This window comes from Solenopsis invicta, chromosome 14, assembly GCF_016802725.1.
Source record: "Solenopsis invicta isolate M01_SB chromosome 14, UNIL_Sinv_3.0, whole genome shotgun sequence".
Classification (NCBI taxonomy): Eukaryota; Metazoa; Arthropoda; class Insecta; order Hymenoptera; family Formicidae; genus Solenopsis; species Solenopsis invicta.
Window position 1 is genome coordinate 7,381,878 of NC_052677.1, and position 72,089 is coordinate 7,453,966.

Sequence of the window (72,089 nt, forward strand, 5' to 3'; positions counted from 1 at the left end):
AGAAATGCTCTAAAATATGTACGGTGTGAAAATCAAAAGAAAAGCGCTCGATGCTGCACCGCGCCCCAAAATACGCTCTTGCACTTCGCACCCGATTTTGTCATAATCTCTTCTACTTTAACTTCTGACACTTTGCATATACTTTGCTCTATACGTAAACAGTGTAAATTTAAATTGTCAGAAGTTTTCTTTAAAATGTAGATTTTCCGATATTTTTCGCAACTTTGGCAGCTTCTGACAACCTTTTAGCTTCCGCTTACCCTTCTGACAATTTTTTTACTGCTTTTTCTCATGATCCTCGATATCTATGTAAATTTTCAGCCGTGCACATCGACAGTTTTTGTAGTTGGAAAAATTACACGTTTGATCGTCCGCCTACGCACTTAGCTTCCAGCGTGCCTTCTAACAGTCAGGCTTTCGCTTTGCTGGCAGCAATCGAACCCTTTCCAGGTAAAATATTTCATGCACCGAGGCATGTCGCACCTCATGTAGCCAGCTCTCCGTCTAATAGGGTAACGTTTACGAACGCAGCCTTACTGTTCTTGCTAAATACAGTAAGTACTTATGAAATTAATAGTATGGAATGATAACTTTTGACAATCAACTCGTTATCATTATTCATTACTTATTTAAAAATACTAATATGTAAGTTATTTACTTGTTGAGTAACGAGTCAAAGTAATGCATTATTAATGTACAAATAATGATCAGTGATCAAAAATGGCTATTCCAACCCCAGTGTTACTATTTTTGTTATAAAAAATTGTAACATTATTACCAAATTGTTATTGTAAAAATTGAAAGTAAAAGTAACTGTGACTTTCTGTGATTCGTTACTTTTAACACGTAATTCCATTTCTGGTATAAAATAATTAAATAAAAATTATAAATTTGAGAAATTTAAATTGAGAAAATTGCTACACCTATCAACAGAAGATTTTAGTGTTCGATAATAATCTCCTAGATAAATTTATATATATTTACAAATTCTCTCAAATTGCGTGCCACATTTTTGCTGGATTTTAAAACGCAACAAAATAGAATTGGAAATGTAACATTACGAAATTAAATTTTAGTCAATTTAATAATTTTGAGATACCAAGAATCTGTACTACTCGATCGTATTTACCCTTATCTCGTAAACTATAGATTTGTTGTAACAAATATTAGCTCAGCCAGGATATGAACCTGGATCTCTCTATATTCTGTGCCGGTGTCTTAACCAATCGACGACCAAGGCTCTGAGATAATTTTTTTTAAATTTTGTCAAACATGCAACGCGCAGATTGGGGGATATTATAAATGTATACAACTTCATCTAGGAAATTATTATTGAGCACTTAAGATTCGCTTTTAACCAGTATACCAGTTTTCTTAATTTAAATTTATTGACACAATTGCTGTTCGTAACAGGTTATTATAATTTATTATATAATTTGTTATGTAGGTTATAATTAAAAAAATTTAATTGTGACTTAAAAATTAATTATTATAGGTTCATACAAACATGTTTTGAAGAAGGAAAAAAGACTAATGAATGAGAAAATACTGATACAGACCTAAATTTAGGCCGTGGATTTAGACAAAAAAGACCAACTCATATTGCAAAAGATAATGGTATAAAAACTGTATTTTTAAATATCTTCTAAAATATTTTGTTTCTATATTATAATACAGATATATTTATAGAGAAAGATAATATCAGTGACTCAAGCAAGAATGAAGAAAGCAATAATGATTCTATTCCTGAATTAAATAAAACTTTAAGGGTACAAGGTACAAGATATTTTAAAATATTTAGACACTTTACAATTTTTAAATTTGAAAAGGTTATAAAAATTAATAAAAAAGATAAATTTTCTAAAAAAAATGTTTTAGATGACTATCAAAATATTGAAAAGGATACATATATTGAGAACATTGATAACATCCCTATTGTCATTGCACAAGGTGATTCTAATGTATCTATAGATAATCACAGTAAATTTTACACTTAATTATATTTTATATAATAATTTTATGTCTAAAATAGTTTTATAGATAGAAATTATAAGAATAATGTTTTATGCATGATGAAAAATATCAAATTTATAATTATTGATAATATATTATTTTAATGCAGAATAATAATATAATACTATAATTATTTTTTAATAACATCTGTATTTTTTAAAAAATATATAAATAATAACACTAGTTTGTGAAAATAGACTTTTTTACTGCGGGTGTAATGAGACAAGATAATTTTTAAGTAAGAGTCTGATTTCTTTAATATCATTTTTCTTAAAATTGTGACGTGATAGCCAAATTTGGAAATGGATTTGTGTTCAGCACACAAAAATCTACTAAAAATCACCTAGTCTTATTACATTTGCAAAATTTTGCAGGCTAGTGTAATTAAAGATCTTAAAATTATATTTCAAAAATAATATTTTAAAATAATATTTCAAATTTTCTTTTTTACAGCTATTACTAATATCGATTCGATATTAAAAAATGTTGGTGAAATAAAAATGTTGTGTAAACGGATAAACGAACGTCTAAATCTTTTGGAAAATAATCATATAATGAATGTAAACATTCATCACAATATTGATATGTTACCACAATTGCCAATGAAAATTATTGAAGACATCAATAACTTGGAAGTTGCATTAGTATCAAAAGAAGCACAATCATAATTAGTACGTATTGTTTTCTGTCTTAATTAATTGAAAAATTCTAAGAAAGAATTCTAGAAGATTTTGCTCCAATGACTTTGACCTTAAAATGTATTATCGAATTTTAATCCCTTAAATAATATAATAATTTTGAAAAGATTAAACTGTCGCTTATTAGGTATTTAAAAGTAATTGATAATCATATTCAGAGTTATTGAGATAGAGTTTCTTCCTCTAAAGCAATTTTAGCAATTTAACGTTAAGGATATAATTTATTAAAAACTTTGTTATAGATCAATATGTTACTTCTGATTAGTGGTACTTCAACAAAAGATGCCATGAAAAGAACATTGCAGAAATTATTTACAAATAATCTTGCTTCCAAATGTTCTTGAACCGGAGCTAAAAATAATTTCAAATTTAAAAATTTAAAAATTATTGCTTGTTTAAAAAGTAAGTTGCAACATATTCTTTTTTACAACTTTATTTACAATAAAATATACCGAAATAAAGTACTCTCAAATTATCAGGTAATCAACTATTAATGAGCTAATAAGAGTAATCACGGTTATTGGTGTATAGAATTAACAATTTTATTAATTTAAAAACGGACATTTCGACTCAGCTTTGAATCATCTTCAGCAATCAATTCCTTATCTCTTGAGCGCGATTACATATGTTTGCTTTTGCGAGATACTCCCCGGCTGAGCAATTCACCGATCCACAAACAATTCATAGAAAGATTAATTTCCGACCACTGCACTGTACAGAACATTAACGTTGACTTTTTAGTCTCTTGTTAGAAATTTTTGTTAAACATTGTGCCCATCGCTCTCCCACCATAGAGTTACTCACCAGAGGAACTCGCAAAGTGAGAGAAACCAGTCATATTCATTCCAATTGACTTACACAGATTATTCGACTTATAACGATCATACTTCCGCGCAATTTATATTAATAGAGGGAGTGATTAGTCAGAAAATAAATGTACACTGGACTACGGACTTCAATAAAATTCATTGCGATTGCTAAGAAATCTCCCTAAAAAAAAAATCATCAAAAATTCAGCTTTTTTAATAATTGATTAACTGATTTAGTTAAAAATTCGTTATAAAAACCAAAATTTCATAATATAATACATGGAATTCATCAAATTATATCGGACTTTATTATTACAGATTACGCCGGATTTCGCCAGATTTCGAGAAATTCAGCAAACTTCGAGGAATTCAACGGACTTCTAGCTGATTGTATACCAGAATTCAAAAGTAGTTACTCTCTCATTATTAATTTATTTCTTGTTACAAAAATTTATAAATACTGAATATTAATAATAAAAACATAAATATTATAATAAGTGTTATTATATACTGAAGGAAGGTTTTCGTGATAAACAGGCATTTACAGAGGTAAATTACATATGGCTGCTTGGATGCAGAAGAAGATGTACTGTAAAGAAGAATACAGATGAATGAGTTGCAGAAAAAAAGTTAAAAAAAATAAATTATAGAAAACAAAGATGTTATAAGAAGGCTTGTTTTTTTTGGTATTTAAAAAAAATAAATCAAACATCATTTCTTACATTTATTTAAGCGAGGAGTTCAATGATACTGGTTACAATTACATCACATGACAGGAACACAAAGAAAAGTACTTTTAATTCGAATAAATTTGTGATGTTGGAATAATTTGTGATAGAACATTATCGATAACAGGGTGTGATACGTTTTCATTAAAAATACACAACATTTTATAAAAATCTATATCTAATGCTATATCTATTGCTATATCTAATAACAAAGATATCAGATATAATATAGCATTTTTATAAGATATTCTACATTTTTATAAGATATTCCATATTTCTAATACTAAAACGTAATGTATTTTATACCGTATTTCTTGGAAGTTCTCAACCCCCCCCCTCTCTCCCGTCACTTGCGTTGAATTATCCACAGTTTACAATTGGTTGATATATAATAAACAAATGCGTAGAAGTGGTAAGAGATATAAAATTGTTTCTAAGCATTTAAAGCTTCTAAGCCCTATGCACTCACAGAACATATTTAAACCACCAAGTTTAACCACAATATATTATAGTCGATCGTTATATTAGTCGTCTAACGCTTGGTCTCATAAATAACTATCACGCGTTTTTTCTTGCAAAAATATTTCACCGTTTTTAACTCACGAGAATAGTTACTTTGAATAGTGAAAACGTATTTAATTCAATGAGTATAACCTTTTTCTCAAACAGAAACTTTTTCGGAAAAGTAAATGATTAAAAAGTGCGGGCTGCATACAAGTATATTCGTGTAGTAACAACGTACTTATGAGTATTTTTGAGTGGTAAAACCTTCTGTTTGTAAATTTGAGATATAAAAACGTTTATTCAACAACAAGTACAAAATACTCATTTAGGATTCACAAGTGCAATTCACTTTGCACGTTTTAAAACAGTACGATTAAATAAAGATTATAATTATAATTATTACTACATAATAAAAAAAAGACAAAAGACATCAAAAAAACGTAGCACTAAAAACTTTTGATATATGCAAATTTTTCACGAATGTTTGAATATTACATCGTACCACTTACTCATGAATTAGAAGGTGAGTACTAAAGTATATTTGAAGTTTCCTCTTCTTTGCATTCCTACACTGTTTCTATTCTATTTTTACACGCTAATTATATATATATATATATATATATATATATATATATATATATATATATATGTATGTATGTATATTATTTTATTTTATTTTTGTTTTATGTTATATTTAATGACATTACACCTATTTAACATGCAATATTAAGAGAGTATCCTGATTTACAAAGTCAAAAAGATCGATTTTTTTTATAAAATATAGGCACTAAGATCTAGCTATGACCGAAGAAGACTTTCTTATTATTATTGTGTTATTAATTTAACATTTTTTCAAAATTAATTTAATATTTATTTTATATTAATTTTTATTTAAAACAATAATTTCAAAAACATTAATTTAACATTTATTCAACTTTAATTTAATATATATTAATTTTACACTAATTTTTTTATTTAAGAAAATAATTTTAAAAACATTAATTTAATGTTTATTTAACATTAATTTAATATTTATTTTACATTAATTTTTATTTGAAACAATTTCATAAACGTTAATTTAATATTAATTGCATATTTATTTTACATTTATTTAATATTTATTTCATATCTATTAATGTTTAATTCAAATATTATTTAATACTGATAGATATTTATCGTCTCGATAAATCAATAATATGTAGTTGTCCGCTACCAAAATTGCGTATCCGCGGAGATTTTTAATATATTTAATCCTTAAACACGTAAATGGGTCTGAGAGACTCTATATGAAGTTTTGAACGCTTGCTATGTGAAGACGGAATGAGATAGGAGGTTCGGATCAAGACGTAAAAAAAGTTTGAAATCTCCTCTTTTTGATTGATATGATTGATCAACTTTTTTGGTCAACTAGAATTCAAACGGCACGGTAGCAAAGTTTTCTTAGAGTCAATGCGACCCATATAGTGTGTAAGTAAAACTTTTTTGTGAGTATTTTACATAAAAGAGCTGGACAAAATACGTTCGAACAGGTCGGTTTGCCGATGTTACTCATATATACTCTGTCTAAAATTGGAATACTATAAAATGCTGTAAAAAAGGGAGTTTTTCCGAAAATGTGAAAAGTTGAAAATTAATGTGTCATGAAACACATTAATTTTCAACTTTAGACACGATTTAATCAAAAATACCTCATATTTGCCTTGTTACATAAGTACATTTTTAAATAGAAATGACAATGATATAATTTTTTTTTGAAAGTATAAATCTTTAGCTTTAAAACGCCGTATTGTAAAGTTCTTCAAAGTTTTTTGTTGCAAAAATATAATATTTTTTAAAACGTGGATTTTTAGATGCCCAAAAATACCTCATATTCTCCATGTTACATAATTATATTTTTTAAAAGGAATGACATTGCCAAATTTTATTTTGAAAGTATGACTCTTTAGCTTTAAAACTCCGTATTTGAAAGTCCTTAAACGTTTTTAGTTGTGAAGATATGATTTTTTGAAAGAAAAGTGGATTTTTGACCAATTTCTCATTTTTGCTTAATGATTTTTCTTTTATAACTTCACAATAAATTATTTTTCGGCAATGCCGATTGTGCAGTCACATTCCTGAGATTTTGAACTTTCGTTTTAAAAAAAATCGTAGAAAAATATTAATTGTAATCAAAGTTATAGCTTCTCAAAATTGAAAAAGTTTCCTGGACCCAAAAATGTGTTTTCGTATTTTACAGGATCGGTGTGTTTAAGGGTTAATATTTTTAATATATTTCTTCCTATCACACAATGTTATTAATTATATTATTATATTTCCATTATTGCAAATCATACCTATAATATGCTATAATAACCTATAATTTAAGTATCAGTAAAATAGTAAAAATTACAGATGATTATAAATTTTAATAGCTATTTTATGCAATTTTTGCACAGATCGAAGAACTGCATAAAGAGCATATTATAAGTTGTGTAAAAAACTAAAAATATCTTTTATATTTTTTATATTTTTCTCTAATACTAGTCATGTTTTTACAAAAATAAAGAAATTAAAAGTCTACGATTAACTTAGTCTTGTCTTTGCTGTGGGCAGCGACCACGTATCCTGTTTTGGAATATATACTACTAATGATTAGATACCATTTTCCTTTTTCGATTAGATAGGTCTTAAAAGCATTCTTTGTTATATGACTAATGATCTGATTTTTCGTTACTAAGAAAAATTCTATTTAGATATTTGAACCTTCCATTTGCAAAGTTTTGCTTTTGATAAAAAAAATATCATTCGAAAGAATGCAACGAAAGAGGGAAATGCGTATTAGTATTGCCATACAGGGTGTCCCATTTTAAAAAACGCACCTCGATAATTCTTCAATAAAGCATTTTCAGTAAAAATGTTTCAGACAAAAGTTGCATGGTTTCAAGGGGGTCATAAGATGGTGTCATTAATTTGACTTTGAATAGTTGCTTGAAGGTCACGTAAAGGACACCTTTAATTTTTTAAATGGAACTGCCTACTTTTTATTACATATTCTTGTAGCTTAAAAGCATTGAAAATTTTCTCGAAACACCGATCTATTTGACTTCAAAAATGACATTAAATAACGCGCGTTAAGAATTATTGAAAGAGAACACTCGCCTTTCGCATATCTCGGAACATTCTGACAATATCTAGGATATTATATTAGAATACCACGATATTTTTACTCTACCAGGAGATCCTCTTTTTCTCACCAACCTAATCCAACACAAAATTAAAACGACGGACAAAAGTCCCATAAACGTAAAACAATACCGTTATACTCTGATACATCAAGAAGAAATTAAGAAACAAATTAAAGACATGCTTGCAAAAGGAATCATACAAAAATCAGATTCACCGTATAACTCTCCTCTTTGGATAGTGCCTAAAAAGCAGGATGTTTCAGACAAACTCAAATAAAGACTAGTAATCGATTACAAAATACCTATCCTTTTCCAAATACTAATGAAATCTTCGATCATCTGGCCAATGCCCGTTACTTTTCCACTTTCGACTTAGCATCGGGTTTTCATCAAATTGGCATAAGTCAAAAGGATATTCAAAAAACTGCATTCTCTACCCCAGACGGGCACTATGAGTATACTTGCATGCCCTTCGATTTAAAAAACGCACCTCCAACTTTTCAACGGATGATGAACAAAGGTTTAAAAGAACTAATCGGAAATAATTGCTTTGTTTATATTGACAATATTATAGTATATGGTAAAACTATCGAAGAGCACAATAAAACTTAAAAATATTATTGGAGAAACTTAGACAAGTTGGACTAAAACTGTAACCGGACAAATGTGAATATCTCAGACCGGAATTAGAATATTTAGGACATGTTATATCAGAACGCGGAATACAGTCTAACACCAACAAAATGGTTAGGAATTATCCAGTGCCGAAAAATCCGAAAGAAATTAAGCAGTTTCTTGGACTAGTCGGTTATTATCGCAAATTCATTAAAGACTTTTTTCAAAGATAACCAAGCCTCTAACGTATTTACTCAAGAAATCCACTAACTTCCAATGGACAAACGAACAGCAACACTCTTTTGAAACTCTCAAATCTAAATTACTGTCACAACCTGTATTTATCTATCTCAATTGGAATAAACCTTTTATCTTAACTATAGACGCGTCAAACAAAATGATAAGAGCCATTCTTTCACAGAGAACAATAGGCAAAGATAAGCCGTTAGCTTCTGCCTCTCGTACTTTGAATAAAGCCAGAACACGATATATTACTACAGAAAAAGAGCTGCTTGCGATTGTATGGGCAACTAAATATTTTAGATAATATTTGTATGAAAAAAAGTTCACAATTATAACGGATCATAAACCTTTAGTGTGGTTAATGAATGTAAAAGATCCAAATTCAAGACTAATGAGACGGAGATTAAAATTAGAAAAATTTGACTACAAAATAATTTATAAATCAGGAAGAACAAATACTAATGCCGATGCTCTATCCCAAATTCCCGTAAACGCAATTGACTCTTTCATGACTAATAAAGAGATCAAACAAGTTTTCTCAGAAATAATAAAGAAACGTGAAATTACTTTTAACAAAGATCCAGTCCCGGGATAGTCAAACATTGATCCGAAAACCATCTCCATAGAAAAACTCCTAGATCTAATTCAATCAATCCTACAAGATCCATATGCCAATCCTGATAATTGGACTTTACATTTTGTTGTATCGATACAAAAATTCAAAGTACAATTGACGCCTTAATCGAGATGTATGATTTGCAATCTAAAACGAAAATTATAATAGAGGGACGACCATCTGAAAAGTCTGAAAAAGATATTCCTAAACCATCATCCTCTGAACCAAACATTAATAAACAAATAATAACAAAGAATCAAGTTGGAAAACAAAGTAACAAAACAATACTTTTTATTGAAAATTCTCCTGAAATTACTAGAGAGAACGAAATTTATATTTTACTTTACGCCACACATAGATGATTGAGTATTAAATTACATGATTTTCTAAATAAAAATGATCATCACATCAATATAATACATGATCAAAAAGAAGTTAATAAATAAATTTCTGTTATTGATGAATACTATCTTAAAAATAAATTACACATATATATTTCTAAATATTTGCCGGAAATTACAAATAAAGATGAAATAATATCAGACGCTTATTTGGGTATATTAGATGGCTATTATTCAGTAGAAAAAACGCTACAAAAAATTATACAAAAATATAATTGGCCCAATATAACTGTAGACGTCAAAGAATTTATCAGCAAATGCGAGACATGTCAATTTAACAAGCCAAGTACCCAAAAACCTTACATCAAGAGGCGCGGTCGCGTCTCGTGCCAATTCAAAAAAAAAAAAGCGAGAAAGACCGACGCCTGTTTTACGCGAGTCAGCGAGTTCAAGCATAACGAGATTATCAGATCTCAGCAACGGCTGAATCGATCAAGTTCAAAGTCGTCTCATTCGATAGCTTGGGAAAAATTGCATATATAAAAGTGTTTTTATTTTTTCTCTCCGTGCCGTACGAGCGGAGATATCGCGATGCAAATTCTAATCTCTACATTTTTCTGTAAGATACGTCTCCTTGGTCGTCGCCCTCAGGAATTCTCCCTTTCACATTTTCGACACAGTGTGGCGCTCGCTACTACACTATCAGCATCTATGCGGTCACGTGATGCACCATGTGATGTGCATCACGTGACCGCGATCATGATTGCGCGTATGACAGGTTTCCTAACCTATAACCTGAATCGTCAATAATATCTCGGTTTGCGGGGCAAACGACACATTTTTCTGCCGAATTCCTTCTTCCGAAACCTTCTTTCGCGTGGTGCAAAAATGCGTTGAATAAGCCTATTATTAATGAATATGTGCAGTTAAAAATATATATTTTGCATTAACTAGAGTCAATATTATTATATATTATACTCCTACGAGTGCTACGTATAAAATTTTTCGAGTGTCATAAGAAGATATGATTTACAAAGCACATGAATATGGTAATGAAACGAGGTTAATTAAATCGGATGCACCTTATTAAATCTATTTTTATCTTTCTATCTTTCTCCAATGCATATTTACCTTTCTCAGCAAAAATGTGGTTTGCTTTTTCAGGTCTGCCTCTAAGTCATGCTTTTTTAATTCTAGCGTTAATGTAAATGTATATTTTTAATGAATTGACATTTGAAACAAGTGTCAAATAATTTAATAAAGATATAAAAATGATTCCAATGCCTGGTGTACGTGTAATTTTACAAGTTGAGTCTCAGAGGCTTCAACGCTGCGTGTACTTTTTGGTTTCAGAAATTTGTAATTGGATTAATTAATAAGTAAGGTAAGTACATTTTGAATCCTGTTTATTGAAAAAGTTAATAAAGTAAGTGTAACTTTTACAATGTATATAGAGTTTACTGAAAACTAGTTAAAATAATACATGATATTAAATATGCTCGCTGTGTTACAAAATGAATTATCTTTTATAAGAAAAAGTATCTTTTATAAGACGCTCAGAAATATTATTAAATATCATGTAACAGATTAACACATATTATTTATTTACAATTACCATTTATTTTGTAACACAGCGAGAATATTTAATATCATGTATTATTTTAACTAGTTTAGTGAACTCAATATATATTGTAAGAGCTACACTTAACTTTGTTAACTTTAATAAACAGGATTCAAAATGTACTTACCATACTTATTAATTAATCTAGTTACAAATTTCTAAAACCAGAGAGAATACGCAGCGTTGAGACCTCTGAAACTCAACTTGTAAAATTACACATAATTTTATATCTTTATTTAATCATTTGACACTTGTTTCAATTCATTCAAAATATACATTTACATTATGGTAGAGTTAAAAAAGTATGACTTAGAGGTAGACCTGAGAAAAAACAAACCACATTTTTGCTGGGAAAAATATGCATTGGAGAAAAATAGAAAGATGAAAATAAATTTAATAAGGCTCATGCAATCTAATTAGCTATGTTTCATTATCATATTCATATGCACTTTGTCAATCATATCTTATGACACTTGAAAAATTTTATACGTGGCATTCGTAGGAGTATAATATAATATTGACTCTAGTTAATGCAAAATATATATTTTTAACTGCATATATTTATTAATAATACACTTATTCAACACGTTTTTGTACGAGACAAACGAATTCGGCTGAAAAAAGTGCATAATATATAACCTTGTCTATACAAGAGACATATTATTCATTGTGGATGGGAGTTGAGGTTAATTATATTCACGTAAGCAGTTTTTGATTTGCTTGGTATATATATATATGTATATATATATATATATATATATATATATATATATATATATATATATATATATATATATATATGTATGTATGTATATATATGTATATATGTGTATATATATATATATATATATATGTATGTATAGTGTGTGTGTGTGTGTGTGTGTGTGTGTGCACACACACACTATACGTTTATTCCACACCGGATATCCCTCAAGCTCCCAACGAGAAAATATCTATTGATATTATGGGTCCATCCAAAATAACAAACAGAGAAAACCGATACATCCTTGTCACCCAAGATTATCTAATCCGATACATCCTAGTAGAACCTCTGATAGATAAATCGACAGCCGTAATTATCAGAGCATTATGGTATTCATGGCTCCGATATTTCGGTAAACCAAAAGAACTTCTTTCCAACAACGCTCAAAAATTTACCTCGAACGAATTTAACACTCTATGCGATAAATTGCACATTAAACACGTACTAACGTTGGTCTACCACCCGCAATCGTACGGAAAAAATGAGAGATTAATACTAACAGAATATAGTATATAAAACATTACATTAATGAAGACGAGCAATGGAATATGATACTATCCCAAGCGATGCTCACGTATAATTAAACGATTAATAAAAATACGGGCTATACGACCTACAAATGACAATTTGATAGAGAACCTAATCACATCTTCAGCAAAGAAAGGGAAAGGTTAACTCTCCAACACTAAATTAAAAATCTACGTACTCAACACGAAATAAATTAGAAGAAGCGCGTAAAAGCATACGCGAATATCAAAACGATAATCTTCCTACAAAAACGTACGCACCAATCGAAAATAATGATTTGGTGCTTGTAAAAAACTTCAATGCTAAATTGTTCAAACCACAATGAAAAGGTCCATTTCCTGTTGTTCAACACGACAAATTTATAACTTATCATATTAGAGAAAAAGGAGAAATTAAACAATATCATAGAAGTGATATTAAACCCTTTATTTTAGGCGATTGATATGAATTTGATAGGAATCATTCCGATCTTTCTCCTCCTGACTTTCCAGGGTCATCCTGTTAGCAGCGTAGAAAAATTCAATCGAACAATTGAACAATGATGAAGTTATATACCTCGAAAGTAAAATTATACCATGAACAGTGGAAAATTGTAATAGGATATAATTTATTTGAATTAGAACAAAATTACCAAATGCTTAAAAATACATATACAGAATTGTCTAATAAATGTCTTTATAAACAGAGTTGGATTTACTCATCCAGAAGTCGTATTAGTAAAAGGTTAGATTATTTGAAAGAGATCGCGAATGATCTAGAAAACGTATTTTATCTCGCAGGACTTTGAACGACGTCAAGAGTTACGCGCGGATTATTTGACTTTGTAGAAGAAATAAGTAAAATGTTATTCGGAACTTTATGCGATGTTGATGCAAGTTATTAGAACAAAGAATTAGATAGTTTATATAAGGATCAGAAAAATATTATACAATATGTAAAGAATCAAACAAGCATAATACTTAAATCTCTGGATAGTAATGAAAAAATTGTTGACGTTACATTACAATCGATAAGACGTATAAATGATCGTTTTAATCACCTTGGAATTCGACTTTAATTAACGAAATAAATATTTGGATAGATGAGGCACTACTAGACTTAGATGAAGAGACTTAGTTAAGAAAATTTACTAACAAACTCAGAAAAGCGGAAGAACTAATCGTGAACGGAAGACATGGAATATTAAACTCTACATTTTACCACCAAAAGAATTATTAAACATTCTAAGGCAACATATCAATGTAGATAATTTCCCAGTACCTTTGGAAGAAATACAATATACAACTGTTATTGACATAAGTGAAATATCAATAGCATTAACAGAGAAACGACTAATTATTCAACTAGTTATTTCATTATTAGAAGACAAAATTTTAAAATTAACCAAAGTAATATCTCTTCCTAGATACGGTTAGTTAAGACAATCAATAATAAATACAACCCAGAGACTTATTCTATTAGATCTATTTATGCCAATTAACGAACTAGAATTAAGTTTAGCAAAGAAACTTGGAAAATATCAATTACTAAAACGAACGTATCCGGATTATAAATTAGGAGTAAAATATAATTGTTTAACAGAAATATTAGGTGCGCAACTAAGTTCCCGCTGTTTGTCAATAGATGGCTCCAGCAGTAAGTGCTGGTCGATTTAGACATCCAAAACGTCATGAACCAAGCTTAGACATATGATAAACAAACCGCGCTGATACGATAGTGATTTTGTTTTGGCGTCATATACTTTTGATTATGTGAAAATGTCTGATTTTGTGCAAATAATCGTCATTTGCGGGAAGTGTTGATTTTCTTATTTCATTCGAAGAAAATGGCGGCTGAAGCGCATTGAGAGCTCCAAAAAGTTTACGGAGATGCTGCTCTAAGTGAAACAACGTGCCGTGATTGGTTCCGTCGTTTCAAAGACAGTGATTTCGATGTTGACGACCGTCCGCGTGAAGGAAGGCCAAAAACATTCAAAGACGCTGAATTGGAGGCATTGCTCGATGACGATCCGTGCCAAACGCAAGAACAGCTTGCTTCAGCATTAGGAGTTACCCGCCAAGCCATTTCCAAGCGATTGCATGCGTTGGGAATGATTTAAAAGCAAGGAACTTGGGTTCTTATGATTTGAAGCCAAGGGACGTTAAGCGTTGTTTTTTCACTTGTAAAAACTGCTTCAGCGGCAAAAAAAGGAGGATTTTCTTCATCGTATCGTGACGGGTGATGTAAAATGGATTCATTACAGCAACCCAAAGAAAAGAAAGTCATGGGGATTGCCCGATTATGCTTCTACGTCGTCGGCTGGGCCAAATATCCACGCTGCGAAGGTTATGCTGTGTATTTGAGACCAGGTCGGTGTTATTTATTATGAGCTGTTGAAACCAAACGAAACCATCACTGGGGAACGGTATCGACTTCAATTGATGCGACAGAGCCGAGCACTGCGCGAAAAATGGCCACAATACGAGCAGAGGCACGACAGAGTGATTCTACTGTATGACAATGCTCGGCCTCATGTTGCCAAACCTGTTAAAACCTACGTGGAAACGCTCAAATGGGAAGTCCTACCCCACCCGCCATATTCCCCAGATATTGCGCCGTCCGATTATTACTTGTTCCGTTCGATGGCACGTGGTCTGGTTAATCAGCAGTTCCGCTCATATAAAGACATCAAAAAATGGCTTGATTCGTGGATAGCCTCAAAAGACGAACACTTTATTGTAACGGTATTTGAGCTTTGCCAGAAAGATGGGCAAAAATTGTAGCTAGCGATAGGCAATACTTTGAATGAATCATTTGTAACCATTTTTTCACAATAAAGTTACATTTTCATAAAGAAAAACAGCGAGAACTTAGTTGCGCACCTAATAATTACTAGGGTAAGTGGTAAACACCTATTATTGTGACGCTTTCTGAAAAACCCAACTTCAATGCATCGTAAAAAAAAAAAAATGAAAAATTCAAACTTTTTTTCTTAACGTTTATAAAAGAACTAAAAGAATATATAAATCCATCTATTATTAACAAAATGCAATTTTATTAACATTAAAATTAATAATAATAGAATACGCTTGTTACCGTAATCATGTACACCCAGCGACTTTGATTCTGTCCATGGAAAAATTTTCCAAATTGAGAAGTCGCTATTTTTCTACATACTCGCAGTTCATGATTAGTGTAACAACTAGAGCTTATTGGTTGTTACGTTAATCATAAATTGTAAGTATGTAGAAAGATAGCGACTTCTCAGTTTGGAAAATTTCCCCATGGACAGAATCAAAGTCGCTGGGTGTACACTAGGTTCCACCGATGCCTTAACACATGAACTTGTACGCGTGTCAAGGCATATCGATATAGTAAATTCGGCGTGTTCCGACTCAAGATATTTTTACATTTCATGCCTGTCATCTGACGATTATATTCAATTAAATTATTAACAACAATTTACCTCTTTTTGGTTTTAGTTAAATTTTTCTTACATTAAAATATATAATCAATTTTTAAGTCGAAATTAAATGTAATTGGTTTATTTTAAGAAAATTAATAAATATTGATAATAATATAAATGTTATATTAAATTTTAAAATATATATGTATTTTATATGATTTTTAAATGCAATTTAAATGTTATTTAATTTACCTAATACTCTGTAGATGCTTGAATTTTTCAATCGATAGATTTTTCTATAAATTCAAGATAAAAACATTAAACTATTTTTCAATGTTTATGATTCCATAACATAAGGTTTTCAATTCATAAATATGAAATTAGACTTGGACCTTAATAATATTACTCTTAGACATTAATAAAAATACTTTTTACATTTGCTTTCAATGCAAAATTTCATTTTTTAAAAATGAAAATAATTTTTAAACGTTTTTTCTACCGTGATTTTGTTGATTTACTACCTTGAAAAAATTACATGTTTTGTCTTTGTTCCCAACTTCTACAAAATATATTTTTATCAGATTTTTTCAAAAAGTGCGCTACAATGAAAAAAATTAAAATAACATTTTTCTTATTAATTGTCTTCAAAAAATGAGCAGATAAATCGTTTCTACCAGTTCTTTAACGTTTTGTTTGTCTATATTCCATGTAATGTTTTGCTGATCACAAGTTGAAAGTTAGCGATAACTAAATAACTTTTTAATATTTATAATTCTACAACATAAGCATTTATTTCATATTTATGGAATATAAACCTTATGTTATGGAATTATAAAAATTGAAAAAAAATTTAGCTATCACTAACTTTCAACTTGTGATCAGCAAAATATTTCAATATGAATTTTGTAGATAAATAAAACGTTAAAAGCTGACAGAAATAATTTACCCGCTTATTTTGCGATAAAAATTGACAAAAAATGTTATTATTTTAAATTATTTCATTGTGGCCTACTTTTTGAAAAAAATCTGAAAAAATATTTTTTGTAGGAGTTGGGACCAGAGTTTCACATGTAATTTTGTTAAGGTGGTCCATCAACGAAATCAGGGCAAAAAAAATATTTGAATGTTATTTTCATTCTTTATAATCGAAATTTGCATCAAAAATAAATGTAAAAAATATTTTTATTAATATGTAAGAATAATATTATTAAGGACCAAGTCTAATTTCATATTTATGAATCAAAAACCTTATGTCATGGAATCATAAAAATTGAAAAATCGTTTAATGTCTTTATCTTGAATTTATAGAAAAATCTATTGATTGAAAAATTTAAACATCTACAGAGTATTAGTTAAATTAAATAACATTTAAATTGCATTTAAAAATCATATAAAATACATATATATTTTAAAATTTAATATAACATTTATATTTATTATCAATACTTATTAATTTTCTTAAAGTAAACCAATTACATTTAATTTCAACTTAAAAATTGGTTATATTCTTTAATGTAAGAAAAATTTAACTAAAACCAAAAAAAGTAAATTGTTGTTAATAATTTAATTGAATATAATTGTCAGATGACAGGCATAAAATGTAAAAATATCTTGAGTCGGAACACGCTGAATTTACTATATCGATATGCCTTGACACGCGTACAAGTTCATGTGTTAAGGCATCGGTGGAACCTAGTACATACAAATTCAAAACACGTTATAGGTCCAACTTTATACTAATTAGGATTGGATAGGAATTGCACCTAAAGAAGAAAATTTGCATATACGAGGTATGTTCGGAAAGTAAGATTACGACAAATATTACAAATCGAAAAATGTGAATTTATTTATGAAACTTACATGAAATGTTAAGTAGGTATATAACTATTTTTCAACATAGTCACCATTCAGTTCCTTACATTTAGAGAGCCGCGGGATCAATTTTTTTATGCCCTCGTTGCACTCGTTTCCCGCCAACTTCCTCGACCATTCGTAGACCGCGTCTTTTATCTCCAAATCGGACGAAAATTGTTTTCCACTGAGATGCTCCTTTAGAAGAGTGAAAAAGAAGAAATCAGAAAGTGTAAGGTCCGGGCTATGAGATGGATGGTTTAAAACATCCCAACCAAAAGAGTTTGATGCACTTTCTGATTTCTTCTTTTTTACTCGTCTAAAGAAGCATCTCAGTGGAAAACAATTTTCGTCCGATTTGGAGGTAAAAGATGCGGTCTACGAATGGTCGAGGAAGTTGGCGGGAAACGAGTGTAACGAGGGCATAAAAAAATTGATCCCGCGGCTCTCTAAATGTAAGGAACTGAATGGTGACTATGTTGAAAAATAGTTATATACCTACGTAACATTTCATGTAAGTTTCATAAATAAATTCACATTTTTCGATTTGTAATATTTGTCGTAACCTTACTTTCCGAATATACCTCGTACTTTGTTCCGATAAAATCCCTCGTAATGTGCAAATATATCAAAATTTTATAATTCATTTAGAACCGGACTGTACAGCAATTTCCGACACAGCAACTTTAAAACCGGAAAGTTTAATAAAAGACAGAATTGAGGCTCATAAAACAATTCATGTAGTCAATCTAAAATCGATTAATGAAACTCTAATGAAATATGACTTGACTGATGTACCAATGGATTTGATAAAAGAAATTTACGTTAACCCAGAATATTTGCAAACTCTAAGTAAAACTTTGGACGAACTAGACAACATAGCAGAACAAATATCAAAACATAAAAGAACTATTACTTGGAAAAAAACATTCATGTATTATTTACATTTGACAGGATAGCCCTTGGCTCTATCCTATTTGTATTTCTCTATAAAATCGGACTATTTTCCAGTATTATCAATCTATTCAAACAATTACTTGGAAATTGCTATAATCAATGTAGCTTCGGGAATCGCGCACCTACACAACACGCCCATTTCACCGCTTATCCTCCAAATCAAGGAATAAACTCGGAAGTATTAAGACGACTGCTTACCAATAAAATTTGACTACACGTCAAATTTTTCTATAAGGATGGAGATGTGGGCAACGACCGCGTATCCCTTTTTAGAATGTATACTACTAATGATAAGATATCATTTTCCTTTTTTGATTAGATACCCACACAACACATGGACGTCCCCGGACGCCCAATACATGTCCACAAAAGTTCTTGTAATGTCCTAGTATCTCGTACGTCCATAGGACGTTCTAAAGACGTCCGAAGGACATCCTGGTTTATCATAGCTGCAGTATGACGTTTGTATGACATCCGCAGGACATATTTGGGATGATTCGTAATATTTAACATATTATGTATACATACATAATAAATATGCATTCGAAAATTGCGTTATTCTTTATATTAAATAAGACATTTTGAAGATGTTCTAAGGACGTCCTTTAAATATCTAGCAGATATTGGTGGTACGTTCCGAAAAGGTCCGTTATATACATATATGTCAACGAAGTTGAGTATTTTTATTATTATCATCATTATCATTATTATTATAACACAAGAATTTTATAAATTATAAAATTATAAAGATAATTTTTCGTGTTAAAAAATATTTAACAAAAGATATATTTAACTATATATAAACATAAACTACAAATTTTGATAATATGAGAAGCTTTAATATACAGTATATAGCTTTTTAATAAAATATATTATTTGTTAATATTTAATATTTCATTATATATAATATTTAAATTATGTAATATTTAATACATATGTATAATACTATAACGATTAATTTAATGGCTATTTTATTTGTGAGGAAAATCCTACTCAAAATATAAATAAATAATAACGTATATTATAGTAAAATTTTTCTCAGAAAAAACATTTTGGAACGTAAACTTAAAATATAAAAAAAGTAATTATACATCTAGCAGCAAGGTATATATATTTGATTTACAGAATCATATCTGTTTACATGATTCTGTGAATCAAATACATGTATACATTAAAATTCGATTTAATTATAATTTATGAAATCCTGTAATTTCGGATTGAAATGAATTTAACAAGTGAGTGCTGGCATCACCGCTAGGCGGCCACGCCGCGAGAGATCTTCTCGTGAGTCGAATGCAGCCACGGGCGTTATATCTAGGCGCCACCGCGGCCGACTCCCCATCTCATAACTTCAGTAAGACTTTTAGGAGCTGCTTGTTGTAACCTCGAGACGAATACTCGCTCTCAGTCTTTTCAAATGTAACGTGTGTGTGGACCGCTATTCCCCATAAATTTTTATAATTTTTACATGTAAATAACAATTTGTATTGTTATTTAATCTTGTACAAAAATTAAATGTTTAATTCAAATTTAATCTTTTTTTAGTCCTTTTTAACGAAAAGAATACAAGAAATATTTTTTTGTATATTAAACGTTTATAACGTTTTATATTAATGTATTCAGTTTTAATAAATCTATCTGGGTTTCGATTTTATATAATATTTTCAATCTGTCTTAACACCATATTTTCGGTGCAGAAATCTCGATCGATTCGGACTACTTTTTCTTTTAATCGGTTTTAATCGCACATTTTCGGCAAGGTTAATACTACTTTTACTAATAATTATTATTTTTTACTAAATAAAGTCTTAATCAATATAAAATAATGTCCAAACAACGTCCATAAAAGTCCTTTTTATGTCCTGCTGAGACGTCCTAATGACGTCCATTTGACGTCAGAAGGCGGTACATTGTACGTCCAAAGGACGTTTCCTAGACATCTACAAGACACAATTGGTATGTCATCTAGATCTCAAGACATGTCCGACCGCGACGTCCATTGGACGTCCAAAGGACGTCCTCGTGTTGCGTGGGTAGGTCTTAAAAGCATTCTTTGTTATATGTCTAATAATCTGATTTTCCGTTACTAAGGAAACTTCCATTTAGATAATTAAATTTCTTCTATTTTCAAAGTTTTGCTTTTGATGAAAAAGATATCATTCGAAGAAATGTAACGAAAGAGGGAAATACGTATTAGCATTGCCATATAAATAAAGGCATCAGGAACTGCAGCGGCAGTTTCTCATTATTTGTCAAAGTGAAAACTCTGTATCTATAATTGTAAATTACAATTAAGAACATATTGTAAAAAAAAAAAATAAATTCTTTTTTTTGAAATAATAAATTCGGCAAATCTTACATCTTGCTGTCATTGTTTGAAATTTAATTATTTCAACTCCGGCAAACATTAATTTGAAGTTAGAATAGTATTCTACAGTTTTGCTTAAGTCCACTTCAACCACGACTTGGCAAAGATCGACTTATTCAGGTATATATACTATACGTCATACAAGACGTCTTATTACGACTATGAATTCGTGTCCATTTATGATTAATAAGATAGTCTTAAGTCTGTTCTTATTTCGAATAAGATCTGTCTATGAATCATGTCGAGACCAAACAAGACGTTTCCAAACTCGATCGTCTTGGACAAGTCTTGACTTGAGATTTTACTCAAGCATTTGCTTCATTTATGACTATGAATCTAGAGAGCAACTTAAGACCGTACTTAAGACAATCTTGAAAATAAGTCAGAACTGAATACAGGCCTAGTCGTTTTCTTCGGTTCATCAAAATACGTTTCTTAGACAAGTATATATCAGCATTTATCTAGTTTGAATACCACAAAAGAAAGCTTCAATTCTACTATATAGAAACTGGTGCCAAAGCATCTCAACTGCGTAAAAATTGTTAACTTTGCCGCTTTTCTTGTCGCCAGCATTTTTAATGAAGACTATTCTGCGGTTTTAAAAGTAATGAATGCAATGGACATTGTTATTGGACCAGAGTGTAAATATACAGAGTGTCAGGTAAATACCGCCCCTGATTTCGTGGATTGATAGATCAAGTAAAACTGCGCAGAAAAGTCCTTTACCATTTTTTAATACTCGCCATAGTTAACGAGATAAAAATTAATAAAGTCCGCAAATAAGCGCGTATCATCGCGCGCAAGAACCGCCCGGTCGCCGAAAGCCCGCGGCGCGGCGCGGTGAGGAGGGAAAAGCAGCAGTAGCTACGGCCCGCGAGCGGTGCGGCAAGGAGGGAGAAGGCTGCCGCGGCTGCCTACGTCTCGACGACCGGCGGGCGGTCCTTGCGCGCGGTGATACGCGCTTATTCGCAGACTTTATTAATTTTTATCTCGTTAACTATGGCGACTATTAAAAAAAGGACTTTTTTGCTCAGTTTTACTTGATCTATCAATCCACGAAACCAGGGGCGGTATTTACCTGACACCCTGTATATGATGCGCAACAAATATCAAGACAGAAGCATCGATAGTAGAGTTGTACAAAAGAAGCCCGAAAGCTCGTAAGCTAGCCCGAATCATTGAAAATGACTTCAATGAGGAAGTTGAGGGATTACTCTATGGCCCTGGAATTTGAAGCTGATTAGTTTCCAAGCATTGTAAGTATTCAATAACTACAAGTTTTTTACACCAAAAACTTTAAACGCGTTTTTCTCAAAATCAGTTTTTTTCATTTTCTTTAATTTTGTGTACACAATTAAAGAAAAACTATTTCAACAATCGACTTCGCACAAAGCTCGTTAGTTAGCTAATAATCAACTACTCTATTTGAAATAAAAAAAAAAATCAACAACAATTTTTTTGCATAAAATGATGGACGTTACCTAGTAAAAATCAAATTTTTTTTTCAAAGTTGCACAAAATTTTAATTTATATATATATTTTTTAATTTTTTAGTTTAAATAAAATAAAACTGTATGAAAATTATTAATGTTTGTTGTTTTTTTTATTTCAGACAAGAATAAAAAATCTGAGAATGTACACAAACATCGGCAACGTTCCCAATTTAAAATTTGTTTCTTTACAAATAATGGTTTTTAAATAAAAAAATGTTTTTCGTACTCTACAATAGTTGTACTACACTGCAAAAAGTATAAAAACCATTAACATTATTTTTCCCTTCGAAAAAAAATTATAAAAATGACTTTTTGACGTCTTAAATCAGGATACCCCCTTAAATAGAGTGATGTGGGGTAAAGTGGGGCACCATCAAAATTTCTATGTAGTAGTGAGTTTAGAGCAAAACAAAAAATTGTCATCTGTTGCTTATTATGACAAGTTATGTTTCAATTAGTCATTGGAGTACAAACATTTTGATGCTGTATGAGACCAATCTTAAAAATTACTCTTATAAAGTTTTTTTTTGTGTTCATAATACTTGTGATTTAAGCAAGTTTTTTAAGTGTTGAACAAAAGAAAGTTGTATGCAGTTATCGTTTTTCTATTATTTTTTTAAATAAAAAAAAATGTAGAAACTTAATCTAGTTTCGGTAATGAATGATTGCGTTGCAAATTAACGTTGTGGGGTAAAATGGGGCATTTTAAGTGGGGTAAAGTGGGGCACTCCAATGAAATCATTTTTTCATGTTTTCTTGAAGGATTAGTGCAAATTTAGTGATTTTATTAATTATTTCGAATGTTATGACTTATACATAGAAAAAATAAAAAAAAGGTTAAAATAAACGTTTAATTTGACTAAAATTGAAAAATTTTTTTTATTGAAACTTGTAAGAGAGGGAAGGATTTTATTGCTCTATTTTCAATATTTTCAATATTATTTATTATTTAGAAGTGTTGATTAAACATAAAAGTGGATTTTAGTTGCTTTTTGATAGCTGTTTTGATTAAATTTCTTTGGTGTCCCACTTTACCCCACCATTTTTAAAAGCCCAAAATTTTTCGTTTCGGAAAAATAGCTAAAAATACAAATTAAAATTAAAACTTTGAAAATCCGCAATTATAGAAAGTTAGTTTTTTTCATTCTCTAGTGAAAACAACCATTGATTGTTCAAAAATTTAATTTTTTGGCACTTTTATAGAAGGGCAAACAAAAACCCGCCCCACCTTACCCCACATTACCCTACTTATTACTACTTACGCTACTATGGATATATATTTTTCTATTTACGTTTCACGTGGGTTTTCGCGCTCCTCGGCTTCCGGCATCTCGATCGTTGTGCTGGTAGGCTGGGGTTGGTTGTCGCCTTCAGCGCTCATGTCTTTGGATACCGCTATGTCCTTGCTGGCCATCATCTGTAATTTTAAATACATGTATTTGAAATACAGTATTTTAAATATAATTTGTATTTTATATTTTGTATTTTAGCAGCGCACCTAAAAATATTTTTTATATTGTATTTTAAAATAGACTTTTTGGTGTATTTTGTATTTTAAATACAATTTCCACATATTTTGTATTTAAAATATCAAAAAAATCTTTGATATAAATACTTAACAACGCCATATCGCCCTTGCTGCGCTCCTCGGCTTTCGGCATCTCGATCGTTGTGCTGGTAGGCTGGGGTTGGTTGTCGCCTTCAGCGCTCATGTCTTTGGATACCGCTATGTCCTTGCTGGCCATCATCTGTAATTTTAAATACATGTATTTGAAATACAGTATTTTAAATATAATTTGTATTTTATATTTTGTATTTTAGCAGCGCACCTAAAAGTATTTTTTATCTTGTATTTTAAAATACACTTTTCGGTGTATTTTGTATTTTAAATACAATTTCCACATATTTTGTATTTAAAATATCAAAAAAATCTTTGATATAAATACTTAACAACAATAGCAGTAACTTATATTTTTCTTATATGGCGATGTCAGTTTGAAATTTTTTGCTTACTTCAAAAATTTAGAATCTGAAAGAAAACGTCAAAATTTGTCTGCCAATTGTATGGAAACAATAAAAACTACTATGTTTGAACATAGTATAAGCTGGTATAAGTGGTAGAGGAATTTCGGGTAATATCGGACACCTAAGTTTTTTGACAAATAATTTTTTTTTAATAGTTAAATTTAAACATACTACATTCTATACAAAACTATATTCTTATACCAAAACATTTCTTGAAACCCATTTTTCTAAAATAAAAATATTAATCGTTTTTTCATACTTTTTATAGGCTTTGCATTTTTATTATGTTTGTTTATGGAGGGTTGTATCGGACATGATATAGTGTGTGAGAAAAGAATCATTTTTGATGTGACAAACAACTTATTATTATTATTATTATATACTATATGTATTATACACTAGATAACAAAATTATCGCAACACTCATTTATACCAAAATTTTGCACAACTTCAAATAATCGTAACTTTGTTAAAAATTACTGTACTTCAAAGTTTTCTTTTATTTTAAAGCTTAAAATCTCTACTTTAAAATGCATTTGGTCAAATTTGAATTTCTACTTTTCTCCTCCTGTTTTTTTAAAAGTAAGGACGTGTTTTGTTTCCAAATATTTGCATAGTTTGACGCACTCCGGGAGTGAAATGAATTTTTTTCGCAAATATCACAATAACCATCATAAAATTTTGAGTTTTCCCTGCAAATTAAAAAAAATCAGATTTGTACAATTTTTTTTAGAGGAGTTAGAATGTATTAAAGTTATAGTTTTATGGGAATCAATGTAAATCACTGCATTTCACAACGTTTCTCTGAATTATGCAAAAACTGTAAACACTGAAACTTTTTATAAGCGTAAACTTATTCTTTACTGTATCACTCAAGAAGCAAACGATAAAATCGTAACAATGCCTAGTTTGAATGAAATTCAATATGCGCAAATCATTGCTCTTTTGGAAGAATTGAATCAAAATTATGTTGCAAGGAAAATAGTGTTCATCGATCCTCTATCTCTTGAGTTTGGGCTCGTTATCAAGAAACAGGCGGATTTCGTCAAAGGAGAAGACAAGGTCAAAGACGAATAACGTCAGCTAGAGAAGATTGCTTCATCATTAATGAGACAAATCGAAATCCAGGTAATGCTGGCGGTAACTGACAAAAATGCGTACATAACTTTCATACATCCTAACTCCTTGAAGAAAAATTGCACAAACGTAATTTGTTTTTTTTAATTTGCAGAGAAAACTCTAAATTTTATGATGGCTATCATGACATTTACAAAAAAAATTCATCCTATCTCGTGGAGTGCGTCAAACTATGTAAATGTTTGGAAACAAAACACGTCTTTATTTTTAAAGAAACAGCGGAAGAAGGAAAGCAGAAATTAAAAAAAAAAAATAGCACAAACCTGGATGACCAATTGATCAAATGCACCTGTAACGGAACATCGCATTTTTTGACGTTTACTAATGAAAGGGTAGTTGAATTTGCCGATGCAGAACCGCAGTCATATCCTATTATTCCATAGTTTTCTTGAATCCATATAATTAATATTGATATTGTAGTTAATCTTCTTAGTGGGGGATCCATTTTGTTTTTAAAATGTTTAATTTTTTGCAATTTTAATATGAGATATATGTAACCGATTTGGGTGTACGATTCGACTATTTTTCTTAATTCTGATTTTTACATTATTTCTATTTAATACTTCTAACACTTTGTGAGGACCTGTATATTGATCGCCAAATTTACCGGGTTAGGCTTTTTTAATAAAAAAATTTGATCTCCAGGTTTGAAAGTTTGAGGGTTAAGTTTTTTTGTCGTAGTATTTCTTTGACTAGTTTTTGACTAGGTTTTGCTTCTATTATGTTTGTACGGGCGGTTGCTTGTATAGCGTGGAGCTGCGTGACAAGATCTACTAGATAGTCGTCGTAATTAGCTAATTTATCTTCTGAAGCTATGAGTTCGTTAAAAGGAATTCTTGCTATTTCTCTAAAAACTAACTCATAAGGAGTATGTTTTGTTGCTTCATGTACACTTGTATTATAATTAAACATTGCATGGCCGATCTATTTATCCCATTACTTTTGATCAGTAGCGTACTGTTTCATATATTCTCCTAGCGCGTGGTGTAATCTCTCTAACGATCTATTTGATTGTGGGTGAAAAGCCGTCGTTCGAAAATTGCGAATTTTAAATATTTTGGCTACCTTTTTCATTAAACCACTAATAAAAATTCTTCCTTGGTCTGTTAATATTGCTTTAGGTGCTCCCAGCACACAAATAAATCTGTCTACAAAAACTTCAGCTATTGTCTCAGATGTTTGATCTGGTAAAGGAACTCCCATGCTAAATTTTGTTAATTGATCTTGTAATGTTAGAATATATTTATTTCCTCTTTCCGTTTTTGGCAAAGGTCCGATCCATTGCTATCTTATCAAAAGAAGACCCTGGAGTGTTAGTAATTATCATTGGCTGTTTAGTTTTTACGCGTACTAATTTTTTTAATTGGCATTGCAGACATTATTGTATATATTGTTGAACATCGGATTTTAAATTTTCCTAGCAGTATTTATGCTTTATTCTATGATATGTTTTTGTATCACCTTAGTGTCCTCCCGTAGGCGAACAATGCACCTCGCCGATAATAATAAGACGAAGATCTTTAGGCGGATATTTTTTATTACTCCGTTGTATATAATTAATTTAGTTCATGAATCAACAAAAATTATTTGTAGTATGGATTTGATATTGTTCCATTGTACGTTATTAACATAGTCTGTAACAGTAGATTTTGTAATGCTGATTGTTTCTAATTTTAAATGTTCGACGGTTTTTCTCAAATCTTTAATTACCGTTGTAATTTTGTCTAAGGTCATTATCGGGCCTTCACCTTGTCCTTTACTAATAGGCTATATGGTAATACTTTTTGTATTTTATTGCTATTGGTTTAGTGTAAGAGAATTTAAATTGGGTAATTCGTTCCGCTCGAATAATTTTTGTGAGCCTTTGTTTAACGTTTTCCCGTTTGTGTTAGTGAAATAAGCAACGTTATCTTTGCGTAAAAATAATAAATCTCGTGTTTCAATTATATTTCCTTGAAATGTTTGAGTATCAATTACAGCGGGTTTTTTACGAGTTTTGCTTATCTCTTGATTCTGATTTCTATCCTTTGATTTTTCATTTTCGTCATCTGTTTCTTTATCTGCATTTAATTTGTCTGGTGAGTCATTTTTATCTTCTATTTCTCTAATTTCATCTTTACAGTTTCTTAATTCTTCTGGTAATTGAGTGTTCTTACTCTTTGTTTGACTTCGTGTCTGTATTTTACTATTGTCAGGAGGATCATGAATAAAAGCTGTTTCGACCTGAATTTTAGTGTTTCACTCAATTTTTTGTGTATAGGCGATATTAAATTATGATGCTCGGTTAAATCTTCGCTCGGCACATATTCATCTGTTTCTTCGTTCTTTAAGATCTGAAAGATAAAGTTTGAAGTTTTCATCATCTTTTTCTTCATCTGATTCTTCTAATATTTCAGAAATTATTTCTGTATTTTTTGGATTGTTTGAATCAAGAGATTTGTTATGCCCAATCACATGGTAATCTGCTTCTTCGAGAATTACAGGATTTCTGGATAAAGCATCGGTATTTATGTTAGTTTTATCTGCCTTATATACAACGTCATAATCATATTCTGCTAGTTTTAATCTCCAGGGGGAGTATTCTCATGTTGTCGTCTTGCGTATTTTTAAACCAAACCAGAGGTTTATGATCCATAACTAAAGTAAATTTTTGTCCATATAAATACGGTCTGAAATGTTTAACGCAATAAATTACTAAGGCTTCTGTCTCATATGTATCATACTTTAATTCTTTACCAGTTAAAGTGTTACCAGTTGAAGCGTATTCTATCGGTAAATTTTTATTTATTACTCCTTGTGATAATATGTCTCCTACTGCTATTCCAGAAGCGTCGGTGGTTAATATAAAAGGTTTTAAAAAATCAGGATATTGCAGTACTGGTTTTTTGCATAATTTTTGCTTAAGCATTTCAAATGATTTTTTTTGATCTGATTTTCATTCAAATCGAACGTTGTTTTTTAATAGATTTGTTAATAATTTAACTAATTTAGAAAAATTGGATATAAATTTTCTATAATATCCTGCTAATCCTAAAAATTGTTTGATATTTTTCAACGTTTTAGGCCTGGAAAAATTTTTTACTGCTTCTAATTTTTTAGAATCTGGCTTAACTCCATTCTTATTAATCACATGTCCAAGATATGTTACTTCGGTTTTCCAAAATTCGCATTTATTAGGCTAAAGGCTAAAGTAATTTAAAGTTAGCCTCGCGCTATCGGTTCATTAGTAAATAAAATTTTTTTTTATGTTCCTCTAATGAGGTGGCGTATATGACAATATCATCCATGTAAATGAAGCGTCCCTTGCTTTGTAATCCTGTTAATACTAAATCCATTAATCGTTGAAATGTAGCAGGAGCGTTTTTTAATCCAAAAGGCATTTGATCAAATTCATAATGCCCAAAAGGTGTTGTAAATGCTGTTTTATGGCTATCAGATCCATTTTTATTTTATGGAATCCCGAAGATAAATCACATATGGTGAAATAGAGAGAGCCTCCTAGTTGATCTATGATATCGACTATGTTAGGTAGTGGATACGCATCACCGATAGTTCTTTTATTCAAAGCACGAAAATCTAGTACCATTCTTCATCATTTATTTCCATTTGAATCTTCTTTTTTAAGTATAATTCATATAGGCATATTGTACGGTGATTGAGAAGGTTTTACAATGCCTCCTTCTAGTAATTCTTTGACTTGCTTGTTTATTTCTTCTTTGTGTAGTTGCGGAAATCTATATTGTCTTGTATTTATTGGTCGATCATCGGTCGTCGGTATTTGATGTTGCAATATCTGTGTTGCTGTTAATTTTTCTCCGGGAATATGAAATCTGTCGTGATTGTTGACTATAAGATTCATCACATTATTCCTTTCTTGTGTATTCAAATGTTCTAGCCGTAATAATTCTGTAATTTATTCAAACCTATGTTCTTTTAACTCTTCAGATATTTTTAAGCATTTATATGATATATCATCGTGCGTCCTTTGTTTCTCTTTCTCTTTTTTTAAATTTTCGATCTCTTGAGATAGAGCTTGAATTATCGCAATTACTTCTGAAGACGGTTTACTTTTTGGGGGATTATAAAGACTATTAATATAAGAATTATAATATTTGACTTTTTTCGCAAGTTCTTCAATAGTTACATGAGAGAGAGTTTTGTATACAATTAATTTTATAGAATGTTTTAACTCTTGGAAATCTTATTTGTTTTAGAGGGAATAAAGAACCTTCCCTTGTTTTTATTATAGATGATTGTGCCTCGTCGCATAACGAGGCTTGATTACTTGCCTCCTCACGATTGTCAGGCATGTAATTTGTTAGAGGAATTGGATTATTATTTCCAACAATTTCACAAATAGAAGGAGAGGTTTGGAAATTACCTTCTTTAAGGATTTCTGGATCACTGAACAATCCAAAAAAAGGTTTGGTAACTTCCCCCTTCATGGATTTTTGAATCGCTGAATAATTCAGGAGAGATTTGGAAACTTCTCTCTTCAAGGATTTCTGGATTACTGAACAATCCAAAAAAGGTTTGGTAACTTTCCCCTTCAAGGATTTTTGAACCTCTGAGCAATTCAGGAGAGATTTTGAAGCTATTTCCTCCAAGGTTCTGGAGATCCGGAGTTTCAAAATCCAGACTAAATATTTAGGCTTTATTTTCGACTCAGTGCGGCAATCTGTGGCGATCCCCCTAAAGCACCGCAGAAATTTATACAATTTGATTTTAAGTTTTTCAAAGATCAAAAAATGTACAATTTGAGATTTTGTACGCATGCTCGAATCGCTAATTTCTGTTTGTCTGGCGGTCCAATATGGCCCCTTCTATACCAGAGCATTTGAAAGAACAAAGTTTCTGGCTTTATTTAATTCTAATGACAACTACTCAGCCATGATGTACATTCCGGATCACTTAAATAAAGAGTTTGATTGGTGAATTAAGATATTCTTCAGAACAGGTAAACTTCATCCAATCAGACGTAGCGACCTTAAAAATCTTTTCTAATGCATCCTTATCAGGATGGGGTGCTTCTTGTGGTACTAATCGAAGATGGTAGTCAAAAGAGGACAAAACTTTTCACATAAACTTTCTAGAGCTTAAAGTCGTTTATTATGCCTTTCAGTGTTTCGCATCAGATCAGCGAGATTGCCAAATCCTCCTCAGAGTAGATAACACAACAGTTATTGCAAATATAAATTGTTTTGGGTCCAGTACCCACACTTTTTATCAATGGCGAGACAGATCTGGTTTTGGTGCAAAAGTCGGAATATCATGATTTTTGCCTCATACATTGCTTCACGTTGATAACGTCATAGCTGATCGAGAATCCAGATTGATTAGTATAGACACAAAATGGTCCCTTTCAGAGGATGCCTTCCTTCAGATACTTTCGGAGTTTGGATATTGACTTCGATATTGACTTTTTTGCCTCAATCATCAACGCAAAATGTACAAGTTATATATCCTGGTTTCCGGATCCAGGCGTTATTGCAATTGATGCGTTTACAATATCATGATTAAATGTAAAATTTTTCGCTTTTTCTTTGTTTATTCTTTTGCTTTGTGTACTCAAGAAAATTCTGAACAATCGAGCAATAGGAGTTGTTGTCGTTTCCTGGTGGCCTTTTCAAGCGTGGTTTCCATTATTCCGCCGCTTTTTGATAGGAGATCCTCTAGTTCTCAATCCAACTTATAACCTTCTCTCTTCACCTTTCAGGCAGTTCCACCCAGCATGGAGGACACTTTCCCTGGCAGCAGGGCTTTTATCAGGCAGGCATTCACGGCCCGAGGAGTGCCACCAGAAGCAATAGATACCACTATGGCATCTTTACCAGAATCAACTATCAAACAGTACACTAAACCTCTTCGCAGCTGGTGGCTGTTCTGTAAAGCGGCATCTGCTTCTATATGGTCACCAACCCCGAAGCAGCTCCTTCAATTTTTAGCTCAGGAGCTAATCCAATCAAACTCTTACTTGGTAATTAACAACACCCGATCTGCAATATCTTTGATTTCAGACAACCAGATTAGAAACCATAGATTAATCAAGCGATTCTGTAAAGCAGTAGGGGTTCTTAAACCTCCTCGCCCTCGATACGATTACGTGTGGGACCTGGCCCCAGTCCTAGAGAAACTCGCGACGTTATACCCGTATGACACATTATCTCTAGACGTAATCACAAAGAAGTTAGTCCTCCTCCTCGCTCTGGGTACAGGCCATAGAGTACAAACGCTCACATCAATCAAAGTTTCACAAATATCTATTGAGGATAAACTCATAATCGGGGTGCCAGACAGATTAAAAACCTCTGCACCAGGACAATCTCAACCTCTATTCATTTTTTCTCCATTTAGAGGTAACAAGGGCTTGTGCATTTTTACTTTAATGAAGATCTATTTAGAAGCTACTAAAAGCCTTCGAGTACCTTCCTGTAACAAGTTATTCATCTCCTGGTCAAGGCCATATACCCAGTAGGCCATCAGATAGTTAGTCGATGGATAAGATCGAGCCTAGAAGAGTGTGGAGTAAGGTCTCATTTCTTTTCCGCACATAGCACACGTCATGTTTCCACTTCATCAGCGGCACAGAAGGTTGTATCTTTAGAAACTATTAAACGCGCGGCAAGATGAACAGGCCAATCGCGAGTGTTCGCATCTTTTTACAACCGTCCTCTAATAGACTCTGAGAAGTTTTCAAATACGGTGTTAACCCGATAAGATCACCCCATTGTTTTCTATGCGTTGCATTACATTATTGTAAGAGCTTACATGTTATTTAAGTCTTCTTATAAATTACGGATTTGGACCAATAGGTGTATAAAGGTTTTTTACAACAAGAACATAATATTACGATTCAATAAAGTGCAAATCACCAGGATCTAAACAACCACATTATTGTCCACATTCGGACGAGACACCCTAAGCATAATTGATAAATCAAACGAACTTACCAAGTGAAGTTCGATTTGAATTATGCCGGGTGTCTCGTCCGGATGGACTTTCCACCCTGCAATTAGAAACTCTTTCTCCCACCCGGTAAATTATTTTTAGGTGATTGGCAATCTAAACTAATGAAGTTAGCGCCAAGAAAGGGCGCCGTTATCGGCGCATGGCGCACTGTCACGAAACACGTGACCTCTCTGCCTTTTTTGAAATTTTTAGGCAGATCTAAAACTGTTGGGCGTAGCACACGCAGAGACATAACATAATTATTGTCTATCCGGACGAGACAACCGGCATAATTCAAATCGAACTTCACTTGGTAAGTTCGTTTGATTTATCAATTTGCTACAATTCTTAACAGTGCTTATGATTTTTAAATATGCCTTTCCAGATATATTTTCTATTATTGTTTCCTTTGAATCAATCCCATGAGCTATTTTCAGCTTATGTATAAATCCTATTTTAATTTCAGAATTTTCTATCCTGATGTAAAACAATGATTCTGATCGAGATGCTGCTAGAATAGTCTCCGGCGAAAAGAAAGGCGCATTAATTCCTGATATATCTAAATATCCTTTAGCATAATCAATTTTTGAGAATGTTTTGGAAATTCGCTTGACACGATGTGGAAAATTACTTCCTTTTCAAAAAGAATTAAGGTAACTTCTAACGTATATACCGAATATTTATTTATGCCAAATATTTAATTAATTTTAATATGTTATAGTAATTGACAGTTTTGCCAGCGGTTACATTTTCTTTAATTATATTCAGTCCACACACGGTATCCAACCACTGCATATTAATTTTATGTGGGGGTAGATTCATCGAATTTTACCTGAATAGTGGGCACGCGACTTTATTTGTCTAGATTTATGGTTACGGGTTGAACTTCCAACAAAATTTCATTTACTGAGTTTTTTGTGATATAGATGGGTGTGAAATCCGCTCGGACCCCTGCACACTCGACTTGGAGGGGCTGTTGAAATTTCCCTGATTACCTGCTTTTCTACGATTATTACTAGCAATGCGTAACTTGCAATTTTTGAGAAAATGCCCTGCTTCTTTACAATAACGGCAGATTAATGAATCGTTTCTCGTCGTGTTTCTCTTTAAACTAGATCGACAGTTTTTTGCGTGGCCAACATGTTGCAAATTTGACGAACTAATTTTGATGAATTTTTATTTTCTTTTTTCCAGCAATTGTTTGCTGTGTGACCCGTTTTCTCACACCACTGACAAACTACTAAGAGTTTATTCTGATTATTAAATTTATTAGCTCGACAAGATTTTGCATTATGTCCGGTTTTTGAACATAATTGACATACATCCTGTATTATTTTAACGGATTGACGAGCTTGAGGGTCGCGCAATTGACACTTATCGGCACCGTGCACGCGTTTTTTACATATCTGACAAATTTAAAATTTTGGCGCCTAATTTTAAATTGTTTGAGGCTTGCTGAAATAAAGGTGTTAATTTTTTACACTTGGAAGACGAATGCCCTATTTTGTAACAAATTTGACAAGTTTCTGGTGGCCGAATGATATTTTGCGTTTGACTTGAAGTGCTGCCCTGTCGTAAATCAGTTATTAATTCTCTTTCTATACGTATTGCATCTGCTACGGTCTCTTGAACATTCTGATTTCTTGCGATTCTTTGTTCTATTTCCGATTTTAAACCTTTAATAAAACATCTACTTATATCTTTTTTTAAAGAAGTTTTCACATTTTGGTCTACGGAACTATTTCCCCAAGTTTTATATGCTTCTAATATCTGTTTTCCCAACAGTTTTACTCGATTCGCGTAAGTAACAACATTTTCTTCGTTTTTCTAATAAATGTACCTAGCTCCCCTTGCAATTGATATACCCCTTGCAATTGATATTTGAATGGACCATAAACTTGTTTAAAAAATGCAGTTAATCCAGCAACACTGTCGAAATTCTGATCTTAAATTGTACGGCACGCTTCGTCTACAATTCTGGTTCTGATAACTCGAGCAAACTGAGGTTTAGACTTGCTAGGAAGAATGGATTTTGCTTCTTCGCATCCTTCAATAAAGTAAGATAAAGCCATATTTTGGCCATCGAAGAAGGGGACGGCTTCTACCGCGTATTTTAGAGTAGCAAAGTTATTTTGATTAGCCATCGTTTTACTTATTTTCAAGTATCGCATCGTCGTAGGAATCGTCTCCGGTATCACCTGAGCCGGACAAGAGTGGGTTTGTGCCGAAAGTTCTGGATTCTTCCCCCGAAAATTTAATTTTTTGAGCTGGTTCCCGGGTTTTCCACGAACGCTCGAAGGATCCTCTCCTCATCTTGTACGCAAACTTGCATTTGTTGACCACGGTCTTGCCGAGAATGCAACACCAAGATTTGCATCTCTTCTTGCTTCACCATAAATTATCACCATTTCGATGTATTCCTCAGCACTATATTCCGCCATTTGATTGCAATAAATAACGATGATACCCGACGGAAGCACCTCAAGATACCCAAAGACATGCAAAACACGTTGAAGTGTATAAAACAAGAAAATTCAATAAGAACACTGGCGTCGCCGCACTTAGGCGGAAGATTAACAAACAGCGATACGAGCGTTGTTTTTGAATATCATTTGTTATTTTATAGACTTCATCGTGTTTTGCGTGTCTTTGAATATCTCGAGGTGCTTCCGTTGTGTATCATCGCTGTGTATCGTTATTTGTTGCGATCAAATGGCAGAATATAGTACTGCGTAATATACCGAAATGGTAATAATTTATGGTGAAGCAGGAAGAGACGCAAATCTTGCTGCTCGCATGTACGCTGAACAATTTCCCAACCGAGAACGACATTCCGATTCTCACGTTATTTTGCGATGCATTCAACGTTGCTGGGAAAGAGGATCGGTGTTGCATTCTCAGCAAGACGGTGGTTGACAAATGTAAGTTCGCGTACAGGAAGAGAGGATCCTACGAGCGTTCGAGGAGGATCCCCGGAACAGCGTGCGTCGTGCTGCTCGTGCGCTGGGTTTATCACGAGACGTGGTGCACCGTATTCTTTGCCGCAACGGATTGCACCCGTACCACTATCAGCGGGTGCAACAAATTTTTGCGCGAGATGCAGAGCAGCGCATTTACTTTTATGAAGGTGTTCTTATTATTTTCATAAAATGTTTGCGCTAGTTATAAGAAATATTAACTGCTGGCTAAATGAATATAGGATTGCTCGCGCAGTGTCGGTGAAATGACCTTTTCCCCGACCGCATCCCGTGGACGGACGAAGCGATCTTCACATGGAACGGCGTGTTCAACTCTCATAATCGAGTATTATGGGCAGATGAAAATCCGCACGCCATTCGGCAAGGAGCCTTCCAGTATCGGTGGTCCATAAACGTATGGGCAGGAATAATAGCGGACCGAATTGTAGGTATATCAATTAAGAAATGCTCACACACACACACACACACACACACACACACACACACACACACACACAGACTTAGTTTTTAAAAATCACACTGTTACTACAATTTTCAGATTGGTCCTTATTTTCTCCCATTTCGCACTGGGCTGATTTACGTACATTTCTGGAAAATGTGTTACCCGCTCTTTTGGAAGATGTTCCCCTTCGCGAACGGTCGGAAATTATTTATCAGCACGACGGGGCTCCTGCACATTTTTTGCAGCAAGTATGCACAATTTTAAACAAGCGTTATCCGGGCAGATGGATGGATCAAAATGGCCTAATCACTTGGCCGGCGCGGTTGCCAGATCTTAACGTGCTCGACTATTTTGTTTGGGGTTACATCAAAGATTTAGAGCATAGGCGTGATGGTACGGAAGCTGAGATGCGAAAAGCAATTCTCGCACCTTTCCGTATCATCACGCCGGAAATGGCGCATCGCGCAACGCGCAATATTACTCGAAGGGCCGAACTTTGCGTACGAGAACGAGGACGGCATTTTGAACAATTCTTGCATTAAAAATGCAAGAAAGTGGATTAGGCCTACTGGAGATACCACTTAAAAAAAACACACCATGCTATCTACCGCAAGGTGGTGTGGAAATGATAGCACTTTTTTTTACCACAGCGCAAAAAATTACTTCTTAAATTGCGCGTATCTGTCACGCGTTGTTCATGCATGTATGTGTGTATACACACATTTGTAATGAAAAAAGATACATTTCCATATTTAGATATTGTATTAAAAAATTTCATTTTCATAAGAAAACGAGGGAACGAGCAGCTTAGAGCGACGATCTAGCACCGTTTGCCGCTCGCGAGTGCCCATTGCTACTTCTCCCTCCTTGCCGCGCCGCTCGCAGGCCACAGCTACTGCTGCTTTTCCCTCCTCACCGCACAGTGCCGCGCCTACAACCGCGGCTGCCTACGTCTCGGCGACCGGCGGGCGGTCCTTGCGCGCGGTGATACGCGCTTATTCGCAGACTTTATTAATATTTTTTTCGTTAACTATGGCAAATATTAAAAAATGGTAGAGGACTTTTCTGCTCAGTTTTACTTGATCTATCAATCCACGAAACCACGGGCGGTAGTTATCTGACACCCTATATATAGTATTATTTTCTTTATGTGTAGTTTAGATAATAAATTTGTTTCAATTTGAATTACTACAAATTTTATTTCAGAATTATTTCACTCTTGTTATGTCAAGTCAATCATTTTGTTATTATTTTTTTTTAATATTGTAGAGATGACTATGGCTAATAGTTCAGGAGAAAAGTTGTTCTTAATAATTATATCTTGCAAATGAGTTGCGTGAGTTGATCATGCGGCAAAAACAATTAAAAACACAACGCTTTTTCTTTTCATTTTGAAGGTATAACCGTTAGAAACAACTTATCTCCGGAACTTTTGACCATGATCACTCGTACAATAATTTAATAATTGTTATCAAATCATATAGTAATTATGACCATAGCATTTGATAATATTCATTAAATCATGCACCAGTAAAACCAAATTATTTAGTATTTATGACAAATTGATTTGGTACCTATTACTTAATAGATACCGAATGATTCGGTAGCTGTTACTTAATAGATAACGAATGATAAGTAGTACCATATTAATACGGTACTATTTATTATTTTATTCGATAACTATTACTAAGCAATTTAATTAAATACCAAATGCTATAGTACAACTTACCATATTATTTGGTATCTATTACTAAACAGTTTAGTTATATTTGCAAATTCATTTGTTTTTATTTATTATATGATTTGATAATAATTATCGAGCCTTATTATCGATTACCAAATCTTGGGTAAACTAAACCAAATATTAAATATCAGTGATCATTTTTTTTGTTACTTTCACTAAACATTTCATTGATATTATGTTACTTTACCATTTAGTAACTATCATCTAGGCTAGATAATTATAACCAGGCTTTCTTCTCAATGTAGACTTGACTAACAATAAGAGTGAGAATTTTGAATTTTGAAGAAATAATGCCGGAGCGCCAGGAAGTTGCACATTTTATAGGGCTTAGGAAAGGGCGTGGGGAATGATCGAGTGGGTAAAATAGAGATTTGGTGAAGCTTTTTGAGATTTCTCTCTTGTAGCTTATTTGTCGCTGAAGCTTTCGGGCTCGTTTGTTGGATATTTCACCAACGCTCTCTATCAATCATCTTTTCAGATGATCTCTTGTTGGCTAGTTTTCCATCTTTTCCTGATTTTTCTTAACTTTAAGAGGAATGAGCAGTCACTTAATTGCTTAAGGAATTCGTTATCTACAATTTTTCTTAATTTTAAGAGGTGCGAGCAATCACCCAATTGCTTAAGGGATTTGTTATCTACGATTTTTCTTCCTGGAAAATTCAACTCTGATTTTTTATATTGCCGTGTCAGTTTGTTTCTGATTCTGTTTCTACATGAATCATCTTTTGGTTTGTGATGAAACATACGTTCAGACAAACAAAGCCAGGGTTGTAAATTTTGATTTATAGTTTTATAGTTTCTGCCCGGTGTCGTAACCCAATCTTATCTTTTGTTGTCGCCGGACTTAAATATCATTTACGTTTTTCTTTTTTTCAAGTCCTGGCTTTGTTCGTTTTTATAGATCATTGTTAGAATGAGCAAATATTGTTTGTAATTCTGTCATCCCACAATTTCTCTTTTTTTGCTTTCATTTTATTGCTTCGGATATTTGAACGTTATATCTTTCAGAGACAATGTTCAATTTTTTTTATAATAACCAAGAGATGGTGTTTTTATAAAAGAGAGAAATCGTGGAGAGATCTGGAGAAATCGTGAATTGCTCCAGATATAACAATTAAATGTTGTAAATCTTAAGTACAATTTCCTCGCTTATTTTATGTATACAAAAAGGGACTCGTGGAATCTTTTGGATGTAACACACTTTAAAGTAAAAACTTGAAGCTTTAAAATTAAAAAAAAAACTTTGAAGTACGATAATTTTTAACCCGTAATGGTCTCACGGAGTCCAAAAACCACGTTCTTCTTCTAAATTTAAGGGTAGACAAACCATTCAAAATCGAACAACTTTTTGTTGTTCGAATTTAATTTTTATCGAAATTAATTTTTATCTGAAAGTATACTATCTTGAGAATATACTCCTAAATTTTTGTTGAATTATTTTAAAAATTAAAAATTTTATGAATATTTTTGTAAAAAAAGTCAAAGTTTGCAGTTTTTTTTATTTGAATTTGTTTATTATGTTAAATTTATCTGAAAGTATACTATCTTGAGAATACATCCCTAAATTTTTGTTTAATTATCTCAAAAATTAAAAATTTTATGAATATTTTTGTAAAAAAGTCAAATTTTGCAGTTTTTTCTATTTGAATTTTTTTCACTATGTTAAATTCTAATTTAAAAAAAAAATTAGATAATAAAAAATAGACCTCAAGGTATGTCCAATAAAATTTTTGCGACAAAATATCAAAAAGCTGGCAAATTGCAATTGATTTTGTGCATTAAGGTCCAGTGGATTTCATGTTACCATTATGTTATTATTTGAAAGTGTGATCACTACAGGTTAATAAAGTTATGATTATTTGAAGTTGTGCGAAATTTTTGTATAAATGAGTGTTGCGATAATTTTATTACTTAGTGTATATTATATATTATTATCATTATCATTTTATATCATTATAAGCAACATAAATCAATAAATGAAAATGAACACTTTTTAACGTAACAAGTCATTAAAATAAACAAACAGTCTTTGATAGAAAACTAACTGTTTAGTTTATCACTTAAGAGGATGCCAGAATAACAGAAGAACTTCCTCGATACTACAGATTATTTTTCGAGCGAGACCAGGCTATCGCTCTTTGTCCAACGTATAGATCTGTCTTTATTTTTCAATTATATTGCCATCTGAAAAAAAACCTATCACCTACTTTTGAACACCATATTGTTCTGTTTATGACAGTTCAGCTTTGTTGAGCAAGATATGCATATAGTAAAAGTACTTTATTTAATTTTTTTTGTTATGTGTTTAGTCGTAATTTCACACGGTCAATGTTATTCGTGCATGTTTTCTGAAGGGCACTCTACTATGATTTTGTACGTACGAGCTACACAACTTTTGTACTAAAGTAAAGTTAACCTCAGGTGATGGCTACACGAATAAATTTTTAATGATTTATTACATTTTTGTTCGATTTTTTTGTAAAATTGACTTGAGCATCTCTACTTTTTACGCATATTTTAATTGTAAAAAAAATTTTTGTGATTCTGCAACGCCAATCCAAAGATATTTTAAGCACTGTAAATGTCGGTAATTCGCGATATTTTAGCATCCTTTTAAGGGGGAGGGAGTTTGGTTTTTTGGGTCAAAAAATCGATTTTTTTACGGAATATTTTTGTTTAACATCTCAAAAATATCTCCATAAATTTCATTTCGAAATTCGTAAAACTTCCAGAGTTATGAGTCAGTCTTAATTCCGAGAGCAGGCTTGATGAATTCGATCATGAACCACCACTACATGAAGATAGTCAGCAAGCCCATTTTCGAAGATTTATTATCAAGAGAATTGTTAAAAAGATGTTTGTGTGGCGAATTTCAAAATAATAACGAGAGTTTTTACTGTACCTGCGATTCGCGACTAAATACCTTCATGAAGAAATAATTTAAATCGCGGTTTATTTAGCAGCCAGAATTTTTAATAAAGGTTTTCATGCTGTCCTTAAAACTATGACAACGATAGGAAGAGTTATAGAAGAAAGGCAGAAGGTGAATATATTCATGATTGAGTGAGCTATCTTTATTTAAATAATTTTCCTTTAAGAACACATAACGATTTTAAAATAAAATTACAATCAAAACAGGTACCTCAATTCAGGTACCTCAATTCTGGAATTTTTTCCCAACATTGATATGATAAAAGATTTTCCGTCAGATCCAATGCATTTGCTTTATCTGGGAGTTGTTCAGAAATTGATTGTTAAATTATGGTGTTTTAGAAAACCTCGATCTAAATTATCATTTCATGAAATGTCTAAATTATCAAAATTATTAGAAGCTTAGAATGATAACATACCATGCGAAATTAACCGTAAACCACGATCAATATTTGAATAAAAGGTGGAAAGCAACTGAATTCAGGACATTTTTGTTGTATACGTTTTTGTTGTATATTTTGTTGTACCGGACCTATTGTTTTAAAATCTGTTATTACTTATGATAAATACATAAATTTTTTAACTTTGCACGTAGCAGTATCAATTTTGTAAAATTCAAAGCATATGTATTGTTATTCAGATTATGCTAAATCATTATTAGAATATTTTGTTAATACTTTTATTATTCTATATGGCAAAGAAAATGCTTCAATCAACATTCATAATTTATTACACTTACATGATGATACAGTAAAATTTGGAACTCTACAGGAATTTAGTGCTTTTCCATTTGAAAATTATTTGCAAACTATATTAAAAATAATACGTAAAAATGATAAAATACTGGAACAAATTGTTTGTTGAATAAGTGAACAAAATTGCTGTGTTAATAATAATAAAAAATTAATGACAATTTGTAATGAACTTTGTTTCGCGTTCAACTAATTATAAGTTACTTAATTTCTTTTTTTTGTTCGTTCGCTATTCATTTCAAAATGTTGTTAAATTGAAGATTTATGATATTCGCAAAGTCTTATATTATTGTACTTCGACGGTCACGGGAATAATATTTGCTGGATTCGACCTTCCTTTGCGGACGACCACGACAAAAACTTATTTGCTTCGCCTGCAAATATTATTCCCGTGACCGTCGAAGTACAATAATATAAGACTTTGCGAATATCATAAATCTTCAATTTAACAACATTTTGAAATGAATAGCGAACGAACAAAAAAAAGAAATTAAGTAACTTATAATTAGTTGAACGCGAAACATACCGCCCGCCTCGAAATAATAATTTCGAAATGGAATGAAGTAATGATGAAATTTATAACGCGAAGCAGAGGCGTTCGGCATGTTTGTAGTTAAGACGACGCTTCGTCCTCGCCATTAGACGCATTCTCGATGTCGATTGGCAAAATACATATTTTGCTGATAGGCCGCTTATACTCCGAAGACGCTGTTTTAACGGTCACGACACGAATCAGACCGTCCGATCCCGGATGACACAGACTAATCCGCCCAAGCTCCCATTTGCACGGAGGGAGGAGCGAGTTTCGCAACAGGACGAGTTGTCCGACCCGAAGTGCGTGTGGATTTACGCGCTTCCATTTAACTCGCTGTTGCAGCGTATTAATATAGTCTTGTTGCCAAACTTTCCACAGACGTTCGGTCAGTTGGCGAACGAGCTGCCACCTCGTCAACCGATTTTCTTTGACTTGCAACAGCGAGGGCTCCGGGATCGAATTAAGCGCGGAGCCTATGAGGAAATGCCCCGGAGTTAAGAAAGTATAGTCATCCAGCGAGTCAGAAAGAGATGCCAATGGACGCGAATTTAAACACGCCTCGATATTACATAGTAGCGTGGAGAACTCCTCGAAGGTCAGAGTATGAGCCCCCACAACACGCCGAATATGATGCTTTGTGCTACGGACACCGGCCTCCCATAACCCCCCGAAATGAGGAGCGGAAGGAGGTATAAAATGCCACGAGACACTATCTGCGGCCGTGCGATTCTGTAAATCGGGATCCCGAAGAGTTGCGCGAAACGCTGCAGCGAGTTCGCGATCCGCCCCAACGAAGGTAGTCCCATTATCAGAATAAATCGATTCGGGAAGACCTCGCCGCGCTACAAAACGGGAATAGGCTCCGAGAAATGCGGGAGTAGAATAACCTTCGACGAGTTCGAGATGCACGGCGCGTGTTGCCATGCACACGAATAGTGCGATATACGCCTTTGCCGAAGCGACTCCGCGACCCGATCGCGATCGAATTAGTACTGGACCCGCATAGTCCAGCCCGCTGTGAAGGAACGCGCGCGCGGGAGGAGTCACTCTGACCTTGGGAAGGTCTCCCATTAGTTGAGATGGAGTGAGAGCTCTCTCGCGAGCACAGGTTACGCACCCGTGCAGAATCGATCTGACCGTGCTTCGAGCTCTGAGTAGCCAGAATTCTTGCCGTAACGTAGCAAGGGTCAATTGCGTTCCTGCATGAAGAGTGCGCAAGTGAGTATAAAAAATGAGTAAGCGGACCAGCGGGTGAGAGCCGAGTACTATCGGATGTCGAGCTTGAGCGGGTATCGGGGCCTGAGATAGCCGCCCGCCAACCCGAATTATTTGTTCTTCATCCAGGAACGAATTGAGAGAGACGAGTGGACTCTTCGAAGGAACCGACTTACTTTGAGTGAGAGCGCGTATTTCGAGCGGGAAAAGTTGGCGTTGAATGTATCTCACCCAAAATTTTTTTGAAGCTCGTACTTCGTTCGCGGTCAATGAAGACAGACTTTCCGACCGAAGAGCGATCTCGTCACGTCTTCGAATCCACGATATAAATCTAAGAATGTACGCGCTCACTCGAATGAGCTTTGGCCACGAGGAATATCGGTCTGCGAGCTCCCATGATTCCGTTACGCTAGCGATTTGAACTGTCGCGCGCGAGTTCTCCTTTAACGCGATGTCTGAGAGTGATGCGCTCATCGTCGGCCACTCAGAATCAGGCATCCTTAGCCACGCCGGACCGTGCCACCAAAGAGGATGCGAGACGAGCTGACTTCCCGAGACTCCTCGCGACGCACAATCCGCGGGGTTTTCATCCGTGGGAACATATCGCCACGAAGCGGACGGAAGTGGGGTTTGAATTTCGGCAACCCGATTCGAAATGAAAGTCTTCCACTTTGAGGGATGTTGTGTGACCCACGCGAGCACGACGGTTGAGTCCGTCCAGCAAAAGCAGGAAGCGAAGGTAATGTGCAATGCGTCCATGACGAACCTCGTTAATCGCGACATTAACACGGCTGCCGATAATTCGAGACGCGGAACAGTCAATGTCTTGATCGGCGCGACCTTTGACTTTCCGACTAGCAAGGCAGTCGTGATGTTGCCTGAGCGAGAGGTGAGCCGAATATAAATCGCTGCGGCGTAGGCATAGTTAGACGCGTCCGAAAACCCGTGGATTTCGCAGTCGACCGTGTCCGATCCCTTTTGAATCCACCGCGGGAGGTGGAAGTTATCGAGTTCTAGCAAGGACGATTGCACGGATTCCCATTGCCTTGCGATATCGGTGAAAACCTCATCGTCCCAGTCGACGCGGAGCTGCCATAGCTTTTGCAAGAGAATTTTCGCGGAGATTGTAACGGGCGTGCCTAAGCCCAACGGATCAAACATACGAGCGATGTACGAGAGCATGGCGCGCTTCGTTCGCGCGGGCGAGGGACAGCGCACGACTCTAAATTGAAATGCGTCAGCCGACGGACTCCAACTAATACCGAGCACCTTTAATGTCTCGTCCGGATGTAGATCCTTGCTGCAAGCGAGTCCATGATCTTGCGCGTCAATGTCACTTAGCAAATGAGCCGCGTTGCTCGACCATTTTCTTAATTCGAAATGACCGCGTTGCAGCAAGGAGCACACTTGATTGCGAACCGTACGGATGAGTGAAATCTCGTCCGCACCGAAAAGTACGTCATCCACGTAAATGTTCTCCTTAAGCATGGGAACAGCTAGAGGAAAATCGCGACCGTCATCATGGATGAGCTGCTGCAGGACTCGCAAAGCTAAGAACGGCGCCGAAGTTGTACCGTAGGTTACGGTCAAGAGCTGATACTCTTGTACTCTTCCGGTTTTCTCGTCGATCCAGAGGATCCTTTGATAGTCTGTGTCCCGGGGATCGACGCGAATCTACCGGTACATTTTTGCGACGTCGGCAGAATAAACGTAGCGATACTGTCGCCAGCGTAAAAGCACCGCAGCCAAATCCGTTTGTAATTTCTGCCCCGCGAGAAGGTGGTCATTAAGTGACCGAGAATTCGAGGTGGGGCTCGACGCATTGAATACGACTCTTACTCGAGTCGTCGCATTGCTTTCGCGTATTACGGGATGGTGCGGAATATAGACGAATTGAGAAGATTCTGAAGATTCGGGAGCCTTGCGCATGTGCCCGAGATTTTCATACTCTTGTAGGAAGTCTGAGTACTCCCTTTTTAAATCGAAATTAGCTTGAAGACGGCGTAGCAAAGTCTTGAGGCATCGCTCCGCTACATCGCGCGAGGTACCAATATCGAGGGAGGACCACTCTTGAACGGCAGACGAACTATGTACTGACCGGCGGGAGTGCGCGAATGAGAAGTTAAAAAATGATTCTCGCATCTCTGCTCTTCCGGGCTGAGTATCGTGTGCCTCGGAATTTCCTCGATTTCCCAAAATCTCCTCAATTCGCTATCAAGTGAAACGGATTCCGCGATCGTACAATGTTGCACTGTAATGGTCCGACGAGACGAATTCGACAGAGGCGTGCGGCCTTGAACAATCCAGCCGAAGATCGTTTCTTGAGCAATAGGCTGACCGCGAGATCCTCTGCGAACGCCATCTCGCATTATGTCTGCGTAGATGTCAGCGCCGATTATGAGATCAATGGGATCTGTACTTGAAGAATTTGGATCTGCGAGAGTGAGATCCGCGAGATGATCCCATTGAAGAGGAGATTGAATAGACGCTGACGAGTAACTAGCAAGCGAACTTAAAATCGTCGCTGTTGTAACGACCGGCGGCTCGATCCCGTCGATCGGTGAGATTTGAATGTGCGCGGCGTAACGATGAATGCCCGCGTCAAGGCCGCCGACGGCGGACAAGGCGGTAGGCAGTATGAACCGACGCAGTTTTAATTTTTTTGCTAAATGAGCCGCAACGAGTGTAAGTTCCGCTCCGGTGTCAATCAATGCTCGTGCAGCGACTTGACGACCGGCGAGAGGTCCGACGAACACGCGTGCAGTGGCGAGGACTACCGGCGGTCGGGCGAGATTTGCCGACATCGCGCATAATGCCACTGTTTTCGGAGATTTATCGGAATTGTTCGACGCCGGGGTCTCGGAATCGGATGCACTAACTGTCGCAGTAGCGGAAGAGGCCGAGTCAAGATGGAGCATGGAATGATGTCGTTTTTGACAGTGACGACATGAAAAACGGCTTGGACACGCTGAGACGGCGTGCTTAGCACTGAAGCAATTAACGCATTGTTGATGCTGTTTCGCGATCTCCAATCTCTGGCTCGAATTGAGGGCTCCAACTCTTCTGCACGAATTGAGGGCACTTATTCAAGAAGTGAGCCGATTTACAGAGCGGACACGGCGAGATCGAAGCCGTCGCTACCATGGCGCTCGACGACTTTACCGATCGCGAGGACTTGGCTGAGCCGAGAGGAGTGAGCTCCTCCAAGGCGCGAACGCGATGCGCGAGAAAACGATCGAGATCCTCGTACGTAGGAATTATCGCATCATCACCTTTCAATCTCCACGCCTTCCGGGTTGCTGGATCGAGCTTTTGCGTGACGTGGTGACTTAGAATGTCACTTAAAATTTCATCCGAGGAGCGATTTAATCTCTTTAGCGATGCTATGGCACGATTAGCTTTATCCCGCAACTCGGATAACTCGCATGCCGATTCGCGATTGACGCTTTGCAAATTACATAAAGCGGACGCGTGAATTTCGATTAGACGGCGCTTATTATCGTAACGCGAAGTTAAAGTTTTCCACGAAATTATCTGCAATGACTGGGATAGTTTTGATAGTATCGAGAGCACGACCTGACAAGCTGGATGCTAGAAAATGCATCCGAGAGAATGCGGTTAGGTCCTTATTGAGAATAATAAGGGAGGTGAATCTATCTCGAAAACTTTCCCAGTCCTCTGCTTTCCCGGAAAATGGAGGAATATTAATAGGCGGTAAGTGTTGCAACGATACCGGTGCGGGCGCGCAGAAATGATGCGACGAGCTTGCCAATGGTGAGGTGGACACGGGAGGCTCCAGCTCCTCCAGACACTCGTTCATGTAGTCCAGCGCCATGAGGTAGAGCTCCTCGTGCTTCCCGTAATCGTCCTGCGTGAAATACGTGGACTCCGATTGCTCGTCGGCAGGAACTGCTTGCAGTAGAGCGGCATGTCTATTCGTGCACTGCGTCCAGGCTTCTTTCAAGGCGGTGATGCGAGATCGTATTTTCGCCGGCGTGTAATTCGGCTTCCCGATCTTCTTGAAATTAGATAGGGCTTTCGCCACTGTCTGCAACGCAATCTGCTGCATTGCGACGAGTTCCTCCATCTTGTGGACGAGAGCACTACACACCAGAAGGAGATTTTTTTGAATTTATGAAGTTCAGCACAGCTTCACTCGATCCGGCTCGAAGGACCAAATGTTTGATATTGTGTTATACGCGAGTTGAATTACCGGAATTTACTCCGAAGAGAGCGCGAGTGAGAGCTGCGTGAGTGATTAGTCTTCTCAAACTTCATAATCAACATTTTAATGGTCTACTTATCAATGATTTCAATATACATATAAATTTTGACACATGCAAACAGTTCAGTAAAGTTATATTTAAAAATTACACATTAACAATAAAAGAACCTGATAATTGCTGTTGTTTAATTGATGGAACCATTGTAGTTATTAAAAATTTTGTTTTAAATAACAAAGATACTTTTGTAATTGGTCATAAATATAAATCACTTACTGATTTTTATTCTAAACCTTGCAAATCATCTAAATTAGGTATTTATTTAGTCAATAATCCTGGAAATTTACAGATATGGAACTTAGAAAAAATTACATATAAATGTTTGACATTAAAGATCAATATGTTGTATTTCCCCTTTTTCCAAATAGTTTATTTGCATGATTTTTAAAGAAAGACAGAGTTCATTATTTTTCATTTTTTTATTTTTATCTACGTGATTGTTTCATCGTCTCTCTCTCTCTCTCTCTCTCTCTCTCTCTTCTTCTTTCTTTATTCCTCTCAATAGACTTCATACTGCTGTCGTTGTTTACAGATAAAAATAACAGGATCATCGTGGATGGTAATCAAATTTAATGAGGAAAATTTAGTAGAAGTTGTACCAACGTCATGGATTTTCAATGTTATTGGCCACCCTTTCAGCGCGATAAAATGATTGCAGCTATTCGAAAAAATGAAGAGCCAAACACACATTGGCCTTCATATAAAATTACCATTTTTAGAAACAGCACCTATGGTAATCATATTATAATATTAAATTTAACATTTTTTGTTTTCAGTTAGAATAAAATTGCAATTTAATTATAAACTGAATATTTATTTCGACATTTTTTAGAGAATTACATGACAGCTAAAGAAAAATGCAAAAAAGCTGATGGTACATTAGATTTAACCCTTAAACACACTGATCCTGTAAAATACGGAAACACATTTTTGGGTCTGGGAGACTTTTTCAACTTTGAGAAGCTATAACTTTGATTACAATCAATATTTTTCTACGATTTTTTTTTTAAAACGAAATTTCAAAATCTCAGGAGTGTGACTACACAATTGGCAATGCCGAAAAATAATTTATTGTGAAGTTATAAAAGAAAAACCATTAAGCAAAAATGAGAAATTGGTCAAAAATCCACTTTTTCTTCAAAAATTCATATCTTTGCAACAAAAAACGTTTAAGGACTTTCAAATACGGCGTTTTAAAGCTAAAGAGTCACATTTTCAAAAAAAAAATTTGGCAAAGTCATTCCTTTTAAAAAGTATAATTATGTAACATGGAGAATATAAGGTATTTTTGGGCATCTAAAAATCCACTTTTTTCAAAAAAATTATATCTTTGCAAAAAAAAAACTTCGAAGAACTTTACAATACAGCGTTTTAAAGCTAAAGATTCATACTTTCAAAAAAAAATTATATTATTATCATTTCTATTAAAAAATGTACTTATGTAACAAGGTGAATATGAGGTATTTTTGATTAAATCGTGTCTAAAATTGAAAATTGATGTGTCTCATGATATATTTCGGAAAAACTCTCTTTTCTACAGCATTTTATAGTATTCCAACTTTAGACAGAGTATATTAGACAGAGTAAAAAAAAAAATTATAAAACGACAGACTCTTTTTTCTTCAGAAGAAGATGAGGAAGGCAATTACAAATCATTACCAAAACCTCCTGCCTTAACAGGTATATCATTAATAATTAATTTTATAAGAAACAATTTCATCTTTTTTTGTGATTAGAAAATCGTATTTATATTATGTATTTAAATTTTCGAGAAATATTTATTGATTATTAATTAATGGCAATTACAAAATTATTCAATGTATAAGTACTATTTTTTTAGAAATTATTAAAACTAATTAGTATATTATTTGTTTTAAAAAAATCATTGCACCAAACATAAAAACATTTTTATATTTATATTGTGCTATGTACAAATTGTATTAAATTTGAGTCTAGTTTTCAACATTTGTTTCAGAAATATTAAGTAAAAACAAAGTACCAGTATTAGTGCCAGTATTAGTGACTTTCCTCCAATAAAAAATTATAAATCAAACTGAATTTGTGTATAAAGAAAATATATTAATTTGTACACTAATATATTTTCATAATACACAAATCCAGTTTGATCTATTTTCTTTTATTGGAGGAAAGTCACCAATACTGACACTTTGTTTTTGCTAAATATTTTTTAACAAATGTTACAAATAAGATTATAACAAAAAAGATTAACTAAAGTTTTAGTTAAATAAGTAATAAGAAAATATAAGAAAATTTATTATTATTATTATTAAGAGACATTTTATCTAATTTATTAAATCGTTTTTATTTGATAGAACAATTGACAACTGATAAGCAGATTAAAGATAAGCAGATTGATGTGCAACAAAATAACAACCTAAATTACCAAGGAAACAAAAATGAGTCTCTATTTCTGAACTTAGAAAAAGAAAATAATTCTATATTTTTCAATTCAGACAAAGAAAATAATCCTTTATTTGTCAACCTGGACAAAGAAAATAATTATTCCGTGGAATGCACATGTCAACTTTGTCTAATACATGCTCAGATACAAAATAAAACTGGTAATAATTTATTTTTAGCTTATTATATATATGTGTGTGTGTGTGTGTGTGTGTGTGTGTGTTTGTAAAAAATTAATAATAATAATTGATTTTTCAAACATGTATTTTACACAAATAATTTGCCAACAAAATTATTTTAAAACTCAATTATGGCAAACGTCTGAGGACATACGGGACATAAAAAATAGCCTAAATCAAACTCCTAATAATAATATTCAAACAGAGGAATCAATTTTTTATTTTTTCACGCTTCCATTAGAAACAGAACAACAATTAGAAGACATTGAGCAATATTTGAATAATGAACACAATTTTAAGTTATCGGTAATATTGTTTTTAAATTAAACATTATCTTTTAGGTGTAATTTTATTTTATTGTGTTATTTGTGTAAATATTTTGTTTATTATTTATTTTCAATATCAGTTCTAATTAAAACTTTAATTTTTATAATTTCTATACACGTCATTGTGATTATCTTGACAAAGATATTTTCAGTGACTTGCCATTGCATCTTGAGAGATGGTGATCAAATCTGATATTGTTTTGGGTGAATTTGAGTTTTTCTTTGGCATTTAAAGTAAACGTAACTTTTCATACAACTATATCACGATTACCACATGGACTAATTTAACTCCATGGAATTTAACTCCAAATTTTTGTTAAACGACCTAACGATAAATCATCTTTGATATATATCACAGTTATAACATCTGTGATTCGTGAAGTTTAAAATTTAAAATTATTTCTTAATTTCAGATATAATTAAAAATACGTTGAATATACGTTGAAAAAAAATGTATACAGCATAATTACAAATATTTGGATGTATGATATTCAAGCATTATATGAAATTTAAATATTTAATTAATAATTATATTGCAGGTTAGCCAAGCTTCGCGTATTGGTGACAAACATTCGTACGAATTTATAAAACGAAATTTAAGTAAACTCCTAAATGACAAGTTAGCGCAAGAGTACAGTTGGTTGGGAAAGAAATACAAAAAAAAATTTCATGAATTGAAATAATCGGAAATGTTAATTGGTAAGCAATTAAATGTTGTCTAAATTAATTAACAAAATAGAAGTGAATAGTTTTCTGGTATATTTTCTAACTTTCATAATTATGAAATTTCCATTCTAAACGTAATAATATCACAAAAAATTTTAATAATAAATAATTGACTTGCAAATATTTTAACTTACTGTATGTATATACAGGGTGTCAGGTAACTATCGCCCGTGGTTTCATGGATTGATAGATTAAGTAAAACTGAGCAGAAAAGTCCTTTACCATTTTTTAATATTTGCCATAGTTAACGAAAAAAAAATTAATAAAGTCTACGAATAAGCGCGTATCACCGCGCACAAGGACCGCCCGCCGGTCGCCGGCTATAGGTAGCTACGCCCCCGAGTTACTGCTGCTTTTCCCTCCTCACCGCACCGCGCCTACAGCCGCGGCTGCCTACGTCTCGGCGACCGGCGGGCGGTCCTTGCGCGCGGTGATACGCGCTTATTTGCAGACTTTATTAATTTTTATTTTGTTAAGTATGGCAAATATTAAAAAATGGTAAAGGACTTTTCTGCTCAGTTTTACTTAATCTATCAAGCCACGAAACCACGGGTGGTAGTTATCTGACACCCTGTATGTATGTATGTATGTATGTACGTATATGTATACATGTGTATATCTTTTATCTTTCAGCTGCAGGAGAAACAAACAATGAAAAATTTATAAAAAAGGATTTAGAAGAGGGCATAAAAAAATGGCTAAGAAGAGCGAAAGAAAAATTTGACGCGGCTGTAACAAAATTAGCTGTTTATTCTGACGATGAAACCACGCCGTAACATTTTTAAACATAAGTTTATTACAATTTAATATACAAGTATATTTTTGAAAAATAGTTGTGATTTGTATTAAATATATTAAATATATATACAGGGTGTTCCAGACCAATGTATAAAGATTGGGTGATGAGGTAGAAGGAATCGAGATAAATGAAAAAGTCTAATACCATTTTGCGATATTTGCAATAATTTTTGAGTAATAAAATATTAAGGTCAGCCGAATAAGAGCGCGCGGAGAGACAAGCGGTCGCTCGTCTGAGCCGTAGGACTGCCCACTGCGGCCCAATTGTAGGCGATGGTAAGTGGCGCGCGGCGAGGAAAAAGATAGTTTGGCACTGCACCGCGTTGAACCGGGCGGTCTTACGGCTCAGGCGTCCAACCATTTGTCTCTCCGCGCACTCTTATTCAACTGACTTTAATATTTTATTACACAAAAATTATTGCAAATATCGCAAACTGTTATTAGACTTTTTGATTAATCTCGATCCCTTCTACCTCATTGTAGTAATTTTTATACATTGGTCTAGGACACCCTGTATATTATACAGGGTGTCAGGTAACTACCGCTCGTGGTTTCGTGGGTTGATAGATCAAGTAAAACTGAGCAGAAAAGTCCTTTACTATTTTTTAATATTTGCCATAGTTAACAAAAAAAAATTAATAAAGTCTGCGAATAAGCGCGTATCACCGCGCGCAAGGACCGCCCGCCGGTCACCGAAACGTAGGCAGCCGCGAGCTGCGAAGCAGTAGCTACTTTTCCCTTCTCACCGCGCCGCGCCTACAGCCGCGGCTGCCTACGTTTTGGCGACCGGTGGGCGGTCCTTGCGCGCGATGATACGCGCTTATTCGCAGACTTTATTAATTTTTACTATGGCAAATATTAATAAATGGTAAAGGACTTTTCTGCTCAGTTTTACTAGATCTATCAATCCACGAAACCACGGGCGGTAGTTACCTGACACCCTGTATATAGTTTATTGTATGTATTGAAGTAAATCTATATAATTATCTGAATAAAATACGTTAATAACAAAAAATTATTTATTTAATTATAAATTAATTATATTTTATTATATATTTAATTAAATTTACAGTTTAAAAAATTAAAAAATCATTAATTAGACTAATTACAATAAAATAGATTTTGTACATTCATGTAAAGATATACATTTTTTTACAACTTTTGTACGTTGATGAAATATCCAAAAAATCCAAATACTTTTTGGACATTTCATGAACGTATAAAAGTTGTAAAAAAATGTATATCTTATGAACATTTATTGTATAGATCCAAGAACCATATTCTTGGATTGAACTTATAATGGATATCCAGACGAATATCCTGTATTACCTGGAAGGGTACTGGAAATTATGTCCATTTTAAGTCCTTTTTTGGATGTTCAATGGATGCCCGAAGTTGTGCAAAACGGACGTCCATGGGACGTCTTATGGATGCCCAACGGACCTTATTTGGATGTCCCATGGACGCCCCAATGTTCGGCGTTGGACGTCCATAGGACGTCCTATGGACGTCCATGTGCTATCTGGGTAATATCGGACTTGACGATGAGCAAAACCATCAAAGTGGCCAGGCAAGCCGAAATACAAGCTAGAGGAGGAAAGAAGATTAGAAATGACGTGTCACACCAATCCGAAGTAAACAGAGTAGCTGAGAACAAAAGAAAAAGAAGCCAGGATTTATGGAACGACAAGACGGTTGTGTACAAGATGCGGTTTGTCAAAACATGCAAAACTGGCAAAAATGTCCAGCATCAGGCTCGAGATGTCGGAAGTGTAGTAAGCCGAGACACTGGAAGAGTTTATGCAGATCAAAGGTCACAACTAAGATTAATCGAGTCGAGGAAGCGGATGACGAAGGAGAAGAGGCGGAAAAAACAGTATTTCTAGGTGTGGTAAGTAATGTAAACGATCGTGGAGACAATTTCGTTTTTAAAGCGCATGTCAGTGAGTTCCATGCCGATTTTCGTTTTATAGTAGACTTGCACGCCAACATAACGTGTATACCTCTCAAAACCGTACCGAAAAGCTATAGAAATAGAATACGTAGTAGCCGTAAAATAATCTATCTAGGGCCGGACGGCAAAAGATTAACCTTATTAGGTTTCATCGAAACATAGTGTAGAAGAAACAAAATGTAAAAGCGCGTATCTATGTATTAGAGGTTCTAAAGACTGCTTATTGGGCAAACCGGAAATAAGAAAATTCGATCTCATAAAAGTTCTAAATAGTCTAAAATTACAAAACAATCAGAATGTAAACAATTTTATAAAAAGGTTTCCAAAAACTTTTAATGGTATCGGTCAATTCAACAGACCTTTAAAAATTCAACTTAAAGAGAATACAGTTCCATTTTTCGAGTCAGTACCAAGAACGGTAGCCTTGCCTCTGAGAAAGAAAGTCAAAGAAGAATTTGATCGGTTAATGTCTAAAGGTATCATAACTTAAGTAGATTTTCCGACGGACTAATGTAGCCCTATAGTAGTGGTACCTAAAAAAAATAGCAGTGTACGTATATGCGAAGACTATACCAAATTAAATAATGATGTGAATTAATCACATTTTTCGCTAGCAAAGATGGACGTCACCTTAGCAAGTTTAGTAGATAATATTTCTCAAAATTAAATGTTAGTTTCTATCAAGTTAAACTCGAGAAGCAAAGCAAAAAACTGACTACGTTCATTACACCCTTTGGTCGTTTTATGTTCACTCGATTACCTTTCGGAATAAATTACGCACCCGATTATTTCTCTCAATGGTTCTCAGACTTGTTTTGCGATTTAAAAAATGATATTGTACATGTAGATGATATTTTAGTTTATACGAGAACAAAAGCCGAGCATAAAGAAATGTTAAAAACTATTTTTTCCAGAATCGAAAAAGCCGGTTTGACATTAAACAAAGCAAAATGTATTTTCTACGCAAAGGAAATAGAATTTTTGAGGCATATTGTCTCAGAATCCGTAAAAGTACATCCAAAACGCATATCAGTCATTTTAGAATGCGCACCTCCCAAAGATAAACACTTTCATGTAGTTTTTGGGAGTAGTAAACTATGTGAGTAAATTCATACAAAAAAATTAGATGTATTAGAACCGTTAAATTCGCTTCTTAAAAACAAGACGCAAATTGTATGGACTGACGTGCAAGAACGTGCTTTTCAAAATATTAAAAAATTAATTACTCAAATTATCCCCTATAATTGTCGTATTTCGACTTCAAACAAAAAAGTTATAATTTAAGCTAACGCATTAAGTTATGGTCTAGAGACAGTTTTGATGTAAAAAGATAAAAAAAAGAACCGCGAAAATATTGCATATGTCTCAAAAACGTTTTTCAATTCTAAAAAGAAATTTAGCCAAATCGAAAAAGAAGCCCTTGCGTTAGTTTTCGCGTGCGAGCATTTTAAAGACTACATATTAAGTATAGACATATTTCTAGAAACAGATCACAAACCATTACTTCAGATTTTAAAAACAAAAGCGCTTGACCAACTTACCCCAAAATTACACCAAATGGGTATGCGTTTAATAAGGTTTAATTATGAAATTTATTACGTACCAGGCAAACAGCTAATTCTAGCCGATTGTTTATCAAGAGCCCCCCTCTAGGACAACAAAAACGTTAAAGACGATTTTCCAGAAAAAAGTTGATTGATTTATGTTAGATTTATTATAAACAGTTTACCAGCGTCTAAAAATATATTAAGTAAAATTGAAGCTAAAAAAAAAAAAAACCATATTTGTAAAATATTAATTAATTACTGCATACACGGATGGCTTTCTAAAAATAAACTAAAAGACGGATTACTTCCATATTTTGGATTTAAAGATAATATTTTATATGCGAGAGAATATGTACTGTATAACTCGAGGTTGATTATTCTTTCATCGTTGCAATTAGAAATGCTTAACAAAATTCATAGCGGCTATCTGGGTATAAGTAAATGCAGAGCAAAAGCAAACCAATCAATATGGTGGATAAGGTTGAGCACTAAGTTAAAGAACATTGTCGAATTTTACCCTAAATGTGTGGAATACAGATCAAATAACAAAGAACCTTTCATTCAAGATTTTCCGAGTAGAAAAAGTGGGCAAAAGTAGGCGTGGACTTGTTCAAGTGCAGAAAGTGGTATTTAATAATAATTGATTATTACAGTAGATTTTGTGAAATTTACGCCTTAAATAGTATAACCCCCCCCTCCCATCCAAAAGAAGTTATTGGGAAATGTCAGAAAACATTTGCCCGGTTCGGCATACCGGAAATTGTGAAGTCGGATTGTGGTAAACAATTCAAATCGAAATTCCAAGAATTTGTTAAGGAATACGATTTTTCGTACGTGACTAGCTCGCTAAAATACCAGCAAAGTAACGCTACAGAAGCCGCGGTAAAAATAGTCAAAAATATGACTAAAAAGTGCGACAATATAAACCAAGTTTTACTTGTATATAGGTCGACGCCGCTTGAAAACGGATACAGCCTAGCAAAAATAATGTTTTCCAAGAAAATACGTTCTAATCTTCCAGTGTTACCCGCTAATGTAGAAACTTTTAAAAATTACAAAAAGATATCTGATGTGAACTGGAAACTAAAAGTAAAAAAAGCAGGCTGACGCATACGACAAGCGACATCAATCTAACAAATTACCGAATTTAAGTATTATGGTATGGGTCATTGACCTACGAGTGTACAGCAAGATTGTAAAGAAACTAAATTCGCCTAATTCGTATTTAATTGAAACAGAAAATACGATAAAGCATAACAGATTATATTTAGTCCCGGCTTCATATAGAGGTAAGTCCCGATCTACAATAAGAGTAGTAAGCCGTAAGTTTTTTGTTCTAAGTAGTAGTCTTGTCTTAAGCAATAAGCTTTGGTAAACGTACTTATATCAGACCCGTCTACAATGTGCTCAAGGCATAATCCACAGTGTCAATAAGCGAAAGCAAAATATTGTAGGTTATGTGCCTCATTCGTGGTTCGAATATGGATAATACAATCATATTACCTATCACTGCTTTAACTTACTTGCACAATGTACATTTTTAGCGCACGGACAGGACTTTTTAGCTATCACTTTACTATAAAAGTTTGTTTAAACTTAATCTTTAAACTTAAGAGTTGGGATTTAGTCAACTCGTTTAAAGCTTAGGGATTAAAGTTTAAGGTAGCGCGGGAAACAGTTTTTGCCGGAAATTCATAGCATAGAGCTTAGAGCAAAAAATTTAAGACTTACTACACCTATTGTAGATCGGAACTAATGAGAAAGAGAAAAGCGACCGCGTTAATAGCGCGCCTCTGTACATCGATGTAAGTGACGACAAACATGGTAACGTTACCGAACTTAGAGTAAGAAATCATGCCGGTAATGGCAATTATCGAGCGCAAATCTCACCAGGTCAGACCTAAAAGAAACTGTGGTCCACTTGTGTTTTACGGCAACATTGTCACATTAATTATGTATATGCTATGTCTTTAATAAAAGGAAAAAGGTGTTGTATGAGTGCGCTCCTGGCGATGTGAATCTGAGCAATTAGACCGGCGGCGTAACAGTGGCAGCTAGAGTATGGCAAAGGGGGCACGCACACGCACGCACCTATCCTGCATTAACCTAGCACACATTATTCTGTATCATCACCACCACTACAATATAACACAATTCTGACATTGTTGTACAATGTTGTGGGTGAAAATTTATGTAAAAGCATTAGAAACACAAATTGACTGTACAATGAACATTGTATAAAAGAATAACGTGTTTTACAAGAACATTTAATATTATATATGTTTACAGGAAAACATAATTGATTCACAATAAAAATTTTACGTTCATTTGCTAACTTTGACGCGTACCAAGCAAATTATAGAATATTTTTAAATTTCGGCGCAGAAAGTAAATAGTGTGCTAACAATTAAATTCTTATTGCATCAAATCGCGTATTCAATTTTGTTCTTTTTCCGCCAACAATAATATCAGGACAATTTTGTATTTGTTTAATGATAATTTTACTTGTTTGTAAAAATAGACATCGCTTTTTATACCATTGACCCCCCTCCCACTTTCGAATAAACTATAGCTCATCTGATTCTGTATTTTGCAATTCGCGTCATCTCCTTGTGAGTTGAAATCCCACGTTTAAAAACGTCTGCATCAATCTACTATAAATTTGGTGGGTTCTACCTTGTCATTCACCCAGATAGCGACAACGTGAAAGATACGATGAACGCATGCAGAATCAAGCCTAATACCTGAGTCGGTTGAGACAACGCACGTTGTCTTGCTGTACCGCGTCTCCAGGCGATCACGCGTTACAACCCACGCACCACAGCTTTTTTCCCTCGCCAGCTCGCTGCGAAGTCCGCGGAGAACCCCTCGCACTTGCAGTGCACCAAAATTTACTCGAAACGGTACCTTGTGCCCATTAACACTAATACGAATCCACTATAGAATGCTAGCGTGGCTCCCTTTCGCGCAGCTTCACACTTTGAGGTTACGCTACTTTGGGGGGTACACTCACCGACGTAGACAGTTCTCTCTAAGCGTCGTCACAGCTCCTCCGCTCACGCTCTGGATCGCTTTGTTTCCTCCAGCGTCTTCTCTTTCGATCGCGACAGCCACTCGCCTTTGGACTAATTCTTGTTGGTTTGCCGTGTTCAACAGCCGCCGCAAGACAGAGAGAATGATTTTGCTCAATAGATGATCGATCGCTTTCCCCTAGCTTGGCTCAGTGGTGCCAGAGATACCCCGCACTTGCGCATGCGCGTTGGTTTACAACTGAGATAGCAGTGAGCTATAGATAACGCTGTGGGGGATATGAGGTTTGCGCACTTGAATCATTAGTTAGAATATCTTTTTGTTATAATTTAGCCACACAATTAATTATTTTAATTTAATTAGATTATATTACTAAGAGTTATGTCTTTATACATTGTGTCCATAATTCTATTTTTCTTTGGGGTGACTAAAGACGCCAGTTTCACGAACGGTTTAGATACTTTACTGGCGCTACTAACATGCGCGAGTGCGGGGCATCTCTGGCATCACTGGCTTGGCTTGGGGCACAGTTAAAAGCGACATCTAGTGAGCTCTCAGCGGAAACCCAATGAAGGTTAGGTTAGCGGCGGTGGCGCTGCAAACTTCCGCCACAAACGCACAACTATTTGCCGAGTCTCGTGATTCTCGGCTCGAAGCGCTATTGGCCCGTCAGGCCACGTGTCCTCGCGTAAGGATTGTGATAAGCCGCTTGAGATAGCGGACCTGTTATCTTGTGGCAGGTCGAGTGAGCGTGGCGAGAAGAACCAGGCACTTTGTCCATGGCGGCCGTTCGTGCATCCCCGCCTTACAGCCGAAGTAATTAGAAATGGGAGACGCCTTTGCATTTATCTTTTGTTCTTGTCTTGTACGACGGTGAAGAAGAAACCGTAAAGGAAAAGTCAAATATATTTTCCCGTCTCTTGTGTTTGCGCTTGTACGGTCCGTGCCTCGTGGCTAGATTCTCTCCGTGTTCTTACAGTTTTTTACGGGTACGCAATTGTAGTGGCTGCGGCACGCGTTTTGTTCTTTCTATACACGACCCCGTTGAACGGTCAGTGTTCGCCATTGTGCGATATTTCCACCGTTGAACTTTTTGTTCGTCGGCTTCAATATAAGCAGCTCGGGCAGCCAGCCCCGTCGCCTCGGCGTTTTATCGCCATCGTCTCGCGCATATTACGCGTTATACACCGCCACATGTATCGGGCAGTGTACATCATTAAATGACATTTCCGTCGCTGTGCGCTTTTGCTCGATGGCTTTAGTATAGGCAACTTGGGTAGCCTGCCCGTCGTCTTGGTACTTCGTCGCCATTGTTTTGCGTTATCTTATGCTTATTGCGCGACACGTGCTTGCGTAATCGTGCCGGCTCGAAAAGCCGCCATGGTGAATCGCGTATGTAACGGTTTTGCTTTCGCCGGTGCACGCTCAGACTTGTCAGTGCGTGTTCTGACTTATTGCTGTGCAGTCGCTCTTATGGTTTTGCGGGTGTTCTCGCAAGTGATTGTCAAGCCAAGATGGATCGCCAGCAGCTTGAGAAGCTTTCTCTGCAGGAGTTGCAAGCCGAGCTTCTAAAATACAGATTGCCTGTTCTCAACGATCCTTTGCGTTGTATCGACACTCTCATGTCTTATTTTGAGAGACACGGGCCAATGGACCTGCTGGGCTTGGACAACCTTGGCAGTGGCACATCTACGTTGACTTCAACGGAGGTAACCAATGCTGGACTTCAGCAGTCTCCTACGGCCTTGACCGAGCAAATAAAATTGGTCGTACAATTACATTTAAGTGCGCATAGTACAGGTGCACAGGTTTCTGGTGCTCAAATTCCAGAAGCACAGAATATTCCGGTGGTACAGGATCCAAAACCATCCAGATCACCGCCATCTAACTTCTCTACGCATAGTGATGATTAGTGTCTGTTGGACAAGTTGACAGGACAGGCAGTAAGACTGCTTTCGGCACAAATCCCTTCGACCGATCAGAAGAGGAGGACGTCGAACTGTGGATTCGCAAAATCGAATACATCGCTGATACTCACGGGGTGTCTGGCAAGGTGTTGAATTTAGCTGCATCGCAAAAACTTGCCAAAGATGCCTAAGACTGGCATGAAATGAATATTGGATCAATTACAAGCTCGTGGGCGTCGTTAAAGCCTGCATGGATAAAAGCGTTTTGTCGCAAAGTACCCATTCATTTTGCAATGCAAAAAGTCGACGCTTGCACGTGGAATTTTCCGAAGAAAAGCTTCTAGCAGTATGCCAGACAAAAGTTGAAATTGATGCATCCGCTACAACTTTCTGAGCGTGATAGTATTCAATTATTAATCAACGGCATAGGTAATGCATCGCTGAGAGGTACTGCTGCAGCTCTCAGAGCTGAAACAATAGACACCTTCTTGGATCTTATGTTCGAGGTTACCAGCTCATACGCTTCCACAACAAAGAGGATGTCTCCCCTATCGGTTAAAAAAGAGCGAGGCAGAGTTTTGCCTCTCTCTCCCACAAAGCCCATCCAGTGGTCCAAGAGCTCCAAAGACGTGCAGTGTGGCTACTGCAAGGCCAAAGTCCACGATAAAAAAGACTGTTTTAAGCTGAAGCGAAGGGAGCAGGCTGTGTCCCAGACTTCTACGCCAGTATCGTTCAAGTCGACAATCTCATCTGCAGAGTTCAAGGTTGCTTCGTCGCGGATCGGCTGCATCACGGATGATCCGGACTCGTTAACGTCAGTTGACGACGTGGAGTCGGAGGGTTCTAAGATGATTGGGTGCGTTGAATCGAACCGGCAGCGGAAACTTAAGATAAGCAATTCCATTGTTGATATTGTTATGTTAACGGTTCTAAATATAATCTATTTGCGTTAGTCGATACCGGTAGCCCGGTGTCATTCTTACAAATTTCGGCTTTTGAAAATCTTTAAAGAAAGACCTCAAGCGCGGTTACTTTAAATAGAATTGCGTATAAAGCTCTTAATAATACAGTGATTTTTACTCAGGATGAAGTAAGTTTTAATGTCAAATTAAAACAGTTACCCGATTTGCTTGCTAACGTTGATTTTAAATTATTTAACTGTTTGACGTGGTTAACCCATGCAGTTCTCGGTCGTGATTTTATTGCGGCCAACAATTTTAAATTGTTGTATGATCCTTCGCATCTGGAACTAACTAATAGAATTAAATTCAAAGTTGCCTCTGCAGATATTTTCGACGACTACTCTCCGGCATTGCCGGCTATTGATGTTTAAATTGACTTTAGTTACCAAATCGACCAGAGCGTTTTAAAAATTATCAAAGAGGTTAACGACTCTGATATAGCTAAAGTCGAGGATAACTATTGCATTTCTGTCGCGTTAAAAGATCATTCGATCTTTGCTTATGCGCCCAGAAGGTTTGCTTGGATGGAGCGCTTACAACTTAGAAAAATAATAGACGATTTACTCGAACAGGGTATTATTAAGGAAAGTTGTTCTACCTATTGTTCTTGCATCGTGCCGGTGCGGAAAAGAGACGGAAACTTACGTTTGTGCGTTGACCTGTGGTCTCTAAACAATCGTACGATCAAGCAGAATTACCCTTTTCCGATGATTAAGGATTGTCTTGCCAGGATTGGGCCCAGAGTTCTCGTGTTAACTCTACTGGATATTAGGGACGGCTTTCATCAAATCAATATACACCCGGATTTAAAGTACTTTTCATTTGCGATCCCGGACGATCAATATGAATATTTAAAATTCCCGTTTGGCTATAGCGAAGCCCCGGCTAAGTTCCAAAAGAGACTTATTCACATTTTACAACCGTTTATACGCCAAGATAAAGTTCTGGTGTATATTGACGACATTTTGATTCCCTCTCTCATAGTAGAAGAAAATTTATCAATTTTGAGAAAAGTTCTTGTTCTTTTTAAAAAATACAATTTTGAACTCAATTATAAAAAATGCAAGTTTTTAAAAAAAACCTTAAGTATCTCGGGTACAATATTTCTAAAGAAGGAATGACTTTAAACAAAAGGCATGTTAGCGCGGTACGTGATTTTTCATATCCGCATAACGTTCACAAACTTCAGCGATTCTTCGGACTTGTGAGTTTCTTCAGGCGTTTTATCCCTGAGTTTGCAATTAAAGCAAAACCGTTGTATAACCTTCTTTGGAAAGAAGTACCCTTCAAGTTTAGTGATGACTGTGCCCGTGCGGTTGATTTGCTCAAATCTAATTTAATTTTATATTCAATTGTTCGAGTTTATAACTCGAATCTGGAGACAGAACTGCATACGAATGCGAGCCCAATCGCGTTAGCCGCAATACTTCTTCAAAAGCAGGAGCGCGGTAAATGGACGCCCGTAGCGTATTTTAGTCAGGCGACGAATGACGCGGAAAGCCGCTATCATTTTTTTGAGCTTGAGATGCTCGCCGTGGTAAACGCGATAGAACGCTTTCATATTTATTTGTACGGCATTGAGTTTACCGTAATCACGGACTGCCATGCGCTTGTCTACGCGCTAACAAAAGCAAACATTAAACCGCAAATCGCGCAATAAACTTATAGATTACAAAACTATAGATTTAAGGCTGTTCACCGAAAAGGTGAGAAAATGGCTCATGTAAACGCTCTTAGCAGAGTTGTAGCGTCGATCGATGCGTTACCTCTCGAGAGAGAGTTATAAATCAGGCAACTGGCCGATTTGCATATTTATGCCATAGCTACACACTTTGAATCGAATAATCATGAGCACTTCATTCTGATTAAAGGGTTAGTTTACAAAAGGTTTGACGACAAACCACAGTTTTACGTACCGGACAGTATGGTCCATAATATTATACGTCGTTACCACGTCGAGTCGGCCCATTGCGGATTTGATAAAACGGTGCAAGGTATTCTTGCCAATTATTGGTTCCCGGCGTTACGGAAAAAGGTCAAGAACCATTTAGAGAATTGCTTAACATGCATACTTTGCAACTCTTCCAGTAATACCAAAGAGGATGAGATGCAAATCTCCGAAACCCCATAATTACCTTTTGAAATTATTCACCTAGATCATTTTGGCCCGCTTGTCTCGGGACAAAATTAAACACCCTTATCACCCATTATAGCGAATATTGTGTTGCACAATCTAGACGAAAAAGCGTTAAAGTCAATAAATTTAGAAATACCATTTTACTATCGTTATGTCGACGACATTGTTATGGCAGCACCTACGAAATCAATCAATTTTATTCTTAAGATGATTGACAGTTTTTATAATAGACTACAATTTACCATTGAATTAGAACAGGACCGTAGCCTAAGTTTTTTGGACCTTTCATTAAAAATAGCCGATAATACAATCATTATTGATTGGTTCCATAAAAAAACTTTTTCTTGTCGTTATTTATTATTTTTTTCTCACCACCCAATATGTTACAAAATTGGAACAATTTATAATATGATGGATAAAGCGCTATTGTTATCTCACCCTACTTTTCAACAAAAAAATTTGGAATTAATTATCGGACTACTTTTAAAAAATGGATATCTTCTAAAATTTATTTTCAAATACATTGGAATAAGAATTAAAAATTTATTTAATACAAAACTTGCACCCATTAAAGACACAAATGATCAAAATCAGATAAAAAAAGATAAGAACACAAAAAAAATCATTGTAGTCCCTTACATCCAAAATATTTCTGAAAGAACATCTCTGTTAGATAAAAATACATTTACAATTGGCTACAGATGAATAAACAAAATTAACAATTTTATCAAAGTGCATAAAGACAAAACGGAGGGGGACTGCAGTAACAATATTATTTACAACATTTTATGCAATAATTGCGATGCTACATAGGACAGACAAAGAAACAGTTGAGGACTAAAACAAAAGAACACATTAATAATATTAAACTTGATCCTTCAAAACACTCAGTTATAACAAACCATAGAATATTTTTTGACCAATCCTTCAATTGGAAGAAAATAAAAATTCTTGACACCGAAGAAGATTACCAAAAAAGATTAATTTCAGAAATGATACACATAAAACAACAAACAAACGAACTAAACTCACAGAATGATACAGAACTTCTATGATTCTTATTTTTGTTTACTTGACTGTTTAAAGACAACGAATATACGTTACTGACTCTGCTTCAACAGTTCTGCCTCACTTGTGCTCTGTCTCGGCAACAAGATCGTCGATGATGGCGAACGTTTATATAATTACTGTTCGAATATCTGTTCAAGTAAGCGTTTTAATTCATCACGGCAAAAATTTGTACAATCATATAAAATAATAACTCCGTCGTTAATACACAGAAAACAAACGTGGCGAATACTACGTTTGTATAAAAAACTTATATATGAAATCGCGAGTGATTTCACGAGTTTCATTATGTGAGAAAAAAATTGTGCTGCTTGGAGGACTCTCTTCATTCCACCAAAGAAGGGACGGACTAACAACACTTACACACGCATACACACACACGCGCGCGCGCGCGCAAAATTACATCCGAGACACGAGCCCGTGTGCCATCAAAAAAATCACAGACGGTATGCCACACACGCGACATTTTTAAGATAGTTTAGGGAAAATTTGTTATATTTAAAACAAATAGAAAAATTCTTTTTTAGAAAAAATTCTTTTGTAAAAACGAACTTCTAATTGTATTATAATTGAATTTAATAGGCTGATGAAAGCTATCAATAAGTAGAGCCAAAACGTTCCTACATAATTTGTTTTATATGTTTATTGTAAATTAAATCTTGAATTAAATCGTTTAATTTTGCTCGTTAATCTGACCGATTATTATTATACTTTGTGTTTAATCACAATACAAGCGTTTCCCTAAGTTTTTATTATTTAAAATTAAACACGTTCTAATGTTGATTGACGCGTGTACGCTCTTTACGTTTCTATTCCCTTGTAAAACTACGGGTACGTTGGAAGTCATTAACCACTTAACTCCGGTGCTTAACGCTTTCGGCAAACCTAATGAGATAGTTACGAATCGCGGTATGACTTTCACTTCTCTTGATTTTACTAAATTTATGGAAACAAGAAACATTAGACATTGTTTGGTTGCCGTCGCGGCACCATGGTCTAACGGCCTTGTTAAACGGGTGAACCGTTTCCTGAAATCTTCGCTTAAGAAACTAGATCAAAGATCAGCTTAATTGGCCAGATCAACTATCCACCGTCCCGTACGTGATAAATAATACGCACCATTCTTCCATTAAAAATACTCCCTCAAAGCTTTTGTTGGATTATGACAGGCAGAATAAATCCGATTCAGACCTTGTTCAATTTCTGAACGATCTTGCTAAATCCTCTATCAAGCTCGATGACAAAAGAATTAATAACCGAGAGATTGCTATAGATGTAATTGGAATATTGAGCCTGGTATTAATATAAAAATCTTTGAAGCTTTAAAAATTAAATTAAATTTATTACCGCTTATAGAGAGACATTGCATTTTGACCGCGGATGAAATGAGTTTAATTTGTTTTACAATGTTTCACGAGATAAAATAATAGGATTTCAGGATGTTGATGATAAGAAATCACCAATAGCTGCAAAAAGTGCATTTGTTCTTATGGCACGCAGTATTGCAGGCAATTGGAAAGTTCCACTTTGTTATTGTTTTGCAGCGACTAATTGTACAAGCGATACAATAAAAACTATTATTTTTGATGCAATACGGAAATTAAAAGAATGTGGTGCTACTGTGCATGCGTTAATTACGGACATGGGTTCCAACTTTTTGCAATTGTCTCGTCAATTGGAAATATCAAATAAAAATTCAGTATTTGTTGTTGATGACCAAAATATATTATATATTTTTGACACTCCCCATTTAATCAAAGCTACGCGTAACAATTTGTTAAAATATATTTTAAAATCAAGTAATGATAAATTTGCATCAGAGTCTTATATTGTTTAATTTTATTTAAAAGATACAAAACAATAAAGCAGCTCCTAAATTATCTCCGATTCATATTGAACCTAATAATTTTTCGAAAATGAAAGTTATGTACGCCGTATAAGTATTGAGTAATCATGTAGCTGTAGGTATGTGCATGTGCCGTAATATCTGTAGATTGCCTACCATCTGCAGCAATTGGGACAGTAGAATTTATTGATCGTTTCGATAACTTATTTGATATTTTAAATTCATCTTTTATGAACAGTCCAAAAGAATATGGAAAAATTTTTACCGGAAGTACAAAACAATTGGAATTTTTGCAAGAAACGTTAAATTTTTTAAAAAGATATTACAGCTACTACCCAATCAACACACAATATTTAAAAAATGTTTCTAAAAACATTTAAAAAACATTTTTAAAAACATTTATAAAAACATTAAAAATAATGGGTCAAGTGCCTTTTTTTTCATTAAAAAAATGTTTATTTTAACATAAAAAAAATGTTATTTAAATATTATAAAAACGTTTTTAAAACATTTAAAGAAAACGTTTATTAAACGTTAAAAAAACGTTTATTTTAATGAAACATAAATGAGCAAAACAATATTTAAAAAAAAAGCTTTTGCAATAAAAAAATGTTTCAAAAACGTTAAAATTAGTGGATTTACATCCCTTTTTACATTAAACAATTTTTTTTAATATTGAGGTTTTTTTCTTAAGAATTTTTTTCTCGGAAATTTCCACGCGGTCACCCATCCAAGTTGCGACTCCAGTGAACGTTGCTTGACTTTTATGATTGCTGCGAACTGATTCCTCGTGATGATCTGTAAACACTTTGTGTTTATGAATGTACATCACTGATAGATCAGGTCAATATGTTATCGAAAAGACAAAATATATATAATTAAAGTATATTATTTATTTAAATATATATAAGTTAATTTTTTACTGATTTTCATAGATGTTATTGAAACATTTTTTAAACAAATTTTAAATTTAATAATAATTAAAAAATAAAGAGCTTAAATATTAAATAAATAATAAATAAACATAATTTTATAGAGATGAAAAATAAGTAAAAAAATTAATATTAAATAAACATTAAATAAATATTAAATAAGGATTTAAAAAATGCTTACTAAAATCATTTTTTCAATTAAATAATTCATGAAAAATAAATAATTAAACAATATTAAATAAATATTTAAAAAATGTTTATTAAAAGAAAATAAATAATAAATATTAAATTAATATTTAATAAATGTAAAATTAATGTTTTTGAAATTGTTGTTTCAAATAAAAAACTAATATAAAATGAATATTAAATAAATATTAAGTAAATGTCAAGGTAAATGTTAAATTAATGTTTTTAAAACATGTTTATTCAAATGAAAAATTAATGTAAAATAAATATTAAATTAATGTTGAATAAATGTTAAATTAGGGTTTTTAAAAAATGTTTTTTCAAATAATAAATTAATGTGAAATAAATATTAAATTAATGTTTAATAAATTTTAAATTAATATTTTTAAAAAATGTTTCTTTAAATGAAAAATTAATGTAAAATAAATATTAAATTAATGTTTAATAAATGTTAAATTAAAGTTTTTAAAAAATGTTTTTTTAAATAAAAAATTAATGTGAAATAAATATTAAATTAATGTTTAATAAATGTTAAATTGATGTTTTTTAAAAAATGTTTTTTTAAATGAAAAATTAATGTGAAATAAATATTAAATAAACATTAAATAAACATTAAATAAATATTTTCCCAAATCATTATTTTAAATATTTAGTTAATGTCAAATAAACGTTAAATAAATTTTAAATAAATATTTTTTCTAAATCATTATTTTAAATATTTAATTAATGTTAAATAAATATTTAATAAATATTTTTGTTATAATGAATTGTACAATAAAAAATTAATATTAAATAAATATTTAAAAAACATTTAAAAAATATTGTGTGCTGATTGGGTAATAATATAAGAGCAAAATTGTAAAAATTAAATGTTTTGAATGCTAGCAGGTCACTATTAATAGTATTATCCAATTATAAGAAAAATTAAAGACTTTTAATTTTCTACATCTACAAATTCGTAGAATCAATCAAGATCGCCTTGAAAATTTTTTTTGATCTATTCGACAACAAGGCGATAATTCTGTTAATCCAACTTCTATACAGTTTTCACGCGTTTTTAAAAAATTATATAGTATTAAATTATTACAACATTGTATTACTAAAAATTGTGCTCCGATGAATTATTAAATTTTATGGAAACATCCAATTTTCAATCTACAGATTCCGACTTTAATACATCATCACCTATCTATAAAATTTTAGATGTTCCTACACACGAGTATCGTTCTATGGACCTGCCAGAACAAAATGCATTTAAATACGTTTGCGGCTATTTAATCAAAAGATGTTTAGCAATACATCCATGTGAAACGTGTACAGATTTTATAAATGAAACTACTCATATTTTGAATAAAACTACTTTATATTGTTCATTTTGCGATTACGGATCTGAAAATGGAAAACTTTTTAAATCTTTGAATATTCCAAGTAATGAATTTTGTTTATACATACATAAATTAGATGAAATATTTGTTAAAAATTTTAAGAGTAATTGTTATAAAAAAAATATTGCTTCTTATTTACTTTCTTTAGTAAAAGATATTAAGTTTTAAACACCATGTCCTGTCTTTCCCACAAACTTTCTTAATATATTATTTTTTTGCATGTGCATTTATCACGCATTAATACAACATAATAAAGCATGTAAAGGGGTTGGTCAGAACAACAGAAAAATGTGGAATATTTTACATCTTTAATTTTTGTGAAGAACGTTTTTTATACGTACCAGGAGCTCGTTTTTCCAATAATTTAGTTGAAAATCTCTTTTCTAATATTAGACAAAAATGTCCTACGCCTAATGCACTACAATTTAAGCAGAATTTGAAGAATATTACTGTTTCCTAATATTTACAAGATATACCAACAACTAATTATGAAACAGATAGTGGTGCTTTATTAGCTGATTTGTTAAAACGTCTTGTAAAAAAATGTATTAATACACAATTGGAAGAGATGCCTGTAATACAACCTAAACTTCAAAACAAATTAATACAGTTAAACACTCTGGAATTAAATTCCTTATATTATTTACGTGGATATATTATAAATAGTATTTGTAAGCATCAAAAAACTTGCAAAAAATGTATTAATTCTGTTGGATTCAAAATATATGATTCTAAGATAAAACATTCACGACTTAGTGTCAATTGTTACAGAAAAAATACATTATTTTATGTTAATAATAAAATATTTACTTTCTTTCCTAGATTATATATTATTATTAAAAGATATTTACCTTATGTTAAGAAAATAAATTGTGATATTGTTAAATTTTTTATTTAAGAGAACATTAAATGCAATATACTAAAAAATTGCCACAACTTATATGATAAAATAAAAACTCGATTTATCAAATTTTAACTCAGAAAAAATTGTCAACCAGGGCGATTAAATAAACTTGGTTTTAACAGCAAAACTATGGCTATGCACTCATTGATTCAATAGACTTTTCATTATTATTTCATTTTATTGAAAAATATGTCATACTATATTATATTTTATAAAGTGAATATATTTATGTTTATTATTTATCAATATATTGAATGTTTATGTTAAATGTTTATTTATATAAGCCTGTTGAATGCTCATGAATAGTTTAAAGGTTAATGTAATCTTATTGTATGTTTTGTATTATTGTATATTATTAATGTAATATAGTTTAATAAATCTTTGTATTTTATTTGTATTTAATTCTTTGTTTTATCAATAAATATTATATTCTTGTTATGTATTTTGCATATTTAGTGATTAATCCTTCTTATAATTCTTTTATTCTTTTATTCAATAATTTTTTCTTTCTATTTCAATTATCGGCTTATGATATTGTTTTTGATTAATTTTTCTTATCGAAAATACAAACTATTCGTCATATGTAAGTATGTACAGTTTGTGCCAGGTATGCCTAGGGTCCGATTTGTACATTGGCCGGCTGTCAAAACATAATTTACTAACACTACGATACATTCATGATTGCTGATGCAGCATCCGATTACAATAGTCATAAACGTAAAAACAACTAAGAACAAAACGTGGACCCTAAAATTGGACCCTACACATACCTGGCACAAACTGTACATTAAATTGATTTTTCCGGTTATTAATATGCTCGACACTTATGTACGATTAATTTTTGCTTCTGAGCGAATAACTTGCCTTTGTCTTTGCTAGGTGGTAACAAAATATATTCTTATATTTATTTTTCACAATTCTGCTTTAAAATTTTTCCGCGTGCTCAATCATCGCTCATTGATTCCGCCATTTTTCATCGAGCCAATTAAAAATAAGACAAAATTGGTCAAACTCTTACTTCTAGGGACTCTACCGTCCGTGACGTTGGCTTCTAAGATACGCGAACTTCATGACGCACTTGTATCAATTAACGATTATATTTAAATTATATATTTTATCAAAAATAATGATAAAAGTGATCACTTATATTACTTGGACGTAGAAGAAGTTAACAGTAAATGCAAATGTATTACATGGCTAGTTAAAAATAAAATAATGCTGGTGGTTACTAATATGTACCAAAAAACGTACGTGTTAAAATAGTGACCGACTAGATAAAATAGCTTGAATTAATGTGATTTTTTTATTTGCTTCAAGAAATAATCTTATATTATTATTAAATTTTAGTTTATTTTCATATTAGTTTGTTTTGCAACTTTTTAACGTTAAAAAAATCCACTCAGTAAATGATTTCACAGTTTCCATTAAAAAATAATTGATACATTTAAAATGTATTATACTATATTTTTGTAATGATACTTTCACAAAATTATTTTTTTTACCAAGAATTGCATTTTTTTCATGTCCAGAACAATTTTTGTATAAAAGTCGCAAATTTATTCATTTTAACCTATCCATACTTGACACTTCGCTTGAAGTTTATTAATCGGGATAAACGTAGGTTACTAATTGAGACAAAGCAAAATCGAACTGTCATATATACATTTACATGTAGCAATACATCTGTTATTTATTGAATATGTATGTATATCATTATAAAATTATTAGCGAAAGTTTCTATTGATAAAATAATCTAGCTTTCCAAGAATAAAAAGGGTTTTAATTAAAAACCAAGTTTTATTTATTTGAATCTTACCCATAATTTTTATGACCTTTCTTGTTCATTAACTGGGACCTTATCTCCATTATTAGGTGACGTATTCTAACAATTGCTTATGGAGTTATTTATTTAGTAGGTCGTTGGTTTTTAGTGATGTTAATTTAACAATACGTAATAAGTGACAATTGTTATAAGGTATTTTTACTTTTGAGCACTTCTAAACTTTTTCAAGGTACACGTGTATTATCATACAAATATACATACACCTGAGTGTTTTTTTGTTATTTACCTTTTTATTCGGCTATACACATTTT

General features: G+C 33.6%; 2 protein-coding genes and 2 long non-coding RNA genes across 4 annotated transcripts; 2 read left to right on the forward strand and 2 right to left on the reverse strand.

The window, feature by feature from the left end:
• The first annotated feature begins 4,713 nt into the window (after positions 1 to 4,713).
• LOC120359526 lies at positions 4,714 to 37,187 on the forward strand. The gene is made up of 5 exons (XR_005576292.1): positions 4,714 to 5,275; positions 31,576 to 33,120; positions 33,274 to 36,209; positions 36,324 to 36,475; positions 37,015 to 37,187. It is a non-coding gene; the product is annotated as an uncharacterized LOC120359526 (long non-coding RNA).
• A 5,080-nt stretch (positions 37,188 to 42,267) lies between these two features.
• On the reverse strand, positions 42,268 to 45,333 carry LOC113006230. Its single transcript, XM_039457073.1, has 2 exons — positions 45,244 to 45,333; positions 42,268 to 45,078 (listed from the first exon to the last, which is right to left on the reverse strand). The coding sequence occupies exons 1-2, from the start codon at positions 45,331 to 45,333 to the stop codon at positions 42,268 to 42,270; spliced, it is 2,901 nt and encodes a 966-aa protein (XP_039313007.1).
• Positions 45,334 to 45,434: 101 nt separating this feature from the next.
• On the reverse strand, positions 45,435 to 46,322 carry LOC120359489. The gene has a single exon (XM_039457074.1). It carries the CDS (start codon positions 46,320 to 46,322, stop codon positions 45,435 to 45,437), a length of 888 nt encoding a protein of 295 aa, XP_039313008.1.
• Positions 46,323 to 49,174: 2,852 nt separating this feature from the next.
• Positions 49,175 to 52,002, forward strand: LOC113003427. Its single transcript, XR_005576293.1, has 4 exons — positions 49,175 to 49,367; positions 50,021 to 50,269; positions 51,153 to 51,312; positions 51,973 to 52,002. It is a non-coding gene; the product is annotated as an uncharacterized LOC113003427 (long non-coding RNA).
• The last annotated feature ends 20,087 nt before the right edge of the window (positions 52,003 to 72,089 follow it).

What these genes read in the sequence shown, in the direction of transcription:
- LOC113006230 (XM_039457073.1), bottom strand. Translation starts at nt 45,333, where the DNA reads ATGCGCAAGGCTCCCGAATCTTCAGAATCTTCTCAATTCGTCTATATT. An exon ending in AAAGCAATGCGACGACTCGA is followed by an intron (nt 45,079 to 45,243) that starts GTAAGAGTCGTA and finishes ATGTACCGGTAG; the next exon opens with ATTCGCGTCGATCCCCGGGA.
- LOC120359489 (XM_039457074.1), bottom strand. Translation starts at nt 46,322, where the DNA reads ATGCTCCATCTTGACTCGGCCTCTTCCGCTACTGCGACAGTTAGTGCA.